The 72,089-nt window shown below is 37.7% G+C and overlaps 3 protein-coding genes across 3 annotated transcripts; all 3 read left to right on the top strand.

The window, feature by feature from the left end:
* The first annotated feature begins 36,866 nt into the window (after positions 1–36,866).
* On the top strand, positions 36,867–38,024 carry LOC110906942 (muscle M-line assembly protein unc-89-like). The gene has a single exon (XM_022151996.1). It carries the CDS (start codon positions 36,867–36,869, stop codon positions 38,022–38,024), a length of 1,158 nt encoding a protein of 385 aa, XP_022007688.1.
* Positions 38,025–38,124: 100 nt separating this feature from the next.
* On the top strand, positions 38,125–39,119 carry LOC110906943 (clusterin-associated protein 1 homolog). Its single transcript, XM_022151997.1, has 2 exons — positions 38,125–38,885; positions 38,930–39,119. The coding sequence occupies exons 1-2, from the start codon at positions 38,125–38,127 to the stop codon at positions 39,117–39,119; spliced, it is 951 nt and encodes a 316-aa protein (XP_022007689.1).
* A 15,437-nt stretch (positions 39,120–54,556) lies between these two features.
* On the top strand, positions 54,557–63,965 carry LOC110908670 (beta-amyrin 28-monooxygenase). Its single transcript, XM_022153627.2, has 4 exons — positions 54,557–55,099; positions 62,515–62,970; positions 63,101–63,288; positions 63,413–63,965. The coding sequence occupies exons 1-4, from the start codon at positions 54,583–54,585 to the stop codon at positions 63,719–63,721; spliced, it is 1,470 nt and encodes a 489-aa protein (XP_022009319.1). The 5' UTR covers positions 54,557–54,582; the 3' UTR covers positions 63,722–63,965.
* Positions 63,966–72,089: the final 8,124 nt, after the last annotated feature.

Raw genomic sequence — 72,089 nt, 5'->3', positions numbered from 1 at the left:
ATGCAACTCTCTCAATCCACGAGACGGGACGATCATCTGGCAATGTACCAGTTATCGATGATGTGATCAGGGGTGTCCGTACTGTCGGAGGATCTTCTAGTATCGCACCAGTGGTGGACACCACTACCATCACGGCTCGACCCTTAGAGCCATCAGACGTCCCACCTGCTTCTGTGATCGAGCCTGCTACTGAGATCCCTTTGCTTGTTTTGTCTGAGTCTTCTTTGCCTATTTTAGAGTCACGCATTTCTTCGACACCGCTGTTAGTTTATTATCGTCGTAGGAAGAGGATTAGACCTGCTGGGGACATCGCATCTATGTCATGTGCTGAGACGGTACCTGCTTCCAAGAAGCAGAAAGGAGATAGGGTAGATCGATTTTGCCATTGTGATCGTCAGCTCGCCACATTGCGCAGAGACATAGACATAGCCAAAGGAAAGGCGAAGTACCTCCAGGAATAGATGGACGACCATGAGGAGTTGAAGGCTATAGACGACATCGCGAGAGACAATATGCATTGGAGGGTAGTGGATTTGGAGAAGCTTGTTTAGGAGATGTTAGAGTCTCTAGGTTTGGGGCGTTGATGATAGTTGTTTGTATGTTTGTTTGTTTCGTTGTTTGGTGGATTGTATTGTTAGACATTTTTGATGTTCTTTTTGTTTGCGGCCTGCATGCCAGTTTCATTTTTGGATATTATTTGGGAATTTTGTGTGAACTTGTTTATGGGTGTCGATGTAGACATGCCAAGAGTAGTCTTTTGTACTAAAAACGAGTTTAAATAATTTCTATAATAAATACCAATGATGTACTTTTGGTTTAAAATTTTTCTCATTAATATGTGGATATTTTACATGCGCAATGTTTGGTCCACTAACATTTAATGACTGAATTATTTTTTGTTATCGTCTTATGTGGATATTATTGTTATGATAATAGAAACGACGAAATGCCGCCAAAAGCAAGACAGGGTACTGGATTACCTACCACATCGGAAGAGTTGGCTCAACTCATAGCCCAACACGTTAATACTGCCATGGAATAGCTCAATGCTAACCAAAATGATGATCAGGGTCGTGGACGTGGTGCTCATGGGCAAGGTTTTGGTGGGGCACATAATGGAAATCCTCCAGGTAAAATGTGATCGGAAAGTTTTAATAGTTCATGTGTTATGTTATCATTGGAATGAATTCCTGATTTCTATTAACATTTTTGAGCAGTGCACGGATGTACATTTAAAACCTTCCAGGGCTGTAACCCACGATCATTTACCGGTGCTGAAGGACCCTTAGATATCACCCGATGGATTGAGAAGATAGAATCTGTCATGGCAATCAGTGGTTGTGTTGCTGATCAACGGGTGAGATATGCTTCTTGCTCTTTTCTTGATGAAGCGCTGTCCTGGTGGAACTCGCAAGTTCAATTTTGGGTGAAGACGTTGCCTACGGTCTGACCTGGAATGAACTTAAAGAGATGCTCCTGAAAGAGTACTGCCCACGCAGTGAAATTCAGAAAATCGAGACCGACTTCTGGAACCTAACCATGGAAGGCCTGAATGTCAGAGCTGACACCTCTCATTTTAACGAATTGGCAAGGTTAGTTCCACGAATGGTTACTCCTGAATATCTAAAGGTAGAGAGGTATATCTGGGGATTTTCACCACGAATTCGCAGTATGGTTACATCTGCGAAACCTACCACCTATCTGGAGGCTACTACATTGGCAAAATCATTAGCCGATGACGCTGCTCGCAAAGGTAGTCTTGATAAAAGGGAGGAAACTAGGTAGTCGTCAGGCAAGGCCAAAGCAGATGCGAAATCTGAACGGTCGGAGCGTTCTAGGACTAAGACAAAAGTTACGAAGAAGCGCAAGTCTGAGAGTTCGAAGAAGGAGACTGAAGAGAAGCGCGACAGGAAATGCAGTTCGAAGAAGGCATATGCAGCAAGTACTAGTGGTACTAGAAAGGATGCCACCAGAGATGGTCGAGGTGGATCGGAGAAAAAGACTCGCAAAAATGCGGATGAAATGGGCATGCTACCCGCGAATGCTTTGCCAAATATACTACGGAGGGAAAGAAGCTTGAAGGATGCTTACGGTGCGGGGAACAAGGACATATCAAGAAGGATTGTCCTAAGGCGGGAGGTCAGAATGCCAGAGGTAGAGCGTTCGAGCTAAATGCTGGGAAGGCATGTGACGATCCGTCTATTGATACTGGAGCTGACTTGAGTTTGTCTCGAAAAACTTTGAACCAAGTAAGCTGAATAAGAAGTACTCGATAGAACTAGAAAATGGTAAACTGATAGAGACTAGCGAAGTCGTACGCTGCTGTAGTATTCAGTTAGGCGATCATAAATATAGTATTGATTTACTACCAGTGGAGTTGGGAAGCTTCGACGTAGTTGTGGGAATGCATTGGCTGTCCAAGAACAAAGCAGAGATTGTTTGCTCGAAGAAGCAAGTGCGGATACCTCGTCCCGACGGTGGTGAAGTGATAGTTATCCATGGAGATCGTTCAAGTCGTGTGTCGAGTGTTGTCAGTGTTATGAAGATGCACAAGATGTTGCGGAAAGGCTATCCTGCGTTCTTAGTTAACGTAATGGATACAAAGGCCGAATGTAGGAAGATCGAGGAGATTCCTATTGTTCGTGATTATCCAGAAGTTTTTCCTGAAGACTTACCTGGATTACCCCCTGCGAGACAGATCGAGTTCCGAATCGATCCGGTACCTGGTGCTGCACCAGTTGCAAAATCTCCCTATAGATTAGCACCGTCTGAAATGAAAGAAATGTCGAACCAGCTTCAAGAGCTACTAGACAAAGGTTTCATTCGACCGAGTTTTTCGCCTTGGGGTGTGCCTGTCCTGTTCGTGAAGAAGAAGGATGGATCCTTCAGGATGTGTATAGATTACAGGGAGCTGAACAAGTTAACTATCAAGAATCGGTATCCTTTGTCGAGGATTGATGATTTGTTTGACAAGCTTCAGGGATCCAGCTACTACTCGAAGATAGATCTGTGTTCAGGCTATCATCAGTTGAAGGTTGCTGATGAAGACATTCCAAAGACAGCCTTTCGAACACGATATGGCCATTATGAGTTCCTAGTCATGCCATTTGGTCTAACTAATGCGCCAGCTGTGTTCATGGATCTCATGAACAGGGTATGCAAACCCTACTTGGACAAATTCGTGATAGTATTCATCGACGATATACTTATTTATTTGCGAACCAAAGATGATCATGAGCATCATTTGAGGTTGATTTTAGAGTTGTTGAAGGAAGAGAAGCTGTATGCCAAATTCTCTAAATGTGAGTTTTGGATTCGAGAAGTTCATTTTCTCGGACATGTCATAAATGAGAAAGGTATACATGTAGATCCGTCCAAGATTGAAGCAATCAAGAATTAGGAAGCGCCGAAGACTCCATCGGAAGTGCGACAATTCTTAGGGCTTGCTGGGTATTATCGGAGGTTCATTGAGAACTTCTCCAGAATAACGCAGCCATTGACGCTATTAACCTAGAAGGAGAGGAAGTTTGACTGGACGGAAAAGCAGGAGAAAGCTTTTTAGTCGTTGAAGGAAAAGCTCTGTAGTGCACCTATTCTTTCCCTTCCTGAGGAAAGCGAAGATTTCATTGTTTACTGTGATGCTTCACGTTTGGGTCTTGGATGCGTTTTAATGCAAAGAGACAGAGTGATAGCCTATGCGTCCAGACAATTGAAAGTGCACGAGAAGAATTACACAACGCATGATTTGGAGCTTGGAGCTGTTGTGTTTGCTTTGAAGATCTGGAGACACTACTTGTATGGCACGAAGTGTACGATTTACACGGACCATAAGAGCCTCCAGCACATCCTCGATCAGGAGCTTAATATGCGATAACGACGTTGGGTAGAGTTACTCAACGATTATGAATGTGATATCCGTTATCACTCGGGGAAGGCAAACATTGTTGCAGTTGCGCTCAGTAAGAAGGAACGGGAAAAGCCTTTACGTGTGCGTGCTTTGGGTTTAACCATACAAACGAGTTTGACCGATCGAATTCGTGACGCACAGCGAGAAGCTTTGAAGAATGACGGTTTGAGAGGAGAAGGTTTGAAGGGCTTAGAATGTAAACTGATATTAAAAGCGGATGAAGTAATGTACTTCATGAACCGAGTCTGGGTTCCGCTAAAAGGTAACCTCCGTGAATTGATTATGAACGAAGCTCATAAATCCAAGTATTCCATTCACCCAGGTTCTACCAAGATGTATCAGGACATTAAGGAGTTTTACTGGTGGCCGAAGATGAAGAGAGATATTGCGGCCAACATGAGTAAATGTCTGACATGCTCTAAGGTTAAAGCAGAGCACCAGAAGCCGTCTGGGCTTCTGCAGCAACCAGAGATCCCTAAGTGGAAATGGGAACATCTTACGATGGACTTTATCACCAAGTTACCCCGTACGTCACTTGGACACAATATGATCTGGGTAATTGTGGATCGATTGACAAAGTCTGCTCATTTCCTGGCACTTAAGGAAACAGACAATACGGAGAAGATATTGCAACTGTACCTTAACGAGATTGTATCCCATCATGGAGTACCCATGTGAATCATTTCGGATAGAGACGGATGATTTGACTCCAGATTTTGGCGATCTCTCCAGAAATCATTGGGTTCTCGTTTGGATATGAGCACTGCATATCATCCTCAAACGGATGGTCAGAGCGAAAGGACCATTCAAACATTAGAGGATATGCTGAGAGCGTGTGCTATCGATTTTGGTGGAAGTTGGGATACTCATTTGCCCTTGGCAGAGTTTTCTTACAATAATAGTTACCACACCAGCATAAAAGCCGCTCCGTTTGAAGCCCTGTGTGGAAGGAAGTGTCGATCACCGCCCTGTTGGGCTGAAGTCGGTGAGAAGCATTTGACTGGACCCGAGATTATGCAGGAGACCACGGAAAAAGTTGTCCAGATCAAGAATAGGTTGAAGGCTGCCGCAGAACGACAGAAGAGTTATGCAGATAACTGAAGGAAACCGCTGGAGTTTCAAGTTGGTGATAGAATTATGCTAAAGGTATCGCCATGGAAGGGCGTTGTAAGGTTTGGAATAGGGGGAAAGTTGAGCCCATGTTATATAGGTCCCTTCGAAGTCGTTTCTCGAATTGGACCAGTCGCGTATAGGCTCAAGTTATCTCAGGAATTGAGTGGAGTCCATGATGTATTTCATGTCTCCAACCTGAAAAAGTGTATGTCTGATGAGACACTAATTATACCCCCTGGGGAGGTTCAAGTAGACGATAAACTGAGGTTTATCGAAGAACCAGTGGAGGTTCTGGATCGGAAAACCTAGAAACTCAGGAGGAGTAAGATTGAATTGGTCAAGGTCCGTTGGAATTCTAAGCATGGACCCGAGTTCACCTGGGAGCGACAAGACCAAATGCAACAAAAATATCCTCACCTCTTCCCACCGAGTGCGAAAACGAAATATGTAAAGTAGAATTTCGGGGACGAAATTCCCTAAACAGGGGGAGACTGTGACACCCGGCCTCTCAGGCCGTACCGGACAATAGTAATCTGTGTAGTAAACATGTAACATGACTATTTGTGACTGACTGTGATGTTAATATATGATATTTGATGTGTTGGTAATTTTAGATGTGCATAAAAATTATGTTGGCAACAATAAAACTAACGCTTATCGCGTAACGTTTAAAATGCGAAACGAATGCCGGTGACCACCCGATCAGTGTTAAACTCCTAAAAATAGTCTGGTATGATTAGAATAATAATTTTAATCATATCTGTATGGAAAAATAATTTAAAACACTAAGAAACTCTATTTTTCGAGATTGAGCGCGTACCGCGCGATACTGCGCGAATTAGACAAAATACCGTCAACGTAGCCAGTCAAATCAACTGGTAATTATTTCAGCAATAATTTTGAGTGATCATTTTTATAGAACAATAAAAATAATTTAAAATTCAGTAAAACGGGGTTAAAACGCTAGATAAAATACCCGGTAATCAATAAAATACCTGTTTTTGAGCTTATTTACATATAATATCTATATGTATGTATATATATATATATATATACATATATATATATATATGTTGTGAGAGAATGAGGGGTGGCGGCAATGTGGACTGCCCACATCCTCTTGATTGTGGTGTTATGGACACATGTCCTTACATAGTGAGTGGTGGTGATGATTAATCTTGGTTCATGCACCATAAACTTCACAATTCCAAGAATACATTTCAAAAACCACTCTCTCTCTTCTTCTTGCCAACTCACGGCCGAACGCCCCTTACCACACAACCATTTCATTTTCAAAATCAAATCTTGAAGAATCATGTCCATTTCAAAGTGATTTCAAGCTTTTAAGAAGGTTTAGAAGTGATTTCAAGGAGATTGGAGCAAGAACAAGGCTTCATATCCTCATAAATCTTAAAACCCACTAAGAATCTTGAAGGTATAACATATTTTCTTTTCTATCTTGCTCTTGATTCATGGTGATGAAGATGATAGTGAAAGTTTCTCTTGTTCTTGAATCTAAACATAAACTTGAAAATTTCAAACAAATGAGTTTTGAATAAAATAAAAATGGGTGTATGCATGTATGTATATATGGCCGTGAGTATGTGTGTGTATATGTATATGTTGTATTTTGAATTTTGATGAAAGAGTTTTTGATTTGTTTGATTTCTTGAAAAATATAATGATTAAAGGAATTGTTAGTTGTCAAATAAGAAAGTTCTAAAAGTGATTAGAGATTTGAAAGTGAAATATTGAAAAGTGAAATTTTGAAAGTATATGTGTGTATAAATTTCGTATATATATGTACGTATATGTGTATGCATGTATGTTAAAGTTGTTGTGTAATCATAAAAGTGAAGGATCTAAGTATGAATGAACATGGATGATTGAAAGATTAAAGTGTTATGTACAATATTTGAAAGAGTAAGATGTTAGTAAGATTTTGATGTATTGAAATCATATTAGATGATAAAGTTGTGACATGAACATATTAGATGCATATACTTAGACATGCATGATGATATATGATCTTAAAAAGGGTATTTGAATATGATTGAGTAAAAATCAGTTATGAGCAGATTATAAACACTAAAATGAAGTTATTTTAAAGTGTTTAGTGACTTATAACGTTGTCATAATATTTGTTAGCTTTGCATGTTGTACATGGTGCATTAAAAGTTGTAAAATACGTGAAATCGCACGATTTATGTGACTTATACAAAAACTGCACTAATCTGATTATAAATATTATTTTAATCAGTAAATAACATGTATTGTGTTAAAATATCAAGTCGATTTGAGTTGGGATGATTATAGTAACGTTTAACGCAAAACTATGCGTTAAAACGGTCAAAAATCGGCTTTTCGAGTGATTTTTGTAAAACTGAATTAGATCAGTAAATAAACTGATGTTTTTAGTTTAAAAATAAGTATTTTAACTAATTTTAAGTTTACTTGGTGTTTGGTTAGTCATACGTGACTTCCGACGCCCGAAAACGTTACCGAATCGCTAAAATATGCATTTTTCAACGCACACTAATGTGGGTAAAATTTTGGGTAAACTTTATGTGGCAAATTGTGTCATGTGATTTAAACATAAGAATATGTAAATATGTTAAGTTTTTAACATGATGTTAGAAATCTAGATTACGCATGTATGCATGTAGGTTTTGTGCGGTAGAAACAGTGAAAATTGTGTTAGACATGAAACTTGTTTGTCGAGCATGAAATTTGATACATATATGATATTTTATGTATATTTGCTTTAAAAATGACAAAATAGATAAGTTAGCAATATTTCGCGTGTTTGGGTGTTAAATTATATGAACGTTTATGTATATATATTACGACGCGCAAATCGTAGATATATTGCATATAAACGGGAAAGTTAACGGATTTACACAATAAGGGTCACCAATAAAATCGTTCAAATCGCAAAATCATAAATATATATATATATATGGACTCATATATATTAACATGCCAACATAATAAAAAATAATGACTTTTCGAGATAATCTCAAAGTTATGTGATAATTCTAAGAAACGGAGAAACTTTGGATTTTTGTGTTATGTATATTGATTTAGAATCATTCCTATATTAGGACGTGTAGAAAATCAATCTCTGGGATTGCGATATTAAAATATGCACCCAAAGTTGAGTGTCACTAAACCCCTCTTTTTACTATTTTGTATATATTTTGAGGGTAGAACACGCCAAAAAGAGATTAATAATGTTTTTGAAATAAAACATACCTTTGAATATAAAATATATATTTTCGTTGAAAATATATGAAATTTGATAAGTCATACGTTTCAAAGTAAAACGTTTTTGATGAATGAATATTGAAAGTACGGTATTTCCTAAGTGAAACATGATCGTACAGTTGGGGACGAATTCCGGACTGGGTCTCAAATAATAGAGTGTCAGGGGAATTCGTACAAAATCGTGTACTAAATTGTCATATATTAGTAGGATATATATATTGTACGTGAGGCAGACATCATATGGTTCATTGAGATAGGACCTTGCGCCCATGATATCGTTTAATCATTTAAGTAATGTACGCGAGGAATTGTTGGTAGATCTATCGGGTTGACAACCTCGTCGTGACCGGTCGCCCCGTGTCAAGTCAAACAACGAATTGATATTCTGGTTATTGTTTAGCTTTGATTATCCCTGCATGGTTAATATATAGTTCGTATCGTCTAGCTAACATACGAGTCTGAAAATTGACGCAATAATTTAATATACAAAACATGGGCGGTAACAATATTGTCGGGTTCATGAAACTACGACGGAAGGCCCATGGATTTTATTAAGGAAGTGAAACGGACTTTCAAAATTATATTGATGTTTTCAAATAAACACCTAAACAGGAAGTTTTCCTTGGAATAAAATTGTCACACCCCGATATTTCCACGTATTACCGGTGGGCCCGGTGGGGAGAATCGTGACGTAGTTGATATCATCATAGTCAAACAACACAATTTAAATGCACAACGGAAGCAAAAGATGAATATATTACAAAGCGATATAAAGTAATATCAAAGTATTACAAACGGAAAGTAAAGGATCTACAGGCGGATCGAATATAAAATGAAACATTGTTCAATAGACTTTAAGCATCTAAGCTTGCGAGACTTCTATTTGATGCTAGGAGAGGCCAGCCTATTACGCGTAGTACCTGCACTTAACCTTTTTGGGAAAATACGTCAGTTTTCACTGGTAAATACAATTTAACTAACTCATTTTGAAAATGTTTTAAAAATTGATTTGAATGCACATGGCACAAAACTTTTTATAACTTGGGATAATTAATCAAGTTTAAACTTGTAAAAGAATTACATGTTTGTTATGCGTTTAGTCGCCCGGTTCGTGCCGGGTTTAAGATTAATATACACACCACATAGTATAGGCCCGCGATGGGAAACCAGCGGGTATACCTTAATAAATATGGACACACTGTCAGGTGTACGCCTACACCCGCGTGTCAAGGTCCTGGCCATTTCATGAATGATGCCAAGGATATCTGGGACATGGTTATTAAACTCCCAAAGGCGTAAAACAAACAAAACAAATTTTCAAACTTGCGCATCTCATCCTTTAATAGTATTGAAGCCTCATCTAATCCATATTAGGCATTCTTGAAAGTACTATTAAACATCACGATGCTTCGGGTTTGCTAAAAGGTCATTCAGAGGTATAATTAAACATATTGACACTTTTAGACCCTCTAACTTGCAAAGTTGCGCGTAACTTTACTTATAGGCATAAAAACCTTAGCCGGTCATTATTTGGCATTCCCGAGAGTATAATCAAATATCATGAAGCTCCCGGTGTGTTAAAAGGTCACTTAGAGGTAAGAAACATGTTGACGCTTTTAACCCTTTATTGCGCAAACTTTCAATTTATTACACAAACAGCTATACTCGATTGACAAGTGGCTAATTTGTGAACATAATCATCGTGAGAGGTTATTTAAAAACTTATTTTAGGTATGCTAACACTTCCAGTCCTTTCACAATCAAAGTTTTCGATATTTCGAAAAATTAGCCCCTTAAATTCACTGTTTGACTTTATTAGGGTTTATTACACGTGTCAATACATCATTGGACGTGATTTTTACAAGGTGTTACATCCTCACCCCCTTAAAAGAAATCTCATCCTCGAGATTTGCTAAAACGCTGGAAGTACTTTATGTTGCATAATGGATTAACTTGCATAGCATATCTGGAGTCTTTCCAAGCTCCCAAGTTGACCTCTATAATAGGTACATGTATCCATTTCGAGCATTCTTAACCTACCGATCCTCAATCGATACAGGTTCCTCATCATATCATAAATCTGCACATTACCATGTGATTATGCTTCTCTACATATTGGGGAAACATATCCTTAAATCATTAGTGTATAATGCATTGCGAGCTCCGTCAAACTCCTTTAAATAGGTTTTAGCTTATAAGCTATTTGATCTTGATACATTCGATTCCTTCGAATGATTTTATATATTCAGAGCTTAATTAGCCTGATAATTAACAACTGGCACACCCTTTCATGGTGATATCTTTGTTGAACTTTATTTCTTAACAAGAACTTAGGAGGTTTGCTATTTCCATCAATCCTTGATTTTCTGCCGAATACTGGCAACCTACAGATGATTATGGATTTATTTGATCTTATTCGTTGTTTCCAATGCAACTTTCAGATCCTGATAATTGGACTTACCAATCTCTTGTCTAACAATAGATGCTTAACATTCCATCCATATAAGGTCTCCCAAGGAGCAGCCTTAATACTTATATCAACTATTATAGAAAAGCTTATCTTAAGGTGAGATGGTTATTCCAACCATTGCTTAAAGCTAATTTTAAGGAATAGCAAATCCTTGCCGTTGGTCGAACAATTCGACGATCCTGGGCAGCTGATGGAAATTCTTAGTTGTTGCCTAATTAGGGTTGCGGTAATCAATGCATAAGCAAAATGAACCGTCTTTCTTAATTAACTATATTGAATTCTCAGAATATCGAGTTAGGCTATATGAATCCTTTATTTTAAAACTTACTTAATCAGTGTTTCGATTCTTCCAATGATGGTACTAGCCACCTTGGAGATTTCATAATAGAACAGCCCTAAATAGGATATAAATCTTAACTCTACTTGCCTCTCAGGAGGTGAATAGGGTAATCTTAGGAGAAGATAATCAAGATACAAGGAGGTTGCAGAGATTTTTCCAAATCTCAGGCTCTAGTTCATCCATCATTGCTTGTGTCAAATAAGTGACATGTTTATGATACTAGTCCACGAATTTCTTAATCGGGAACATTTACTTGGACAATTCCATTCTGGATATCTTCTTTGAATACCATTAGTTGACTTTAGTACCATATGACCATCGGGATATCTTTGTGGTTCCATGCATTAAACCTACATACTGATCAGGCATGGAAGTAATCTATGGAACTTATTAAGATACATTAATCCTCATAAGGCGCTTTTATCACACTGTCTGGTATTCGTAATCGATAGAGATCAAAGAGATATCAACTATGCATGTTGACGCGCTTCCTCTTAGAGAGAGGATACTTCTAAAATTTTACGACTGAAGGTTTCTGACAGGAACAGAAGAAATGGTTCTTATGATTTCGCCTGTAAGTTTTACCTTACACTTAATATCTAGGGTTCTTATGGGAGAATTTCTAAAAGTTTGCTAAACTTATGGTCTTACGAGAGACTTAGCAGCACCTGAAACCAAACGTAACTCCTAGCCATATAATCACCATAAGGATTTATCTGGTGTCATTAATAACGTGAACTACCTCTAATCATTCATCAGGAGGGTTAAACGCCTCCATTCTTAATCCTTTTAAACTTAGCTATAGAATATTTGACAAACTTTAGGGCAGTCTTAGCTTTGACTGGTTATTTCTTAATCTATAAAACGCGAGTAGCTTAGGTAGATCCATAATGGATTTATAATGAGCAGGCTTTGAAACCTTAATGTTCCCTCTTATTGCCGATGCTAAACATCATTATATATAGTGCATTATGCTTAAATTCTAGGTTAACCGAATAAGGGCACTCATTCAATCAATGAGCCAAGGTTTGCAACATACTGCCGATGGTTTATAATTCTTGTGGGGGAGTCGGAAAAATTCTTATTCCATCTTTTTCCATTTCGTGATGCGGATAATAGGTTTTCTAATAAGGTCCTAAAAACTTGGTCCATCCCATATTATATAAAAGGATATTTCTTGTGGACTTCATTAATGTCCTCCTTAATTAAGGGTATTGCCATCGAACGACTGTGGTGCATACCACACCATGTCCTTTCCAGCATAACTGCTGATACACCTAATGGATTCTACTTCATCCAACAATTCCTTGCAATTGATGGCCCCTTTTTATCATTGAAGTCTCTTGACTTCCAAGAGACGAAGTACTTTTTAAGTACATCCTAAAAAGAATGGGGCTCCTTGCCATATATGCTTTTGTTGGGTTTATTCTTCACGGTTGAAGTATGAATAAAGCTCTCCTCATGAGCAGCGACATGTGTTTTAGAGCGAGCAGCTTCTAGCTTTTTGAACCTTTTCATGACTTTTCTCATAGCCTTTCTAATAGCTGTGCTAATTACGGTTCTGGAGATTAATTCCATTAATATTGAGGTTCACATTTGATGTACCATTAACATTTGTCGCATTTCTAGCATCGCGACTTTTGTTTGTCTCTTCGGAGTTTTCCATACTCGAAGCTTTGGTATTAAATACCGAATTCAGCAGATACATAGGCAATCCATACCATATGTCTCCTTGAATTGTCAAAGGCTCACCATAAGGAGTCTTGTTAACTACTTGCTTCTTATCACCCACAATATGGGCTTAGCTATAAGATGATCAATCCATTCCTATCACTATATCGAGTCCTTCTATTTCAACGGAAACAAGGGTAGTGGAAAAGAATGGTTCCTAATGGATATAAAACATCCATCTAACATTGCTGAAGCAGTCTCTGAGGTACTATCAGTCAATTCTACTTTATTCTTAACGCTTAGAGTTTTAACAGGCAGATTTAATGATTTACTAAATCCATTGTCTATGAAAGACTTATCTGAACCTGAATTAAATAATACTCTAGCATGAGCATTATTGACAAAGAAAATACCTATTGTGACATTGTTATCCTGACTAGCCTCTTGAGCATCCATTTGAGAGCTTCCAGCTTGGGTCTTCTTAGCCTCCCCAGGCTTCTTGGTTTTATTTGGGCAATCAGTCCTAATATGCCCCTTCTCGTTGCAACCATAACAGGTCGCATCTTTCAACTTCTTGCAATCCAAGGTCTTATGCTCCTTGGACTTGCAGATTCCACATGGTAGAGGCTGAAATTCAAATTTGCATTTCCCGAGGTGGTATTTCCTACAGGTTTTGCATCTGGTCTTTTCACCTGACTGCTGGTTGTCCTTCAAGTTCTTTCATTCATGGGTCTTGTGATCCATCTCTTTATAGATGACACACCCCCTGGTCTGATCATAGAAACATTTCCGAAGTGCTTCTTCCCGCAGGTTTTACATTCGGGTTTTGCCTCCCTTCGCTTGGACTGGTTATAGCTTGAACCGGTCTTACCCTTTTATAATCCTTATTTGGGGTATCATCGCACTTTTGCTTATGATCCTTCAACGCACGATCCACAGCGTTGTTTACGGCTATATCTATCATAGCCTGTAGCTCGGTGCCCGTTAAGTTCAGTCTTGCATCATCATTCTGATCAACTGGATGATTGCGAGCTTCAGAGGGGTCAGCCATGATGAAGCTTTGAAGGCTACAAACTGAGTAGTAATAATTTGCTTAATTATAGGGAATCGTCGAGTTTGATGATTAAATAGCCATGGTGCTAATAAACCATATAGGCCAATAGACAGTATTAAGTTTATTTGACTATGTTTTGCCTAGGTTTTTAAATAAACGATCTTTGGCATTTAAACAGAATATAATCCTTCATATTTATTAGACAGGGGACATAAATCACGATTGTCAATGTCGCACCGACATTTTATAGCACAAGGGCTTGTTCCAAAGGACTTTTGATGGCACAGAGACCTTGTCACTAAGGAATTTTAAAACATAATCAATGATTCCTTTGGATCGGAAAATTTCATAGTTCATTGTCTTGACAAGAAGTTATGAAATGAAACTATCTTTTTCATGTATACACCTTTGCCCGTAGGTATACATCCCAGGTGGATGTTTAGATGTGTACATCATGTTCGACGTTTATTAGCCATGACTCCTATTGATCATTTAGGCTAACTAAGGGGTTTGGAAGATTTCTAATATAAGGATGACAAGTGTGATTTTATCGCATCACTTTTGTCAGGAGAGTTAACATGCTTTCAGATGTGAACAAGGATCTGAATCTCTTTTAAACAGGTTTTTCCATCATAGCTAGGTCTTTACTGACATTCAAGCTAGGTTATACCCTTTAAGATTCTTTTTAATATGAATATTGGTAGGAAAGGAATGATATTTATTTTATTCAGGATTTTCATTATAATTATCCTAGATTTCATTAAAATATAACTATGGCACAAAAGGCCAAGTCACGTGGACAGATTTAATTTATAAACCAGGATTTTACATAATCGAGGTATTAAGGCTTTAATCAAAGTTCACGGCCTTTTCTAGACAGGGAGTTATAGACTACCACTATCTTTAGTCCCAAGGACATAATTCTTTAGCCCGTAGGCACTTCATCCTTAAGGGATGGTTATATAATTAAGGAAATTTAAATAACCCAATTAATGATGACCTATGTGATTTTATCGCTTCACAGTTTGTCATAAAGGTTAACATTCTATCAAATGTTAACAAGAATTGGAATCCTTTGTGTAGGTTTTACCATCTTGATCATGTCTGCAACAACATATAGACTAGGTTTTACCCTTAAGATTCTTTTAATATTTAACGCAAAATGATCTTAAATTGAGAGGTTAATAAGGATCTAAATCTAATTGAGGATTTACCATCTTGGCCCTGTCTTAAAATGACACCTGAGCTAGGTCTCGTCCTTTTTAGATTTTTGCCATTTTATAATAATGGTAGATCATAAAAAATTAATTTATTTCATATACTATATTCATATATAATGATATAAATGAAATTTAAATAAAACATCCCAATGATTTTTTTAAAAGAGGTACAGAATTGCCCTAAGCGGGACTTGAAAGAAATGATGTTGTCCACAAAGGGACTGAAAGATAAGAATGCTCTTATAAGGACATACTAAGGAAACGAACTTCAGCAAAAGGAATTTCTTCTTCATTTATTTCTGAATGCTTTCTCCTCAGTTGCACATTAATCGTAGTCGTAGTACAAAGCTCAGCATTCCTAGGCTTCGGATGGGGAGAATTTCCATCACGTGCTCTCTGCTTGGCGACATATAAAAATATATAGAATCGAAGGCAATAATTCTCTGAATAGAGATGGGAGTATTCCTATGTTAAGTCTAGACTCAGAAGGTCAAGAAATGTGCTACTGTGTCATGAGATTAAACACAAAAAGGCTAGTGTTTAATTCACTCAATGTTGGCTCTGATACCAACCTGTCACACCCCGATATTTCCACGTATTACCGGTGGGCCCGGTGGGGAGTATCGTGACGTAGTTGATATCATCATAGTCAAACAACACAGTTTAAATGCACAGCGGAAGCAAAAGATGAATATATTACAAACCGATATAAAGTAATATCAAAGTATTACAAACGGAAAGTAAAGGATCCACAGGCGGATCAAAAATAAAATGAAACATTGTTCAATAGACTTTAAGCATCTAAGCTTGCGAGACTTCTATTTGATGCTAGGAGAGGCCAGCCTATTACGCGTAGTACCTGCACTTAACATTTTTGGGAAAATACGTCAGTTTTCACTGGTAAATACAATTTAACTGACTCATTTTGAAAATGTTTTAAAAATTGATTTGAATGCACATGGCATAAAACTTTTTATAACTTGGGATAATTAATCAAGTTTAAACTTGTAAAAGAATTACATGTTTGTTATGCGTTTAGTCGCCCGGTTCGTGCCGGGTTTAAGATTAATAGACACACCACATAGTATAGCCCCGCGGTGGGAAACCAACGGGTATACCTTAATAAATATGGACACACTGTCGGGTGTACGCCTACACCCGCGTGTCAAGGTCGTGGCCATTTCATGAATGATGGCAAGGATATCCGGGACATGGTCATTAAACTCCCAAAGGCGTAAAACAAACAAAACAAATTTTCAAACTTGCGCATCTCATCCTTTGATTATCCCTGCATGGTTAATATATAGTTCGTATCGTCTAGCTAACATACGAGTCTGAAAATTGACGCAATAATTTAATATACAAAACATGGGCGGTAACAATATTGTCGGGTTCATGAAACTGCGACGGAAGACCCATGGATTTTATTAAGGAAGTAAAACGGACTTTCAAAATTATATTGATGTTGTCAAATAAACACCTAAACAGGAAGTTTTCCTTGGAATAAAATTATCACACCCCGATATTTCCACTATTACCGGTGGGCCCGGTGGGGAGTATCGTGACGTAGTTGATATCATCATAGTCAAACAACACAATTTAAATGCACAGCGGAAGCAAAAGATGAATATATTACAAACCGATATAAAGTAATATCAAAGTATTACAAACGGAAAGTAAAGGATCCACAGGCAGATCGAATATAAAATGAAACATTGTTCAATAGACTTTAAGCATCTAAGCTTGCGAGACTTCTATTTGATGCTAGGAGAGGCCAGCCTATTACGCGTAGAACCTGCACTTAACCTTTTTGGGAAAATACGTCAGTTTTCACTGGTAAATACAATTTAACTGACTCATTTTGAAAATGTTTTAAAAATTGATTTGAATGCACATGGCACAAAACTTTTTATAACTTAGGATAATTAATCAAGTATAAACTTGTAAATGAATTACATGTTTGTTATACATTTAGTCACCCGGTTCGTGCCGGATTTAAGATTAATAGACACACCACATAGTATAGCCCCGCGGTGGGAAACCAGCGGGTATACCTTAATAAATATGGACACACTGTCGGGTGTACGCCTACACCCGCGTGTCAAGGTCGTGGCCATTTCATGAATGATGCCAAGGATGTCTGGGACATGGTCATTATAAACTCCCAAAGGCGTAAAACAAACAAAACAAATTTTCAAACGGGTCATCTTGATAATACTTAACCACTAATCTATTAAGGTCAAATGCCCGACCAAGCGGTATTTTATATACCGTACCCCAAGCACGTATAAGGGAAAATAAGTTAAAAGTATTTACCTGAGCAAATTTATACAATTTATCCTAGCCGTATACCACCAAGCAAGTACAGATAGCTTTTACTGGGCTCCTAAATCTGGAACGAAGGTTTTTAATAACCTATTAGATTCCTAACGGGTCTTTAATTAAGCCTAAGCTTAGACCGGTTAGTTTTTAAAGGAGGATACGGTTCAATACGCATGATGATGCGAAGACCGGATTAGAATGTGGTTTAGACCCGACAAGCTTGTATACTTGTGTAATAAGGGTAAACTAAACACATTCTGGATATTGAGATAAAAATGATATGGTTTGACCCGTTGCGGCTAATATATGCGAACTAGTTACAAAAGCCGGTCCGAACGCGAAAAGTGTGTAACGGGTAACCAAATGAGTCATATACAAGTTTCTTAAGTTAATATGCCTTAAATATGTTGTGACATCAGTAAGATATCTTCTATTATGCCCCAAATGAATTTAAACTCAAATTATGCCCTGTAAGGGCATTTTGGTCATTTAAAAGGTTATTAAAGATTTTAAATAAATTCTGAGTTTCGGGTCTGATGTAATTAGTAAAATACTTAATTTACTAAGTTATATCAGTAGGGTATAACCTAAATGTGAAATTTATAATTTCTAACCATACTATGCACCGAAAGGGCATTTTGGTAATTTCACCCTAGGTTTAAAGGTCAAATCCGGAAATCTGACTTCAAAACTTTTACATACTGTTGGAACATAAACGTTAACTTAAAATATCAGTAGGTATCAAGTCTTATATATCTAATATGATTTTAATACATACTATGCGTTAAAAACGCTTAAAAGGGCGATTTTGGGTTAATTCCGGGTTCTACAAGAAAAACTGATATTTTAATTATTCTAGAAGGCTTAAAATATTCTATTTATCATATTGGATCCGTAGAAAAAGGTTTGGTATCAAAATGTTTGGTAAAACTCATTTTATAGCTTAAAAGGGTAAAACCGACAACTACCGAATTAAGCTTAGAACTCTAGGTTATGATCAGCCTAAAAATAAATAAAAAACTCCAAAAATCCCAAAATATTATATTACATCAGTGGGTAATAAGTTTGATATCAAAAATTGGGTTTAGATAGGCTATATGCTAATTACGCCATTTAATCACTTAAAAGTTTTCTAATTACGCTATTGAGCGTAACTCTTAATCTAGACCTCAAACTGATGTCAAATTCTAGGTACAAGTTTATAAATCAGTACCTAAGGTTTCCACTCTTTTACATTTTCAAAATTCATGTTTTAAGGTCATAAGGGCATAATAGTCAACATTTAAGCATTTAACGGAAACATGCATATGAATCGGATAACTAAGGATCCAAGTTGTATAACCTCAGAGGGTTATACAAACCTATAATATGGTCCTAAAGGAATCCTAAGGCATATCTAAACTAAGCCAAATCGGGTCAGAACTGAAAGTCAAAGAAAAAGTCTACTTTTGCGACTTTCGGTTCCGAACCGAGCCTATACTCAAAATCGTCGGGTTGAACATGGTTAAACATGTTCTTATATTAATTACCAAGTTATTTAAGTGTTAAAACATGTTCCATAACTTCAGTATTATTAGTTATGATTTTATTTGAAAAGACTGACTCGTTTGACTTTTTATTAAGAAGTTTGACCCGACAATTGACTGAGTAAACGTGGTAATTAGGAGGTATAGTCACAAGAGACTAAAACCATCGTGATTACACTCACGTTATGAAGTTCAAACGAACTTCATGTTGACCATAAACTGGTCAAAGCAGAAAGTCAAACACAGTTTGACTTTCACGCGAAAAAGAAAGAAAGAGGACTTACAACGGGTCCAAGAATGGAAATCTAGATCCAACTTGCTCAGGTGTGAGGTGCTAAGCCCCAACTTAGAGCAAATAGATCAGATTGTGTGAGTTGCAACAATGAGGAGCATGGGTATTTATAGGATTTCTAGGACCGTTAGGATCGTTCCTCGAAAAACGAGCTTCGATCTCATTCGTACACATGTGCCCATGGTTTTGTGAAACCATGGGAGCCCCTAGTTTCATTAAAACCATGTGCAAATGAGGGGAACAGCTGGAACAAGCTGGAATTTAGATTTTTCATTTTGGTCCCTTCCTAAGATAACTATGGCAGATTATCAATTTTGGTCCCTAAATGTGCCAAACATGGTTTTTGATGCATTTTTGACACGTTTAAGCCCTGTTAATCCCATTTCAAGGATCTAAAATGAAGTTGAAGTGTAGGGAACATGAAACATGCTCAAAAATATCTCGGATGTCGGTTCGTTTGGTCGTACGGTTGCGTTGTTCGGTTAATTACGACGAAACACGAACGGATGCGAAAAACGATCCAAATTACGCGACGAATGGAATTTTATCATGCCAATCACTAAAATAAAATATTTTAATGATTACATAAAGTTTTGGATGTCCGGATATATTCAGAATGTAAGATATGCACGAAAATGCAAACTTGTGCACTTTTTGACACTTTTAGTCCCTGCATGACTTAAAAGTTTATTTTTGCGCACCAAACACCTCTAAGCCTATATCTAAGCTATATAAAGAATAAATAGGGTATGATTAACTCATGGGCATATTCCGGAAGGTCCGTTACCATACGAATCGACCTACTTTTGCAGTTTGACGCAATTAGTCCTTTAATTGCGCAAAGTAGCGTGGAATGCCGTTTAATGACATCCAAGCCTTCCATGGCCCATAATAGGCATTTCCATGCATATGTTTAACTATTACTACACTCCCGTTCACTTAAATGGTCACCGAACGGCGTAGATTCAAAAGTTGACGCTTTAGGCCCCTCTATTGCGCAAACTTGCGCATCTCATCCTTTAATAGTATTGAAGCCTCATCTAATCCATATTAGGCATTCTTGAAAGTACTATTAAACATCACGATGCTTCGGGTTTGCTAAAAGGTCATTCAGAGGTATAATTAAATATATTGACACTTTTAGTCCCTCTAACTTGCAAAGTTGCGCGTAACTTTACTTATAGGCATAAAAACCTTAGCCGGTCATTATTTGGCATTCCCGAGAGTATAATCAAATATCATGAAGCTCCCGGTTTGTTAAAAGGTCACTCAGAGGTAAGAATTAACATGTTGACGCTTTTAACCCTTTATAGCGCAAACTTTCAATTTATTACACAAACAGCTATACTCGATTGACAAGTGGCTCATTTGTGAACATAATCATCGTGAGAGGTTATTTAGAAACTTATTTTAGGTATGCTAACACTTTCAGTCCTTTCACAATCAAAGTTTTCGATTTTTCGAAAAATTAGCCCCTTAAATTCACTGTTTGACTTTATTAGGGTTTATTACATGTGTCAATACATCATTGGACGTGATTTTTACAAGGTGTTACAAAAATTGTTTGTAAGTGAATATGTGAACTCACCTTCCTTTTTGTTGACACTTGAATTTTAACATGTTCTACAGGTACTTGAGTTCGGCTTCGGGAAATCATAGCGTATCTTGTGTTTGATGATGCATGTTGTTTTGTTTAAATATGTTGGACAACTTTTAAAACTATCTGGGACGTTGGTAATAAGATCCGCGAGGATCAAAACAACTTAACTTATGTGGTTGTGTCGTGTCTTTAAAATGTAATGTTTAATACTTATGTTTTAAAATATGTCAAAATGTCCAACAAATGAGTGCATCGTCCGACAAGGTATAAATGGGCACCAACTTCCGTCACCACTACGTTTTATATTCCGCTGCGACGTTTTTGGGGTGTGACACAATGCATTATTTTCAATAAATAGAAGCAGGCCCCGCCACTAAAGAACAACTTTGCCGAAAGTTACAACGCACATTTGAAAACCATCAGTGTGAATATTGTAAAGCATCTTCTTCTGAAGAAAACAAAACCACTACTGAAAAAGGCAGCTATTCTTCAGAAGAAGACACTCGAGAGCTGGACCCTACACATGGGTTTGTCGATTAAATAACGTCATCAATGACGATTAATTAAAGGCTATAATGGTCTTTTGTAAAAATTCACTTCTGATATATAAAGAAGTAGAATTCTTTAGTTTTAGGATCCCTCACCTCTCATATCCTCTCTTTTCCAACTTTTTCTTATTTGTAACTTAATGTGTGTAAGCGAGTAGACTCCTTGCTAAAGGAGAGTATTATGTAAATATCAAGAAGTTCTTCCTTAGGGAAGAATAGTTATGAATAAAAATATCAATTTCCTTTTATCCATTATGTTCATCTTTAAAATTTTGCAAAACCTGGAGCCCTGGAGCCATAAGAGTACCGTTAGGCAGGAGCCCATTGGGAAAAATTGGTTGGGTTGGTAACTTGGAAAAATCAACTTAAAGATTTACTTAGCCGGATAAGGAGGAAATGTATATTCTATTCTAACTGTTAAATTACTTCAAAAAATTTATGTTAATCTCTCCTTAAGCATTTTTATAAACATCTGTATTTATAAATATACACAAACAAAAAAATCGATTAGCCATTATCGAAATCAAATGATTTTTTCAATTAAAATTTTTAGTCAATAAATGACTATAAATAATGAATTTCATAAATTCAAAATAGTGAATTTTATATTCAAAAAGACGACATTCTTTGTCGATCAATTGACTACACAAAAGTCAACAAATGACGATAGTGTTAGTCAACAAAAGACAACGTTCTTTCTCATTCAATTTACTAGAATTATTCCACCTATTGATTGAATGACAAAGAATGTCGTCTTTTGTTGACTAACACTATCGTCATTTGTTGACTCACCTCTTCAACCTCCACCACCACACCCACCACTTCTGCTACCTCAAACCATTCCTACTATCTATCAACAAGATTCAGGTATGGATTTACTTCTTGGAAATAATTTCTATCAACTTTATGGACCTTTCACTCAATGGTTAGACAGAGTATCTTTTAATCAAAATCATTTCTTGATTAAGATGGTATAGTTCTAGTAAAAATACCTATAGGCGGAATAATTCTAGTAAATTGGTAGGGGGTGTGACATCGAACGGCAGGTCCGGTTCGAATTTTAAAAACGTTCAGGTTTATTCTTTCCTTCTACTACCTCAGCTCAAAGTTCCAGAAGTTACAATTCAACCCTAATTAACATAACAACAAAATCATTTAATCGATAGATTTATATGCGCAGCTTCAAATTTATACTACTGAAGTTAGGCTATGCGTGTGGAGGACGGTTGAGGGCCGTTGAGCCCCGTGAAGGCACGTCCACACTGGCCCCTTAGTTCGTCATGTCCCCTTCGTCCCCTCCAAGATGCATACGACGGGCCTATTTAAAAATTAAGCCGTTGATGAACAACTATATTCAATAAAAAATTTATTTTATTCTTTATAAATAAACTAAATATCATATCCATTTTCAACATAATCTTCATCAAACTCTCTACTTCTCTTACAAAATCTCTACCATTTTTTTAAACCTCTTCAACTTTTGTCATGGATCCATACAACCTAAAAAACCCGAATCGAAACCCAATTCCAAACCTTTTCGCGGTACCCAGCTACAATCCAACGCTCGATTCGGAATGTTTTCACCCAAATGAACCAAATGCGGTAAATGCTAATGTTATTGTGAAACCCGTTTAACATGCAATTTCAATCGCAGCCTCAATTATCACCACCACCGATTGGATCATCTCATCCGGTAGAAGACAAGGTTGAAGATGAGGTGCGTGGAAGTGGTAACCAAATTTTGAAATCAAAACCAAAAGCTTGGTCAAAAATCGAAGAGGAGGTATTATTCAAGGCATGAGTTGCTACGTTAAAATGCCCAATTTTTGGTAAGTATTATTACATTTTTTAAAATGCTAAAAAAATATATATGTATATATAAAGGATAAGGATCGGTTAGGAACCACCCTTTATTGCGAGAACCGCGACAACCAATGTGAACACAACCAACAATACCTAGAAAACATGCAATTTTTTTATAATTTTTAAAAACTCCTACCGCGAGAACCAATGTGAACACAACCAACAATAATTAAAAAACATACAATTTTTTTTATTATTTGTAAAAACTCCTAAAAGAATTCAAGTAACAATTTATCTATGCACATGTGCATACGTATCATTTCTTTAACAAATTCTGTAATACATTAACAGTATTAGACAATTGAACTTTCATGTACACTACCATTCGTAATACAATACTTTTTACATTACCAATATTAAGAATGCACATATGCATCTATATGTATGAACATGATATAGTGGAGCATCCAGGCACATGACGGGGCGGAAAACCCTGTTGTATGATGTTAGAGGCTTTAATGGTGGATACGTTGGTTTTGCTGGAAACCAAGGTGGTAGAATTATCGGGGATGGCATTTTATCCAATGGTGTCGTATCTTTTGAAAGAGTTAACTACATTCCGGAGCTGGAGAACAACTTGCTAGGATCTCTCAAATCTGTGACAGAATGTATACAACTCACTTTACCGACAAAGAATGTATGATTCTGAAGCCGGGGTTTGTTGTCCCCGAAGAGTGGATTATCATGCGAGCACCGAGGGAGAATGATCTGTACGTTCTAGACATGAGCATAGCGACAACAACTTCTGGTCATCCTCAGTGTTTCGTGTCCAAAGATACCGAGAAAGAATCAATCTTGTGGCATCGAAAGATGGGCCATATACACCTGCGAAAGATGAATCACTTGGTGCATAACGATCTAGTCAAAGGTGTGAATTCGAAAAGCTTTCACTTGGAGGAAGAATGCATAAGTTGCCAAAAAGGTAAACAAACAAAGAAGTCTCACCCCAGGAAAATGGAAAACTCGATCTCGAGACCACTAGAAAGACTTCACATGGATCTCTTTGGTCCTTTGAACGTGAAGAGGATAACCAGTGATCTATATTGCTTAGTGGTTACAAATGACTACTCGAGGTATTCGTGGGTCATGTTCTTGAAGTCAAAGGATCAAACATATGAGAGTTTGCTGAATCTGTTCAGGAAAGTAGAGAATTTGTACGAAAGGCGCATATGTCGATTACGAAGCGATAATTGTACTGAGTTTAAAAACAGTCATATGGAAGAATTCTGTGACAGAAAGGGTATACTGCAAGAATTCAGTGCTCCGTACACTCCGCAACAGAATGGAGTAGCAGAGAGGAAAAATCGGACACTGATAGAGACAACACGGACAATGTTGGCCGACTCAAAGCTTCCTGTGAACTTTTGGGGAGAAGCCGTATCTGCCGCTTGCTATACTCTGAATCGGGTTTTAACTGTAAAGAAGCATAACAAAACTTGTTTTGAGCTGATCAACAACAGAAAGCCAAATCTCGATTATCTAGAACCGTTTGGGTCACCCTGCACGGTTTTGGATCCTGATGGAAAGTTTGGTTCTAAGAGTTTGGAGGGAATATTTGTGGGTTATTCTAGTCCACTTAGACGAGTATTTTTCCGAGTCTTGGTAAGATCATTGAAGCTCAGCACCTGGAATGTCAAGGTTACACTATGCCTCCACAGAAACCTAGTGTCTCATGGCGATTTAACTACGAGAAGTTATGGGAGTCATTTGATTTACCTGAAGAGCCGTAGTTTATTGATCAGATAAATCTATATCGGGAGTACGAAGCCTCCCAGATGAACAAATGGCCAACCAAGTCTTTAAAGCGTCAACAGAATACAAATGATCATGAAGCTGGTCCCAGTCAAAGTGGTCACAGTGATGCAAATTTGCAGCAAACTCAGACAACTTCAGGACAGGAGCCTGCTCAAGAACGTCAAACAACAGTTTTTGATGAATCAGAGTCTAACTCGGATAGCCCGACCTTTGATCAAGGTGATTCAGAACCTGAAGGGGAGCAGATCCAGTCATCAGATCAGACAGTCCAAGTTGATGAGCAAGTTGCAGATCAAAATGTCACTAATTTGGAAAGCGAGGAGAGTGTTCTTGGTGAAGTTATGCCGAGTACTCTATCATATCACCCCGAATAGTTGATTATTGGAGAGTTGCAGTCAGGAGTTAGAACGAGAAGTCAAATCGACCAAGGCTTTGCTTGTTTTTATACTAAAATTGCATCGTTATAAAATGATTTTTCACTCAATTGCTTTATATCACAGGTTGAACCAAGAACGTATAAAGAGGTGCTGACTGAGGAGTCATGGGTTAACGCTATGCAAGAGGAGCTATGTCAGTTTGAAAAGTTTGGTGTATGGTGTTGGTGCACGAATGTCTAAAGCCTGCGTCTTAGTCTTAGTTGTTCATGTATAGGGTCTAGATATGTTAATTATATAATGTATAGGGGGTTGAAATGTAAAATTGGGTTTGTAATGTCCTGATTTCGCTCATAGTGACAATGTGTCACATGAGCGAAATCACAACAAGCTGATTTCGCTCCAATGACACATGGTCATATGAGCGAAATCCCCTCCCCTATATATAGTGGTTCTGTTTTCTCATTTTGTACGCGCATGTTTATTGTGTAGCCGAACTGCTGCTCGTCTATTTCTTGAAGAATTAATGAGAAAACTGTTTTAAAGTGATCTGCTTCTGTTTCTACTCCATTTCTGCTTTGATTCATGCTGATTTTGTATTTCTGCTGCATTATCAGTAGTATCTAGCTCTGATTGACTCACACGACTGTCAATAACGGTCCTACAATTGGTATCAGAGCCAGTTGTGAGCTAGTTTACCCGAATCAAAGCCTTTTTCTTGCACATTTTGAGTTTCTGGACTTTCCAACGGACAAAATGGACTGAAATTTGGACACATAGTGTAAAATTGTCTAATAACAAACCCTTGAGATTTTCAGACCTAAAAACAGCTTAAAACTGATCGAAAATGGCTCGTGAACTGATTTCGCTCGAAGGTACTTGAGTGATTTCGCTCGTAGGTTCAAGCGAAATCAAAGATTTCACTCATATTATGAGGTTTCGCTCATAGTGTCATATTTGATTTCGCTCTTGTGGTTTCGCTCAAGTTGACACTGTGATTTCGCTCGTAGTGTCATATTTGATTTCGCTCTTGTGGTTTCGCTCAAGTTGACACTGTGATTTCGCTCATAAGGTCATTTCCTGATTTCGCTCCTGAGAATAAAAGTTGATTTCGCTCATAACAACACTTAAAATCTGATTTCGCTTATAAAGCCTGTTTTAGTGTAAAAGTCATGGTTTGAGCGTTTAGTCCGTTTCGTACATGATCGAGTGTTGGAAACTCAGTCTGTGTTAAAAGTTTTTCGATAAAAACAACTTGTTTGTGAAAAAGTTAAACATTTTTCGAAATTTGTCACTAAAAATGGAACATCAAGATTTATACAACTTGTTTGCGGGGAGCGGCATGTCGGTTACGCAAAGTCCGGCGAGTATAGTTCAGAACGTTAACATGGAGAATGAATTAGGGATGATGCAAAAGCCACCAAAGCTTATGAGTTTGGACGAATACGCCGGATGGTCAGGCCGTTTCAAAAACTGGGTCCAAGCAAACCACTTCGAATGTTGGATGAAAATAGAGGCGAAGGATGTGCCACCGGTTGATGGACTAGGTTTGGAAAAGGGCATCGGGAGTTTAACGGAAACTGAACAGATTGAGTTCAAAGCTGAGAAGAAGATGGTGAGCATTCTGCAACAGGCCATCAAAGAAGATATTCTCATTTTACTGCAACATGAAGATAATTCTCAGTCGATGTGGCAAGCGTTGAAGCTGAAATTTCAAGGCAGTGTATCGATGATTAAAAGCGAAACGACAAATCAGTTAATCGAACGATACTGTCATCTTGTGGTTGAAATGAAATGGTTGGAGATTACCAAGACGAATGAAGAATGGATTGATAAACTGTGTGATGCACTTCCGTATGATGAATGGGGCACTTATCTAATGATGCTGAAGAATAATTCTGATTTTGTGAATCTCAACCTCAGCTCATTCATCGAGAAGATCGAAGCCCATGAGCTGGAATTGCTGAAAATCAAGAAGATGAACTCAGCGAGTGTACAACAAGATGTATCGTTGTATTACAAAGGCAATCCTCCAGTTTCAAACAATCAAAGCCCAAAAATACAGACGGGTTTCATTGCTAATAACACCTCAAGTGTTTCTTCAAATACTCCTCAATCCGGCAATTCTTCACCATTCGTGAACTTTGAACCGAATGTTAAAGCTCAGGAACTGCCTTCACCTCAAAGTTCTACAGGATCAAATCATCAGGTGTACGTTTCTGGGGTGCAGTGTAATATTGCGGTAAATATCAAGAATGGAAACGAGATAACTGAAACAGCCGCAAAACAACATATCGCACTACTTGCTTCCATTCTCGAGGCTTATGAAGGCTTAGTCGCAGGAAGGATCGGTAATCCTGACATGACGAAGGAGGATTATGACCAAATCGATCCCGAAGAGCTCGAATTGATTGATATCAAGTGGTGTATGGCCAGTTTGGTTCGAAGGGCTCAACGTTTCATGGAAATTACAGGCCGGAACAGTTTATCTGGTCCAGATCAAAAGTTAGGGTTTGACATGTCGAAAGTTACATGTTTTAAATGTAAAGAACGCAATCACTTCAAAAGAGAATGTCCTAACTGTGAAGTGAACAATCATCAAAACCCGTTCACAAACGACTACTACAGGCAAGCAATTTATCACCGACCAAACCAACAGCCAGCTGTTCAGAGGCCGCAGATTGAGAATAAACCGGAAAAAGCGTTGATCGTGAATCAAGACGATGAAAAGGTAGCTGCAGGATTCAGTTGGGATAAATATATCCCCGGTAGCGATGGTCAGGCTATGATGGTAGAAGTTGTTGAAATTTCTGAGATGGTGTCTGAGCCGGAAATAGTTACTGAAGATGTTTCTGAGGTTGTTGAAGAGATTTCTACTGAAAATGTGGTCGATCTTGAAGAAATAGCCGCTGAAGTGTATTACTACCAGTCAGAGCAGGAGGTATTGGGAAGTTTAATGAAATCTGTATTGCCTCCTAAAATTTCTGAATCTTTTGCAGGTTATTTTGAAGAACCAAAGACCGGATCATGCCCAAGATTTGAAGAGAAGAAAGAAGTCGTTGAAGAATTGATCGATGTGTCGAAAGAGCTGACTGGAGAGGCATTGAAGGACATAGCTGATAAAGCTCTAATGGGAAAGCTCAAAGAGGTAGACTCAAAACTCGAGGAGTCAAAGTCTGTCAGTAGTGTGTCGGTCAAACGAGAGGATTCTGGAGTTCAGGAGATCAAATCTGTCAACGTGTCTGAGTCTGAGTCAAACAATGTCGGTAAAACTGATTGTGTAGAGCCGGTTGTTGGAAAAGTTGTTTCAATCCCTGAAACACCATGCAAACAGTGTTTAGAACCATGCATGGAGTGTCTTGAAAAAGACACTAAGTATCAGGAATTGAAACACCATGCTGATATGATTAAATTCGACCTTGGCCAAGTTAAAGAGGCGTACGATACTCTTGCCAGGTCAATCAAGATGATCCAAAAAGAAAGTGTTGAAAACGATAAAGCAACTAAATTGGCTAAAGCAACACTATTTGATAAACAAATTGAAGTCAATTTTCATTTAGACACGATCGCATCGCTTAAGAAAGAACTTGAATTGGCTAAAATTGAAAACGATTGGATTGATAAAAAGCTGATGAGTTATGTGGCTTCATCGTACGTTCTTGAACAGATTGTCCCCCAGCAGCCACATGCTGCACCAGTCTTTAAGAGCGTTCCACCCCCAATGTGGAATCATTATACACAGAAATATCCAGATGGGGTGGAAGCTGCTTTGAATCTCAAATTGAGATCGATTGAGGAGAATCTGCCTGAAAGCATAGATGTCACATTCTCTGCATCCGACACCGACAATGATTCACAGGTTATAAAAACAGTTGTCGATCAGGTGTTGGATGAGGAGAGTGATAAATCTGAAAAATCTCAATCTGAAAAGGTAGTTAGTGATTCTGAAGATGAAGGGAATTTCTTAGATCGGTTCATACCGAAATCGGAAAAGAGTGCGAATGATGATCCGATTATGGTGGTATACACCATGATTGGAACAGACAAACTCTATTCCGATTTCGAGTATCCACTTCAGAATGTGAAGATTGAGAATGTCGAAAAGGTGTTTAAATTGGTTGAAATAAACATTAACGAGGTTAATAACAAAGAATTTTTTTCAAAACCTAAAAGGTCGTTTGTTACATCATGTCCCACAAGTTCGGGAAAGAAAGAAGGGGATGGTAAAGGAAATAACAAGAAAAACAATTTTAAAAACAAAGGAATTAGTTTTGAGAAGAAAACGGCTAAGCAGGTGTTTAAGCCGAAAGAGAAAATGACTGATATTTTTGTCGCTGGTCCAAATGTCGATGATGAGAAAGACTATATCTTTAGTCAAAAAGCTGTTGACGATTTCAATGCAGCGAAGAAGTTGAAAGAAGAGACAGTCAATTCCACTTTTGTTGAATATGACAAAAGGGTGTGTTATCGCTGCAGTGAAATCGAGCACATGGAGAAACAGTGTCAGAAAGTGATTGAGAAACCGGTTCAAAAACCAATTGTTCAAAAACCAAGTGTTTAAAAACCAAGTGTTCAAAAACAAACTGTTCAAAAACCAACTGTTCAAAAACCAACTGTTCAAAAATCAAACTTTCAAAAACCTCGACCTAAATCACCGATTGACACAAAAGGTAAAAAGCCGATGGTTTCTCCGAACCGAATTTTAAAGAGAGGGGAATCTTTGAAGTCGGAGGATAAGCCGAAATCGACTTTCAAGGTTGGCGAATCCTCTAAGTCTCGCAAGACTTCAAAAATTTACCCTAAAACAAAAATTTTCGAAAACCAATCTTGGGTCGCGAGGTCAAAACCATCTGTTGAAGTCAAAAAGATGGAGAATGCTTTGAAAGTAGAATCAAATGTTTGTTGAGTTTGAAAATGAAGTTGATAAATTTCTTGCTGAATTTCCCCTGATAACCGACAAAGTAAAATCAATTGTGAAAGAAGAGGTTCCTAATGTCACATTTAATTTTCCAAAAACAGTTGAGAAATGTGATGTTGTGTTCGGAAGTGTGTCTGAAGTTAAGAAATCATGGGCTTCATTGTTTGAATAAGCTGATTTGATGTTTTGCAGGGGCTGCCCAAGTCTATACTGTCAAAGTGGATTATGGATAGTGGTGCTTCAAGGCATATGACTGGGACGCTAGCTCTTCTCTATGATGTCAAATCCATAAATGGAAGCTATGTGGGTTTTGCCGGGAATCAAGGTGGGAGAATCGTTGGTCAAGGAACATTGACAAATGGCGTGATTTCGTTCGACAAAGTGAACTACATAGTAGAATTACAAAACAATTTACTCAGTATTTCACAAATCTGTGACAAAGCGTTTAGTGTACATTTTACAAACAAAGAATGTGTGGTTTTGAAACCAGGGTTTAAAATCCCTGATGAGATGGTGTTGTTGTGCGCTCCGCGGGAAAATGATCTTTATATTCTTGATATGAGCATCGCAACGCCAACAACTCATCAGAAACAATGTTTTGTGTCAAAGACTAAAGCGACAGAAAAACATTTGATAATGTGGCATCGTAAGATGGGCCATATTCATGTTCGAAAAATGAACTTTTTAGTACACAATGATTTGGTTGATGGTGTAAATCTGAAGAATTTTCACTTGAATGATGATTGTGTAGCGTGTAAGAAAGGAAAGCAGACTCGGAAGTCACACCCATTGAAGATCATCAACACAATCAGGTTACCTCTTGAGAGATTACACATGGATCTCTTCGGGCCTGTCAACATAAAGAGCATCAGCGGAGACTTATATTGCCTGGTGGTGACTGATGACTTTACGCGATTCTCGTGGGTTGTGTGCTTAGAAAGAAAAGATCAAACCTTTGAGTCGTTAATGGTGCTATTCAAGAAGATGGAAACGGTGTATAAGCTACCGATCCGGAGGATTCGTAGTGACAACGGAATGGAATTCAAAAACAACAAGATGTACGAGTTTTGCAACGAGAAGGGAATCCTTCATGAATTCAGTGTGCCATACACACCACAGCAAAACGGCGTAGCTGAACGAAAGAATCGGACCCTGATAGAGACAGCCCGTACAATGTTAGCCGATTCCAAGCTACCAATCTTTTTCTGGAGCGAGGCAGTATCTGCAACTTGCTATACGTTGAATCGTGTTCTTACTCTCAAGAAGTACAAAAAGACATGCTTTGAGCTGCTGCACCGATATAAGCCAAATCTTGAGTTTCTGGAGCCATTTGGGTCTCCTTGTACATTTATTGATGAAAACGGTAAATTTGGCGCTAAATCTAATGAGGGTTTCTTTGTAGGTTACGCAAGCCCGCTGAAGAGGGTGTTCGTACCGTGCCTGGGGAAAATGATTCAAGTCCAGCATGTGGATTGTCAGAAGCATACTCCATCACCACAACTTCCCGGACAAAAATTCCTGTTCGACTACGACAAGCTCTGGGAGTCGTTTCATTTACCGGTTCAGCCGAGTGATGAGGAACTTGCTCTTTTGTACCAGTACCAGCAATATATGTCACAAGAGCCAGTGTCTAGACCGCTAGAAGTTTCTCAACCCACCGGGGGTACTCACGATGATGAAGCAGGACCAAGTGGAACAGCTCACGAACCACCAAAGGAACCAGCTCCATCTTTTGATGAATCTGATGACTCAGAAGTGGAACCCGCTCTGACTTTTGACGAGGATCCAACGGAAGCTGAGGATCAAATCGTTGATCTTGACATATCGAGCTTGGAATCGGAAGTGAATGTGCCTGACAATGCTATGCCTCGGACGTTGTCTTACCATCCGTCAGAGCAGATAATATACCTTGGCCTATAAATAGAACCATTAGGGTTCTCATTTGGTGACTTGGCCTATAAATAGAGCAGATAATTGGTGACCTGCAAAGTGGTGTCAAAACCCGAGATCAACTAAATCGAGCTCTTACATGTTTCTATTCTTCTATTGCTGATGTGCAGAAAGAAGTCTCATTAAAATGTTTTATTTCGCAGATCGAGCCCAGAACTTACAAAGAGGCATTGACTGAGGATAGCTGGGTAAATGCAATGTAGGAGGAGCTGCAACAATTTGAAAAGCTGGGTGTCTGGAGACTCGTTGATCTGCCAAAGAATCAGAAGTTAATCAAAACAAAGTGGGTTTTTAAGTGCAAATGAGATGATAGAGGTGTCGTGGTGAGAAACAAAGCGCGACTAGTGGTACAAGGCTTTACTCAACAAGAAGGCATCGACTACGATGAAGTCTACGCCCTGGTTGCCAGACTCGAGGCAATTCGGATATTTCTAGCCTTCGCGTCATGGAAAGATTTTAAAGTGTACCAGCTGGACGTCAAATCTACCTTCCTTTATGGAAAAATCAAAGAAGAAGTGTATGTGGGGCAACCGCCAGGGTTCACAGATCCACTGCACAAAAACAAGGTGTATCTATTGGACAAAGCGCCTTATGGACTACACCAGGCCCCGAGAGCCTGGTACGAGACGCTTTCCCAATATTTGTTGGCCAATGGGTTCACAAGAGGGACAGTAGATTGCACGTTGTTCACAAAGGAAGTGGCAGGACATTTGTTGATCGTGCAGATTTACGTTGATGATATCATTTTTGGTTCCACCAACGACGACCTGTGTAAAGAATTTGAAAAAGTGATGAAGAAAAAGTTTGAAATGAGTTCGATGGGGGAGATGAAGTTCTTCCTCGGGCTGCAGGTGGAGCAGATGCCCGATGGAATCTTCATTCATCAAACGAAGTATGTGAAGGACATGCTTGACAAGTTTGATATGACAGATTGCAGTCCTGCATCCACCCCCCTTGCATAGAATCACGAGATTTGTCCAGATGAAAATGGAGTGAAAGTGGACGAGACATTGTATCGATCAATCATTGGATCTCTGATGTATCTCACGGCTTCCCGTCCAGACATCATGTATCCGACGTGCCTCTGTGCCAGATATCAGTCGAATCCAAAGCAGTCACATCTGACCATCGTGAAACGTATCTTACGGTATTTGAAAGGCTGCCCAAGCATCGGCTTGTGGTATCCTCGATCGGGTGACTTTACTTTATCTGGTTTCGCTGATTCTAACTTTGGAAGCTGCAAGCAAAACGCAAAGTCCACCACTGCTGGGTGTCAGTTCTTCGGAACTCGACTCGTCACCTGGCAGTGCAAGAAACAAACCGCAGTAGCGCTCTCTACATGCGAGGCTGAATACGTTTCAGCCTCCAGCTGTTGCTCGCAGATCCTTTGGATCCAACAGCAGATGCATGACTTCGGTTTGCAATTCTTAGACACTCCGATCTATGTGGACAATGAAGCAGCTATTAACATCACTAAAAATCCGGTTCACCATTCAAAAACAAAACATATTGAGATCCGTCGCCACTTTATCCGTGACTGTCACGAGAAAAAGTTAATTCGGATTGAACACTTGCATACCGATGATCAGAAAGCGGATTTTTACACAAAACCATTTGACAAAAAGAGATTTTACTATCTTTTGAAATTAAACGGGATGAAAAATCTGCAATCTGGGAGGGTAATTGAATGTGAAGCCGAGTTGGGCGGCGATCTGACGTGAACCATGTTGTGTTGTCAATTTTGTTTGTACAGTTTATTTTCTGCTTTTCGATAAAAACAAAAACTAAAAAAATATGTTTAAGTTTTAGGGGGAGAAATTCGCAGAAAAATACAAAAACATGATAAAATTCAAAAATCCAAAAACATTAGAAAACTTCAAAAAGAGTTTGTGTAGAATAGGGGAAATGATAGTACATCAGGTAGACGGACACAGTACACTAAATAATCGTAATGTATAAAATGCAATTAAGCAGTCTCGCTAAAGATGTGCCGGTAGGTTTTTACAAAATCAGTAGATCAGTTTGGGATATAAACATAAAAATTTACTTGCGTCTACGTGGGGAACACCTCCAGGATATATGGGTAACCCCCGAAATCCTGTTTGAAAGGTCCCGTATTCTGAGATACTAGGTCTTTATGCTTAGTGATATCTGGGGTATTATCCCGGGACTTCTGCTGTATGGAAATACTGACCTAGTCTCCGGATAATGCTTTACGCATTGCTTTACTCGTAAAGCCTCCCTCAGCATAAAAAATGATGACACATTGAAAAATGTTAATCATGTGCTGTTGTAAAAAAGATTCCCTAAAGGGAACCCACCGTAAAGTTGAAGCCGTCATCTCTCTGCGTATACGGAAGTATCGACCTGAGCTCTCACGGCCCTCGCAATTCACCCCATTGCAGATATCCTTTAGGTATACTCACCTGTAAGACTGAATGCTGGGATCTGGATACGGGAGTATATACTGAGGTGGGACACATGTAGAGGTTTAAGTCCTAAAACACTAATTCTGTATCCCAGACAGATTGAAAGTTCTGTGAGAATTTAAGAGGATCAGTATATCGGCAATCTACGCGAATTGTTTGATGCTTAGTATGAAATAATAGCTTAACAGTGCTTATGTCTAGTCGGCAGCTGATATGATCCCCTAACACGCTCACAAAAAGATTGTGTGTACAGTTTTCAGTATCGTCTGTTATAAAATCCAAAAAGATTTTAGTTTCTCATCTTATTTTCGACATCCGACGTTGGGAATCAGACGATCAAAGCTTAGTGCAGATCATGTCTGTGTTTGATGAGGGCTGGGTAAGCAGGGGATGCTAAACAAGTGATTGGTACAGTGTTTGACAGTTTGAAAAGTGTTTGAAAGTTCAAAACGTTCAGAAGTTCATTAATTTGAGCTGTTTTTAACACGAAAAGACTGCGTACTTCATAATCCGGTCAGCCAAGGTCATTAACTTGGACTTGGTAGGCCAAACAATTGACCAAGGTCATTGACTTGGACTTGGTTAACTGGGTGTGTCGGTGTTTAATCAGAAAATTGTTAAAATGTTAAATTTTTGAAAATCATGTTCTGATTTCGCTCATGTGTCAATTAAAGGTAATTTCGGTCATAAGCTGCTTCACATGTGATTTCACTTATAGCTCCAAAACTGATTTCGCTCGAGAGGTTGTTGGTCATTAGGAGCGAAATCAGGTCGACTATATAAGTCATCTGATTTCGCCCATAGTGTCACTTTACACATTTCGCTCATTAGACTTCTCTCTCCAGCGACCATAAGCGAAACCCTGAAATCATCTGTTTACAAACGAAGTGCTGCCCATTTTTCTTCAGATCTTGTGTCTATATCATATTGTAAACATGGGCAAGGTATTCCATGGACCAATTTGACTGAAATCATGCTTTATTGAACTGTCGGCAAGTGTTAGTGAATAAAACATAGTTTTTAGGGTTTACAATGTTAAATCTGATCATTAAATGATGTATGTATTGTCGTCTTAGTGTGTAGATCATGTTATTGTGTACTGATTGTTCTAAATCTGAGAGAATTTCATGTTTGTCGATGTATGGGTGTTACAGAATAAGATCTAGGGTTCATTTAAGGTCAAAATTAAAATTAAAACATACCCTAAGTGTCAGAATTAACATGTTAACAGTTTAGTGGGTTCAATTTTGGGATTTGATGAGTTTTTGAGTGTTTGATAGTGATTTTGCCTCTAACTGTCATGTTCAGTGATTTCGCTCTTAATGTTCTTGGTGATTTCGCTTTTATGTACATATTTTGCTTTCGCTTCAAAGGTCAAAGTGTGTCTTCGCTCTAAGTGTCACTGTAATTTCGCTCTTATGTCATCCTTCTGATTTCGCTTTTGAACATAAACTGTGTTTTCGCTTATTGTACACATTTGTGATTCCGTTCATAAGTGTATCATGTGATTTCGTTCTTGTGTCATTTTTGTGATTTCGCTTATTGTGCACACTTGTGATTCCGCTTATAGTGTATCATTCTGATTTCGCTTTTGGTGTATCAAGTGTGATCAATTGAATCTGTTTTGATGAAAATTATTCTAAGTATTGATTCAGTGTATGTTGTTTGATATGCAGGGTTCAAGTGTGATCTTTCATCCTCTTCACAACAGTTGTTGTGATTTGGATATGCAGAAAAACCCTGAATTAGCCAAGTTTAGCGGTATTTTGGAGTTTATGGAACGAGTTCCAATCCAGAAAGCGCTTACAGATCAACGTCCATTGTACAGATCTCATATAGACCATTTCTGGAAGAATGCAAGCTACGATGATCAGAACAAAGTAATTTCGTCGATTGTTGAGGTGCATGGTAAAAATGAGAAGATACTAGTCACTGAAGCGCTTATTCGTGAGGTTATTAACTTTCCGGATGAAGCAGAGTCGCCAATAAGATTTCCAGAATGAATGGTGAAAGGCTGCATGCTTAGAATGGGTTATCAGGGAGCATTAAACGTTGGGAACTATTTAAAGTCGAAATTTCAAAAACCCTACAAGTTCCTTATTCAATGTACTTTGATGTCGCTGAGCCATACAAAAGGGAGCTATGATACAATGCGTGACTATCAAATGAACATGGTAACTGCGTTAGTGCTGAACAAGAAATACAATTTCTCACATATTTGTATTCCACTACATGACAGAGAACATTATGACGAAGAACATGTCTTGGATGTATCCTCGATTCGTGCAGATGTTGATCGACCATGCTTATCCAGAAATTGATCGAAATATAAAGGATGACTTGTTGGTGCAATCACATATGAGCAACGATTCGCTCAAACAGCTTGCAAGATATCATCCTAATCACCCCGAACCAAAAGTTGGTGTTGAATTCTTTGGGTTTATAAAGGATGCCAATTACGTTGATCCTGATCCAGTTGATCACAAAAACTGGAGAAACGAAGAAGAGATGAAAGAGGTTGTCTATGCTGAAGAGCTGAAAACTCTTGAGGAGTTTAAAAACATTAAAAATGAATGGTTTGTTAAAGAAACAGGGAGGAGACGTAGAAAGGCTACTCCTAAAGTTCAAGAGGGTGAAGGGTCATCATCAAAACCAAAGAAAAAGCAAAAGAAAGCAGCAGAAACGTTGTTGATTGATGAACCTGAAGAAGATGAGATAGTTGTAGCTACGGAAGATGATCCGTATAATGCTGGTGAAGACATTATGTTTAATGTTGATGTCTTGGAAACTGGGCCAACAGTGACTGCTGAAGTTGATCAAGCGGTTAATGTCGAAGCTGGAAAAGAGAAGGTTATTGATGACATTGAGGGTGATGATGTGGATAAGAGCACTACAAGTTCTTCAAGCTCTTCAGATGATGAGATTGACGGGACTGAACATTTAAGAAGAGTTCAGGAAGCAACAGAACAAGAGAAATTGTTGAGGAAGAGAAAGAGACAGGAAAAGGATGATGATGAAGCTTATGTTCCTTCTCCAGAACATGTCTCTGAGTCACAATCTCCTTCAGTAGGTCGAAAGAAAGCTGGAGCACGAAAGAAAGTTGTATCTCCAAAAATTCGAAAAGTTACACCGAAGATTAAAATGCCAAAGATTGTCTTAAAGAAGAAACCAACCAAAGAAACCAAGAAACCACCAACACCACCACATGAACCAACACCACCTCAATCACCAATCCAATCACCTCCACGACAACCTACACCACCACAACAATCTTCACCACCGAAACAATCAACACCACCTAGACAACCATCACTTACATATTTCACCACCACCACAACAAACCTTTCTTACATCGCAAGAAATCTTTCAAACACCACCTCGCACCCAAATGCAACTAACACCTAGTTCTTCTGGCAAAGGTCTTCATATTCCTCATGATAATCTTGAAGACATTGGAGATTTTGGATTTGCTAACGATGAACAAGTGAAGAAGTTGGAGAAAAAGATGGATGAAGTGATGGATGAGAACAAGAAGCTAGCTGCTGAGAACAAGAAAGTTTCTGATCGTGAAAGAATTCTTGAAATGCGTGTAAAGAGGTTGGAGACAGATAACAAAGAATTGTTGAAAAAGATTGACTCTGATCAATCAGAGATTGATATTTTGAAGGTGAAAGTTGCTGAACTTGAAGAAGAGAAAGCTCGAAGAGATGAACAAAACGAATACTTCAAGTTGAAAAACAAAGAGCTAGAAGCGGCGAAAGCATTCAGAGATCATGAATTCTATATGTTGAATAAAGTCGTTGAAAGTATGCTCGGAACGACAGTTGAACAAAAGTTTGAAGAATTACAAGTTGAAGAACTCAGGGCAGAACGCCAAGCTAAAATTGATGAACAAACGAAAGATAAGGGCAAAGGCGTTGAAGGTAGTTCAGTAGTGACAGAGAGATTGATTGTTCCTTCCATGGTTGTTGAAAATCCTGAACCGATTACTGCTATATCTGGTTTATTTGAGGAAGAAACACATCTTGAAGAGTTAATTGGTGATAGTGATGACGAAGATGATGATGAAGAAGATGATGAAGATGAGAAAGTATTTTCTGCGAGCAGTCATGGTTCTGGTAATGAAGATGACGATGCTCAGGGCGGTATGGGTGTGAAAGTATCTGAAGCTTCCACTGAGAAAACTGTTGATGATTTGATGAACGATTCCGTGAATGAAGAATCAGGGGGGCTGATGGAAAGGGGGAATCGGGTGATGTTCAGAATGTTCAACAAGCCGAGAAGTTAATCCTGTGATTGGATACTTACAGAGAAGAAGGCGAACATTTTCATACGTACATGTTGGAAGCAATTAAAGAAATGACTTGCATGGTGAATCCTGATTTTAAGTTCGATTTTGAAGAAGAATTGAACGCCTTCGACATCAATCAGCAGCCTGAATATGAGTATAAATATGTTGAAGATGCTGACATGTATGACAGAGTTGAAGTCGAAGATTAGATAGATGATGAAAGCGTTAGTGAAGATACTTCACAGCTGCCTACGCTGATGGAGTTCTTTACAGAAGAAAATCATGATGAGTTGAGAAGAAAAGTTTATGAGATTCTGAAAGATAAGAACTTTGATGGCACTCCCAAAGATATGGCAAAGGAAGAAAGGAAGAAATGGTTCAAAGACAGTCACGAGAGGAAGTTCAAACGGCCATTGAAGTACTATCAACGTGATCGAAGTGTGTCTCTCGGTGACATCATTAGCTGGGGTTTCTTACCTCAGATTAATGCATATGCGATCAGGAGAGAATGTGGGGTACAGTACTTTGAATATCTATATGACGTGATGTCATTACCCTGGTGGGATGTGGAAGAGCTATCTAAAGTCAGAACTTTAGATTATCTGGTACGAAAGAATGATATTCCAATGTGGGGGTATATCGAGTTTGAATCGTTGAGAGAGTTTCGTCATTGGAAGCCTCATTATCCTAAAAGAGTGCAGAGGGTAGATCCTGAAACAGGGGTTGTAGAAACTATCCTTAACGTCAAAAAGCCAAAGACAATGAAGACTATCCCAGTGCCACCAATGGAGCAGGATTTCTACAAAGACTTTTTGGGCTGGGTGTATAGTTACATTTCGACTGAGGCTGTCAATACTTACAGAGCAGGAGGAGAATTACGAGAGATACATGTGTATGATCCTATGTGGCTTGTGAACTGCTCGGCAAAGGATATCGAATGTTTATTCATCAACAAGATTCATTATCAGGCAGAAGATAAAGAGCAGGCCATGCAGTTTCAGCGTGTTGCTACTCTTTGCTTTCAGAAAGGTATCAATTCTAAGAGTAAATGGAAGTCATCATGGTGGTCACTCGATGACAAGATGAAAAGAAAAGCTGAACGTGAATGTCGAAAGCTTGAAGAAAAGAGAGGAACGTGGATGAATATGCAAGATGAAGAAGAGAAGGCGAGAAAGAAAGAGAATGACAGGATAAGGAACGCGCTTAGGAAGAAGCCTAAGCAGCATGAAGAAAAGTTCAAGTCCTTGTGAAGACCCGAAGACAAGACTGAAGACTGCGGCTGTATCCAAGGGGGAGTTTGTTGGTGCACGAATGTCTAAAGCCTGCGTCTTAGTCTTAGTTGTTCATGTATAGGGTCTAGATATGTTAATTATATAATGTACAGGGGGTTGAAATGTAAAATTCGGTTTGTAATGTCCTGATTTCGCTCATAGTGACAATGTGTCACATGAGCGAAATCACAACAAGCTGCTTTCGCTCCAATGACACATGGTCATATGAGCGAAATCCCCTCCCCTATATATAGTGGTTCTGTTTTCTCATTTTGTACGTGCATGTTTACTGTGTAGCCGAACTGCTGCTCGTCTATTTCTTGAAGAATTAATGAGAAAACTGTTTTAAAGTGATCTGCTTCTGTTTCTACTCCATTTCTGCTTTGATTCATGCTGATTTTGTATTTCCGCTGCATTATCAGTAGTATCTAGCTCTGATTGACTCACACGACTGTCAATAATGGTCCTACATATGGAAGCTTGTCGATCTTCCTGATAGTCACAGAAGAATAATACAAAATGGGTGTTCAAATGCAAGCGAGGATAGGGGAGTGATAGTGCGCAACAAAGCTCGCCTAGTTGTTCAGGGCTTCAGTCAACAGGAGGGAATAGACTTCACGGAAGTTTATGCTCCAGTTTCCAGACTCGAAGCTATCAAAATCTTTCTTGCATTCGCTTCGTGGAAAGGGTTTAAAGTCTATCAGCTGGATGTAAAGTCGGCATTCCTGTACGGCAAAGTGAAAGAGGAGGTCTATGTCGGTCAGCCACCGGGCTTCACTAATCCGATTCACAAAGATAAAGTCTACCTCTTGGACAAAGTGTTGTATGGATTGCACCAGGCCCCGAGAGCCTGGTATGAGACGCTCTCTCAACACTTGCTATCCAATGGCTTTATTCGAGGAAAGGTAGATGCCACTCTTTTCACAAAGGAGGTCGTTGGACATCTTCTGATCGTGCAAATATATGTTGATGATATTATGTTCGGGTCCACGAACGAGGAACTCTGCAAAGAATTCGAGAATGTGGTGAACCAGAAGTTCGTGATGTCGTCAATGGGTGAGATGAAGTTTTTCCTTGGGCTGTAAGTCGATCAAATGCCAGAGGGGATCTTCATGTATCAAACAAAGTATGTCCACAATGTTCTGGAGAAAGTCGGTATGTCAGAGACTGCACGGTATCAACTAATCACGTTAGCAACTAATCACGGTATCAACCCTGATCTCACCGGAGAGAAGGTCGATGAAACGCTTTACTGCTCAATGATTGGTTTGTTAATGTATCTCACTGCATCTCGGCCCGATATAATGTACCCGACCTGCCTCACGACCCGTTATCAGTCAAGTCCAAGATCTTCACACATGGTCATTGTCAAGCGGATTCTACGCTACCTGAGAGGAACTCCAAGTTTGGGGTTGTGGTATCCAAAAGACGGTGATTTCAGACTGGAAGGTTACTCTGACTTTGATTTCAGATGCTGCAAATTGAATTCAAAGTCTACAATAGCAGGATGCCAATTTTTCAGACCACGTCTGGTGACGTGGCAATGTAAGAAGCAGACTACCGTCGCACTCTCAACGTATGAAGCAGAGTATGTTTCAGCAAGCAGTTGCTGTTCTCAGATTCTGTGGATCCAACAGCAAATGTGGGATTACGGTTTGCAATTTCTTACTACTCCTGTTTTTGTAGACAATGAAGCAGCAATCAACATAACTAAAAACCCAGTACATCACGCTAAATCGAAACATATTGAAATTCGACATCACTTCATCCGTGATTGCTACGAGAAGAAGTTGATTAGAATTGAAAAAATCCACACCGACGAACAAAAAGCTGATTTACACACAAAACCGTTTGATAAGTCACGTTTTCACTACTTGTTAAAACTAAACGGTATGAATCTTTTGTTGTCAGGGGGAGCAATTGTTGGAGTTGATGAGCAATCCAAAGCAGAGGACGTTGGGAAGCAATTTGCTCTGGTTTGCAACTTTTTAGATGTTTTGGTATTTAGGGGGAGATAGTTTTATATAGAAAATACAAAAACATTAAAAAATGTAAAAATACAAAAACAATAGAAATTTCAAAATGTAAAAAAAGACATTAGGAAATCTAAAAAGAGTTTGTGTAAAAAGAGGAAATGATAATACATCAGTTAGACTGTCACGGTACGCTAAAGATTTGTAAAGTTAAAAGCGTTAAACGGTCTCACTGATGATGCGTCGATAGGTTTTTACACATTTAGTAAGCTGTTTTCGGGATATAAACCTAAATCTATATCTTTCTTATTTCGTGGGGAACATCTCTCGGATACATAGGTAACCCCTGAATTCTTGGTTGAAAGATTGCCTCTTTCTGAGATACGAGGTCTATATACTTAGTGATATCTGGGGTATTATACCAGGACTTCTGATATTGCGGAAGCAATGGCCTAGTCCTCGTATAATACTTTATGCGCTTTAAATATAAAGCTTTCCCTCAGCATAAAAATTGATAAGTATTGAAAAATACAAATCAAGTGCTGTTGTAAAGAAGATCCCTAAGTGGGACACACCTCAAAGTCGAGCCATCATCTCTCTATCAGAACGGAAGTTCTAACCTGAGCTCTCATGGTCTTGCACTACCCTGAAAACATATATCAGTATAGTATATTCACCTGTAAGACTGAATATGGGGATCTGGATACGAGAGTATATTCTGAGGTGGGACACGCGAATAAGTTAAGTTCTTTAAACACTAATCCGTATCCTGAATCAGTTGAACATTGTGTGAAAATTTAAGTGGATCAGTATATCGACAATCTAGGTGAATCGTTTAAAAGTTAATGTGAAATATAAGCTCAACGATGCTAGTGACATGTTGGTAGCTGATATGATCCTCTAACACAGCTCACAAAAAGATGTTTGTAAATAGTTTCCTGTTATTTCATTTCAGCTTTAAACTCAAAAAGATTTTCAGTGTATTTTAACATAAACTTTCTAAAACTCAAAAAGATTTTATTTCTGCTTTAGTTTTGACAAACCATTGTGGAAAACTGATCTTTAGAATCTCAAATGCGATGCAGAGAAAGTTTTTGCTGTTGGACTGGGTTGGGAGCTAATCTGAATGTTTGGGAATCTTAAAAAGTTAAACAACTTCATTAAATTGAAACTTGTATCTTTAAGAAAAGGTTGAAAAATTGTTTAAAAATGTCAGTTGGTTCGAATCGGGTCAACCCAGGTCATTAACTTGGACTTGGTCGACAAATCGAGTAACCAGGGTCATTAACTTGGACCTGGATACTTGAGTGGATGTTTAAAATTGGTAAAAAATTGAAAAAGTTAGAAAAATTTGTAAGTTTAGGATCGAATGATCATCTGATCGGATGACCATCCGGTCGGATGGCCATCCGAATGGATGACAACCTATATATAGCTATCCGAGCAGAAATCATTCATTCGATCGGCTAACCATTCGACACACTTCACTTTTTCTCTCGATTTCATATTGTGATTCTAAGCCATTTTCTTGCCGGATCTTTTACATAGGCTTGTTGGTTTGCACATCATTCACTATGGTGAAGGTAAGTTCCCCAGATTTCATTGTGTAAGACCTGTTTTGATGTTTGAACGTGCCGACTGTGTCAACTTGATATTTTCTTAGATCTAGGCTTGATTTGATGATTTTTAATGAAATTGTTCATAGATCCTTGTACATCAGCCTTAGATTTAGGAGTTTACCGTTCCAATTTCATCAAAACAGGGTTAGATTTAAACATAAGCTCATGCGACACGTTGACAACCGAACATGCTTTCTGTTAGATCTAGAGCTTATTATGCAATTTTGAAGAAATTGAACATAGGGTTTTCTTAATCGGCGATAGTTTTAAGAGAAATTGAGTTCAGTTTTGCAAAAAACATGAAAAAATTAAATTGATGTGTTTGAATGTTCACAACTGTTCTTCATTGTCACTCGGATGACCATCCGAGCGGATGACCATCCGAACGGATGATCATCCGGACCATTTCACTATCGTGTTCTTGAGTGCTTAACTGTTTTCACTCGGATGACCATCCGATCGGATGACCATCCGATCGGATGACCATCCGATCGGATGACCATCCGAACGGATGTCCATTCGGACCATCATGCAATCAAGCTCATTTTTCCATTCGGTCGAATGACCATCCGGACCATGTTGCTTTCATGTTTATTTTTCCATCTGGTCGAATGGTTATTCGGATCACTGCTCATTCGAACCCTTTGCAATTCAGACCATATCCATCCGAGCGGATGACCATCCGGTCGGATGGCCATTCGACAACATGTCATTCGAATGGAGTGCACAGTGTAAAGTGTTAGAAAATTTTCACTGTGTACAATGTGTCTCGATATACGTGCATATCCTGTTAATGAAATTTTTGCAGGCAAGGGCTTCTGATTTCCATAAAAAACACAATATATGTTGTATGTTGGATGAGAATTATCCAAATATTGATCCATTTAAAGACGTAGTGCCGTTCTTAAAGGAGAGTAGGATTTTTAAGGCGTTGACAGATAGGCATAGGTGCTACAGGTCACATGTTAGATTCTTTTGGAATGCTGTACATTATGTGGAGGAATAGAAGGCGATACACTCTGCAGTTAGAATCAAGGATGCGAACGATAAAGATATTGATCTACCAGTGAAGATTACAGTGGGAGATATTAGAAGAGTGTTGGACTTGCAGGATAAAGATGAAGATCCCATTATTGGTTCTGAAAGATTGTGCAAAGGATTTTGGCTAAGGATGGGATATACTGGATTCATAAATGATAAAGGTTACAAGAAGTCAAAGTTCTATTGACCTTACAAATTCTTGGTGCACTGTGTGATTCATGCCTTAGGGCATAGGAAGGGTGCATACGACGAAGCTTCGGATTACATTATGAATATTATTATGAGCTTAGTCCTCAACAGACCATACAACATTTCTCAAGTAATTTTCAATCACATGCTGGACAACATAAAAGGTGAAAGACATGTCCATTATCCTAGGTTTGTGCAGATGTTGATAGTTGACTAAATTCCAAATATGCCGAAGGAAGATAGTGATGAACTACCGTTAGATCACATGGACAGTGAAACATTGAAACGTCTGGATGTGTATAGAGGAGTGAAACCGGAAGATGTACCAAAGTATAGGCAGAAATTTGCAAAGATAAAGAAGCCGGGTTACGTAGCTCCAGAGGGTGAAAGATGGAGGCATGATGATAGTAATTCGGATAATGAAATAGATGGAATGAAGCTACTTGTGCTTAAGAAGACTCGATGGTGGTTTGTGAGAGATGAAAAGAGGAAAAGAACTCCAAAAGTGACAACGCCGAAAATTGTTATAAAGGGTAAAACAAAGAAGCAGGAATCACCAGAAAGGTTGGTAGATGTTTCATTTGAATATTTTACTAAAAATGTTAATATTTGTGTTGCAGAAACAAAGAAGAAGAAATCACCACCACGCCTGGTCGATGAGCCTGTGATATCTCCAACAGATGTGATTAATCAAGGCGTTGATCTACATAAGATGTCTTTTGCTGATTATGAGAAGTTATCTACGGCTCAAGGTGCTCAAGATGCAGTAAAGACTGATGAAAATGTTGAAGCTGGTGGAGAAGGTGTGAAAGAGACGTTCGTTAAAGGAGAGGTGCACACGGATTCAAGCGAGACAGAAGTGACATTGATCCTACAAAGATAGCACCTACTACTTATATCAGTGGAAAGTTCAAATTAAAGAAAAGTCCAAAGAAGAAGAAAGCGTCTGATGAAGAGGATGCTACTTATGAGCCAGCACCTATAGAGAAAAAAAGCTAAAAAAAGGTATTCGAAAGCGCAAGGCACGTCCAACTGGAGATTTGCCAAGAAGAATCAAAGCTAGAAAAGATACAACCTCTATTCCTCAACAAGATCCAGAATTTGAAAGAGTTGAAAGCGCTGAAGTGGAGATTACTGGAGTTAGAAAGTCAACACCTCAACCTTTACCTGTTAATAAAACAATTCATATTTCTGATAAAAGAGAAAAGACTCTAGATCAGCCGCCAAAAACAGTGGAAGAGCCAACATCAGCAACAAAGAAACCACAAACTTCGCAAAGCTCAAGCCACGGGTTTCCAAAGGTTCCTTCTGATCTTCCTTCTGGTTTTGATGATTGGTTCAATGATGGAAAGGTGAACGCATTGATGAGGAAAGTGAGTATTCTGGAGAAAGCGAAAGCCAAAGCTGAAGCAGAGCTTAAAGATGCGAAAGAAAAGCTGAAAGATGTTGAAGCAGAAAACGTTGCTCTTAGAAACGAAGTTGAAGAGTTATCAGATGTAGTTGAACAGCTTGCTGAGAAGATCATGGAGGTTAATGCTCAGTACAAAGTGATGGATGATTCTCACATGACTTTGTCGGAGATTGTTGGTGATCTGCACACATCTACTTCAAATGAAAATAAAGTTCTGAGGAAAGAAGTGGAAGCGTTGAGAGCTAATAAGGTAATCAAAGATGAACAACTCAACATGCTTTATACTGTGATAGAGAACAAGCTTGGAATCAATGTTCAAGCAGTCTACGACGAGATAGGGATCCAAAGAGTTGAGGCTCGGAGGATAGAAAGAGAGAAAAGCCATGTTGAAGAGGCTGCAGAGAAAAGAAAGGGTCTTGTGATCGATATGGAAGAGATTCTAGGATTGACTAGTCAACCTGAACCTTCTCAAGCTGATGAGGTAAATACTTCTAACGTTGAAGCTTCTAATGTTAATGATGTTGAAATGAAAGAAGCAGAAGTAGAGGTTGAGGCAAATGTTGAAGTGAATCTTGATATTATTCTGATTGAAGAAGTCAAGGATGTGATTCAAAGTATATTTCTAGCCTTGAACAAATTGAGGTTGAGCGTCGTAGATTGAAGGTTAGGATGAATAAGTACAAAGTTGTTGATGATGATAAAGAGTTGGATGAAATGTTTGGTGATGAAGATGAAGATGTAGATGATGATGACAAAGACGACAAAGACTACAAAGATAAAAAGGATGATAAGATGATAAGAATGATGATGATGATCAAGGTGCTACTGGTTTATTGATTACAAAGTCATCAGGTCCAAGTACTATGGAAGACTTTTTGAATGATGAGCTGAACGAGCAACGTGAAGAAGATCAACATCATGGAGAGTCGTCGTCTTGTACCAAGCATGCTATTGATGAGGTATTCCTTACACTTCCTAAAGTTATTTATTTGCATCATACAGAGGAAGAGGGGGAGTTAGTCGAGAACTGGACTAGGGATTCCATGTTAGAAGATTTGGATATGGACGATGAAGTCACTCCATTTCATTATTCTGGGTTAGATGATGATTTTCCTACTTTCAACGAATTGTTCTGATCTCACAACGAAGAGGAAGTTAGGAGGAAAGTGGTTGAGAAGATTGCTATTGAGGGTGTTCCTGAAACAGTATCGAAAGAAGATCTTTTGGAAGAACGAAAAAGATGGTTTAAAGTTATACATGGGGAGAGGAAGTTTAAGAGGCCGTTACATTCTTCACGAGAAATCCTGATAAGTCTCTTGGTGACATTCTGTCGTGGGGTTATCTAAAAGATTTGAAGGTTTACGCGATCAAGAGAGAGTTTCGAGTGCAGTACTTTGAATTCTTATCAGATATTAAAACGTTACCTTGGTGGGACGTAGAAGAACTGGTGCAGACAAAGAATATCAAGCAATACTACTACGGTCCTGAAGTTAAGTGTCACGAGCAGAATTTGTTGGATTATATAAAGCTGCAAGCAAAATCAAACTTTCCTGATTGGAAGCCACATCAACCAAAGCAAATACTGAAGATCGATCCTGCCACTGGTGAAAAAGATATCACGCTGAAAATCAGAAGACCAAGGTTTTTGAAGAATATGCCGCTACGAGCAATGGAGCAAGACTTTTATAAAGACTTTAAAGGTTGGATCTTCAACCCTAGTACTTCTGAAGCTGTGATTACATTGTTGGATGCCAAGATAGGTGATTGGAGACACATACACGTGTTAGATCCTATGTGGTTGGTGAATTGCTCTAAGAGAGACATCGAATGCTTATTCTTCAAGAAGATCGTCTACAACGAACCTGACAAAGTTCAAGCTCAGTAGTATCAAAAGTTAGTGAATGTATGTTTAGCGAAAGGATGAAAGAACTTAGAGCTAAAGCTGCTACACGGGCTAGTTGGAAGTTGAAATGGCCTGTAACTGACCAGACACCTATTGAATCTCAAGAAAAGAAGATACCAAGGTGGTCTAAAGCCAAAGATGGTGATCCAGAGTACAGGAAATGGTGGATTAACACTGGAAGACCTCTAAGGCAGAAAATGTTGGAAGAAAGGAAAGAAGAGAGGAGGAAGAAAGAAAGAGATAGAAGACGCAACAGGAAGGCACGTTAAAGAGTATACATGAAGAAAGACTACAGCTACATCCAAGGGGGAGTCTGTAGATGCATAATGTCTGTAGCTTTCATTTGTATTTAGTCTATATTAACCTGGTTGTTGTGTTTGCATAGTTTTGTATATGTTATATATCGAATCCGGGACGAAATGAAAGTTAACTCGTTTTGTAAAGTCCATCTGGACGGATGGAGTCCATCCGATCGAATGGACATAGTCATGCGAACAGATGATCATCCGAACGGCATGAGGTTTCTCCCGGATGGAGCGCGCCTATAAATAGAGGTTGTTGGTTCTCATTTGAGACAGACCTGTTTTGACATCTCTGGCAGAGCTCTTGCAAAATTTCTCTGGAACTTGTATTTTTCAACTATTCAGTGAGAATGAATGCTTTGAACGGTGTCTACGTTGTCGATCTTACTCCTACATCACAACTGGATTCCGCACAATCGTGATGATTGCAGATCTGACCTGAGTGAGTTCATTCAAACCGATTTCCCGGTATATATATATATATATATATATATATATATATATATATATATATATATATATATATATATATATGTGTGTGTGTGTGTGTGTGTGTTTTTGTGTGTGTGAGGGGTGTATATATACATATTATTATTAAAATGTAGGCAACAACAAAACCGGAGAAGGTTTTTGGAAGGAAATAGTAAAAAAATTCCATTCCATTATAGAGCAAGGTCCTTATCGAAAGGTCAATTCTGTCTCTTCCAAATGGCGGAAGATGAATACTACGCTCCAACATTTTTGTGGGATTTACAACAATTTGTATACAAATCCTCCAAGTTGTGGAACGACGAGGACATTTTAAAGAGGCGATGCATAGATACGAAGATCGTCACAAGCATCCTTTCCCACACGTGAGGGTGTGGGAAGTTATGAGGAAAGCTAACAAGTGGGTGCCGGTTCCAAACAAGGTTGCAACCACTAAATGGTCCAACACCACAGAGACTGGAAGTTACAGTGTGGGGGGCTCGGACGCCCGTTGTCAAATAAATATAAATGACGAGCCTGAGTTTGACGAGGATGTGAATAAAGTTCTGGAGGAGGAGCGTCCCAAAGGAAGGGACAAAGCCAAAAGGGCGGCGGCTGTAAAAAACAACTCTCATCAGGGGCAGTTCGAAAATGAAGGATTTGATGGCCCATTTCAATGCGTACACCGAGGTTACAACCGGAAAATAAAAGTGAAGAAACGTGAAGTCGACGAAAGGCTTAGGTTGAAGGAAGAGGCGGCAGAAAAAGAGGATTGGAAGATCATGATAACCGATATCAACACGTATCCGCTAGAAGACCGTGACATTTTGAGAAAAATGAAAGAAAATATAAAAAGATGGAGTTCATCGGTTTTTTATATTTAAGCAAATTAGTTTTTTTTAAGTTAAGATTTTTTAAGTAATTTAATGTTTTTTAAGTTATCTAATATTATAATTATTAAGTTATGTAATTTTGAACAAAAAAAAAAAAAAAAAAGACTCATCCTCCACACTCTAGACCCATTCTTAAGGTGTGAGGATGTCTCCTTGACGACATGACAACTTAGGTGGAAGCTATCCTTAACGGATGGGTCTCCTCCACACCCTCTACTCTTACAATTCAACCCTTTGACACTATTCAATGAAGAGTGATCTTGTTGTTTTTGTTTTTTTTTTAATTTTCTTATGTTATTATTTTAATTTAATTACTTTTGAGTAAGTTTTATTTCCTTATATAACTTGAAATATATGATATTTTATAAAATTTCAAATATGCCTTGTAATGTGGTTATTTTTAATTACGGATCGATATAAATTTACTTTCAACCGAGTTGTGATTAGTGATGTATAAGATATTAAAGTATAAACATACATGTCATTAAAGTCATCTTAAGGTTCAATTATATATATATATATATATATATATATATATATATATATATATATATATATATATATATAGTGGGGATCCTACGGAAAGTGTGTTTTTCCTAAAAAGTGTAAAAAGTCATAAAACACAATAATTTTAGGCATAAAACACACCTAAAACTCACAAATAATAGAATGAATATTACTAAAACACCATATTCAAACTCTAATAGTCCATAAAAACTTCAAACACACCATCGTATAACTATGAATATAAAACACACAATGCTAAACAACATAAAACACAATAATATTTGTCATTCCACAATCAGAGCCTTAACATCTAAAACACAACACAAAACCCACATACATGATGTTTTAGTAATCTTCATCATATTATTTGTGGGTTTTTGGTGTGTTTTATGGTTGACATTACGGTGTTTTATGACTTTTTACACTTTTTAGGAAATTTGGACTTTCTGGCCAACTCCTATCCTATATATATATATATATATATATATATATATATATATATATATATATATATATAGAAAGTATAATGTACTTCACGCCTTAACGTACATTAACGTACTTCACGAAATATATAACATGCGTAATTATTTTTTTTGACCAAAATAACGTGTGTGATTTTGGATCCCATGCGTGATTATGTGGTCACATGCGTGATTATATGTTCCATGCGTGATTATACCCCTGATCCAACGGTTACCATTGTCTCCTACGTGAAGTATGATAAGCCGTGAAGTATGTTAACCTTTATATATATATATATATATATATATATATATATATAAGGGGAGGTTCATTTGAGAAGAAAATTAAATTGAGAAGAAAAAAAACAAATGGTACAATTGTAAAACATTAAATAGTTTTTCTCTCATCTCATTTATTATTATTTTTGACTAATTAATTAGTCATAAAGACTATCATTCTCCACACTAAAATTTTGCCTACACATATCAAAATTTATCCTACACATATCAAAATTTATCTTACATATACTGAAATTTATCCTACACAACTCGTAATTCATCCTACGCACCTCATAATTTATCCTACACTTTAAACTAATTTTTTTCTTCTAATATATTTTTTTTGAAAATAAGTTACAAATTTAATTTAGTTATTAACTATTAAAAAGAAAGACTAACAATTAATGATCTATCTAATTTTACCAATATACCCTTATACCCATATTAAATATAAAAATTAAATGAAGTAAAATGAAGCATTTTTATTGGTTGAAGATTGTTCTTTTTTATTCTTAAAAAAAATTTCTTCTCATTTGAACCCTCCACTATATATATATATATATATATATATATATATATATATATATATGGGAATGTTCAAATGAAAACCACTAGTTAACGCGAAAACTCGAAAACTAACTAAAAAAACATTAAAAACATACCAAAATATTTTTTCATACCAATTTTTGCTATTTTAGGTATATAAAAATAACTTTTTTTTCAAAAAAAAAAATTGTAGTGCACATGTGTAATAGTACACGTGTGAATTATTACACATGTGCACTACATTTTTTTTTTGAAAAAAAGTTTTTTTATATATACAAAAACTAGCAATTTTTAATAAAAAAATTTGAAAAAAAAAATTGAAAAAAAAAATTTAGTGTGTTTTTTTACCCTTTTTTAGTTAGTTTTCGCGTTAAAAGTGGTTTTCATTTAAACCATCCCCTATATATATATACACACATATATAAAGTGATCCCCTTACTCTTTCCATTATTATAATAATATAATATAATGTCGTATAAAATTCCTGAATGCGATTGCGACGTGATTATTATTATCTACGTTACGTTTCGATGAAAGTTTATTCAAAATCGAATAGGTCAAATGTAATTTTTTTGTTCTTTACCTTTACAAAACGGACTATAATGGTTCGAACACCTTCGATATATGTATTTATATTATATCGGTACCTTAATGAACCGAACCGATATCGATTGAATGCCTGTGACGTTGAACATGGGAATCCAACTAGTATATACAATTAAGAAACCTATAAATGGTAAAATAATATTATTTTACTCAGTTTTTCATTTAAATATTATTATATTATTATTATTATTATTAAAACCTATATAAATTTGCAACTACTTTGAGCTTTAGTGACTTGTACTTTTGGCTTTGGATGTTTTTCAAAAAAAAACTTACCTTTTTTTCTTTTAACCCAAAAGTTTCTAACTTTTTCAATTTTAACCCTACATAATTTGTTTTTTTAACTTTATCCCAAAACTTTTCATTATTTGCAATTTAACTTCGTAACTTTTCTCACTTATACTTTTCATTTTTGGCAAATTTTCGTTTTACGTATAGTTCTAAATTTTCCAAGTTAATACGACGCAACATACGAGTGTGGTTCAACTTTTTTTATGTTTTTTTCTCAAATTTTGCAAGTTAACACGGCGCAACGTACACGTGTGGTTCAAAGTTTTTACCTCTATTTTTTCATGTTTGACAGGTTCGTCGCAACACGCAAATCCTAGGTCGAGTCAGTGTTGGTGGTCGATAACAATTGTGTGACATTAGTACTATTTGACATCGTTTTACGCCCCACCACAACGCGGGGTGTGCTTTGAGGGTTTTCCAAAGAAAAAATGGTTATGCATATGGTTGTCGTAAGCTTGGCTTTGGAGGTTTTAAAAAAAAAATGATTTTTTTTACTTTTCACCCAAAAGTATTTCACAAATTACTTTTACCCCAACACTATTTGTTTTTTTACTTTTAACCCAAAACTTTTTATCTTTGGCAATCTATCCTTACAACTTTTTTTACTTTCAACTTTGGTCCTTTATAGTTTTCATTTTTCGCAAATTTTTCGCTTTATGATTGGTTCTAAATTTTGTGACTTAACACATTGCAACGTGCATCTTTGATTTAACCTTCTAACGTTTCGTTCTAAATTTTACGAGTTAACACGACGCAACGTGCGTGTGTCGGTCAACATTGTCTATTTTTTCCCGTTTGACAGGTTTAACATAACGTACGAATCCTAGATCGACTTATTTATAACTAAAGAATCCCCGCCGCATTGCGGCGGGTCTCAATTCTAGTTATAATTAATTTTCAACAACTTTTGTTTTTCTTTTTTTTTTCATTGAACTACTGGGTTTTAAAATTATGCATGTCATTGTGATGTGTCTAATTTTATTTACATCTTTGTATAAATTTTTTCAGAAACCCTGTTGTCCGTAGTACTAACACAAACATACATTCTATCAAAGTTACGTCACATTTAGGTTATTTTTTAATATATTTATATCGTTTACCTTGCCATTGTGACGTGATAGTTATAATCTAGTTATAAATTTCGTGATGAGTATTCATAATATTGTATTCTTTTTTCATATCATAAGTTATAGCGAGTGTCAATATAGTACATGTGTTCTGACGAACCGAGGTGATAGTACAATGCCAACAATATCAATACCATGACGATTCCAACTGAACAAGTAATAACATCGGTACTCTCAAAACCGTTATTAGTATTCATTTATATGACTTTCGATCAATATAAAACACGTGTCGACATCCTTTTGAGCAAACTATGACTTTATTTTTTTTTTTGTTTCTTCGGTTGCTATACCATGTACTGTACTGGTACCGTATCGATATCGTAAGTAGTCAAACCGATACCAACCAAATTTCCATGTTCCCCTTGTATGACACCTATTTTAAGCGTATATTAGTTAACTTCATCTTTTTTTCTAATAAGAGAAGGCAATTCGGTCATTTTATATGTAATTTTGTTAACTAAAAGAGCAATTCGGCCATATATAAATGACTGAATTGTCTTTCTCGTTAACAGAAAAAATGGATGAAATTAACACAATGGACTAAAATGGCAACGCTGAAACCTTTTTTAACCCACAGGCAAAAAATGAAACCTCTGAATTAAACTGTCAAAATGGCCCAACCCATATGGACTTGACATTTAACTTCTTTTTTTTTTTTTTTTCGATTGATATGAGGAGTGCAGGTGATAGTTGACTACATAAATATTAACAAGTATTATTAAATTTTTCTCTTCACTTAATATGCGTTTACGACTTCACTTTGATTCGCACACGCGAATATAAGTATGGACGAACAGCCAGGGGCTCACACACAAACAATGATTCAAGTTCTCACTCCGCTTCTCCTCTTCGTCGCTTTATACGTCTTCTGGAATGTTTACAATAAAAGAAGCAAAATCAATCTTCCACCGGGAAGCTTCGGATGGCCGTTTCTGGGAGAAACTCTCGCGTTGGTACGTGCAAACTTGGATGGAGTTCCAGAGAGATTCGTTCAAGAACGGATCGAAAAATACGGCAGCTCTCTAGTGTTTAAGACGTCATTACTTGGCGAACGTGTGGCCGTACTGTGTGGTCCTGCCGGCCACAAATTTCGGTTTGCGAATGAGAACAAGCTGGTGGGTGCGTGGTGGCCGTTGCCGATTACGAGGCTTTTGGGGGAGAGCCTGATTACAACTGGTGGCGATGAAGCAAAGTGGATAAGGAGGAGGATGTTATCGTATCTTGGTCCCGATGCTTTCGCCACTCACTATATTGCGACTATGGATGTTGTCACTCGTCGCCATATCGATATTCATTGGCGAGGTATTCTTTTTCTTTCTATTGCAAATAAGTTACGACTGTGGATGGTACAATTGAATTAACTATCTGTAAGGACGTCCGGATTTCCATGCACATAACGCACAAACGCTTATGTAATACATACATAATATTTTATTATTTTTCTTTATAAAAAAATGGTGTTTAAAAGTGGACAAATATAAGTAGAAATTAGTGGGCGCGATGCGTAAGAATTTTGGTCTATATCGGTTGGATTCCTTTGCAATATCAACACTCTCTATAGAAACCTAAAAAATAACGTCTTCATATATTAAAAAGGGAATCGACACATTATTTTATTGAAAGTACTGATGCCAGTACCGACGTTAGGTAGAAATCGGTTCAGTTCGTCAGATTACGTGTACATTATAGACACTCGTATAGCATACAATACCAAGATATATTCTAGAAAAAATTACACCGTTGGTACTTGTGGTTTCTACCAAATTTCAATGTTGGGTACTAATAGTTTTTTTTGTTGCAAAATCAGGTATTAATGTTCTAATACCTTACAATGTTAAGTAATAAGGCCAAATCTTGTCACAATGTTGAGTACTATAGCCAAACATTGTTAACTTTTTTTGTTAAGTCTTACTAAAAGGACTAAAATTCCCTTTCATATCTAGAGAGTCTATTTTTTTTAATTAATTATATTTGACTAAAATAATGTATAGTTTTATTTATATTTATATTTTTTGTTTTATTTTTTTATAAAATTAAATGGATTTGAAGTTTATTATTTATAAACTTTGAGTTTATATATAATAATATGCTAGTAAAATAAACTTTTTAACTTAATCTAAATAATATTATATATAAATTCAAAGTTTATAAAAAGTAAACTTCAAATCCGTATAATTTGAAAAAAAAATATATAAATAAAACAGAAAAATATAAAAAATATAAATATAAATATAAATAAATCTTTAGCTTATTTTAGTCAAATATAATTAATTAAAAATAGACTCTCTATTAACTAAAGGACATTTTAGTCAGTTTATTAAGACTTAACAAGGTTTGGCCTTAGTACTCAACATTGTGATAAATTAGAAAGTTAATACGTGATTTTGCAACAAAAAACTAAAAAAAAATGGAATGCGGGGTACCATTAGCCCCGGGAGGCTTCTCCCTCCCCAGACAGCACTACCGCATAGCCGTCTGGCGGTGAGTCCCCAACACCGAGATCGAAGAGCCTGTGGAGTGGTGTGCTGGCCACAGGATTCGAACCCAGGACCTCAAGGATGAAGTTGGGTGCGGTGGCCACTGGGCTGACACCCAGTGGTTGCAACAAAAAACTATTAGTACCCTATATTGAAATTTGACAGAAACCAAAAGGACCAACGGTGTAATTTTTTTCTATATTCTATTTCGAATAGAACTCAATTTTCAACAAAATGTATAACGAACCGTCAAGAAAATAAATTACACAAATCTGCATACTTAGTTGTTTTTTAAACTAACGAACACAAGTACTGGAGAAAAATTAAATTAGTTAAAAAATAAACAGGTCAAATGTATATATTATTAATTGTATAAGCATAAAAATACATATTATATAACTAAATTCTAAAACTTATTAAAAGTTAGTGAATCAGTTAAAAGTTTTGAACTTTATAAAATATTACTTAACTAGGTTTTATCCCCGCCGCGTTGCGGCCTGGAGTCGGGGCTTACAATTTAAGGCACAACGTATACAATGTTAGATTGGAGGGCCACGCGTTACAGCGGTGAAGGTTAAATAACATCAAACATTAACCATGTAAAGCCTACCACAACACAAAACTTTAAAAACATCAATAAACTTGAATTGCACAAATGAAAAAAACGACCTGCTAAGCTTTCATAGCCCAACCTGCTAGTAATTTGATCTGGAAAAAAACATGCTCTTCGCCTGTGCATTAATAGCCAAAAATCAAAGCACCGTACAAAATTTCCAGAATCACCAACGCAAGAAGCAAAATTGGCAAACGCAAATCATCATAATAAAACTATGATGTAGATAGAAGTGAACAACAACCTTCAATTGGTTGTTGGAAAACGCAAGAACGTCGGAGAACACTAACTGGTGTTACTTTCTTGTTCTAGAGAGAGAGAGAGAGTGCACGCTTGTTGTGAGATGTGAAATGAGAGAACAAAACAACACCACGATAACAAACCAATGACATATACAAAACAAACATTATGCACATGGTATAACTTGAAATACAACATTATATTGCAAATTTACATTATAACACCACCATAACAAACCAATCACTATACAAAACCAATATTATGCATATGGTACAACTTGCAAATTTACATTATAACACCACCATAACAAACCAATCACTATACAAAACCAATATTATGTATATGGTACAACTTGTAATGCAACATTATGTTGCAAATTTATATTATATAAATATCTTAAGTTTTAGTAATATAAAAATACATCAAAAAGTTCTATAGACTAATATTTTCGGCATTTGCCAGAAAGATGTTTACGTTTTGATTAATAGAACATGTGTTGACCCATCATAGTTTACTCTATCATCATGTAACTGTAAAAGAGAGAGAAGAGGGTTTCACCAAGTTGAAAGTGTATAAGACTATCTGATGTGGAGGGGCTTAAGTTGGGGGTATTGGTTGACACGTAGTAGATGTGGGCTTCATCAGTCCATATCTAAAAATATGGGTTTGGGAGCGGCGTAGGCAGGCCAACGTGGGGTGTCATGTGGTTTTATTTTTTATTTATTATTTTATTTATTTTTTTTAATTTTGCAATTATATAAAAAACACAACTTATATTAATTAAAAAAAGTTAAATAAAAGACAATTTTAAAATGTAAAAAAACATAGTTAATAAATCGTAAAATATAAAAAAACCTTCTTATTAAATCCTAAAAAATAAAAAAGCCAACTTATTAAATCTTACAAAAAAATAAAAAAATTACAAAGTACGGTAAATATTAAAGTGGGGAACCCACTTAAACTCCGTATTCCCATCGTGCCTGTACTCGATCTTCACGATCTCCACTCGATCGTCGTGGGTCAAGTCGCCCGTAGGGACACGGTCGAAGCAAACTTTAAACCGATCCAACCTCGGTTTAAGCTCACGCCATTTGTGTTGATACGCGTTTAAGTTGTGACGCGTATTCCCGACGTGTTGTTGGTATTGTTGGAACGCACCATTTTCGACTTTTTGGTGTGGGTTTGGTTGAAGAAAAATGGGAAAATGTTAAAACTGTGTTGGGTAATGGTTGAAGAAGAATGGGAAAATATGTAATTTTAGGTGAGTATCTATAGGTTAAAAAATTAAAATTTTTTTTAAATTCGAAGATAGGGCTATAAACACTTGGTTTTGAATGTTTAGATGTTTATCTTATTAGGATAATTTTAGTTATTTTATGTTTTAGTTGGCATTTTTTATATGCTTTTGAAAACGAGATGTTTTATATAATTTTGGAATTTTATTAGCCTTTTTTTATATTATTTGTAGTTTTATTGATATGTAATTTTGATGAAAATAGCAGCGAGAAAAAAAATCTGAATTAAAAACCAATATTACAAACTAAACCAATATTCCAGTAATCAGTGTGTAAAAAATGGTGGCACAACTCGGTCGCAAATTGCGTAAAAAACGGTGGCTATTGTGTAAAAAATGGTGACAATATCGGTGGCTAAATGGTATCAAAACTCACAAATTGTGTAAAAGATGGTGGCTAAATGGTGGCAATATCGGTGGCTAACTGGTATTAAAACATGCAAAAACGATGGCTAAATGGTGGCAATATCAATGGCTAAATGGTATGAAACGCGTCACAACTTGGTGGCAAACAAGGCTGGCGTAGCAAACATGAAGCGGTGGAAAATAATTTTTACCAATTTTGTGGTGGTAAAAGTAAGGTAGCAAAATATAAAAATGATGGCTATTTGGTGGGATTAGGGTAATTGACACGGGTGTTTTTGTCACCACATTTTCGGTGGCAAACTGATGACAACAAGTAAATTGCTACCATTTTGTAAAAAAAAAAAAAATTACATGATAAAAACCATGTTTTCTAGTGGCCAATGGCTACCCCCAAACGGCTATATCGAACCGGCCAATCAAAGTCAGCCATGTCACACACCCCACAACTTAAAAGAGAAGAGGGTTGCACCAACTACTTGTACAATCTGCAAGAACAATGTAAAAGTTTAAGGGTGATTTTACTCACAAACCTTAGTTGCCAAATGATATACGTGAATGGGAATCAGATTATTTAGGCTATCGGGTATGGGGTCAGCGGAGGGACGTTGAGCCCCGTCCTGGCCCGTCCACACCACCCCCACTTGCCTCGTCCCCGTCTCTCACGTCCTTCCCTCGATGCCTTCGATGGCCCTCTCTCTTTTTATCACACACACACACACATACATACATACATACATACATACATACATACATACATACATACATACATACATACATACATACATACATACATACATACATACATACATACATACATACATACATACATACATACATACATACATACATACATACATACATACATACATACATACATACATACATACATACATACATACATACATACATACATACATACATACATACATACATACATACATACATACATACATACATACATACATACATACATACATACATACATACATACATACATACATACATACATACATACATACATACATACATACATACATACATACATACATACATATGTATGTATATATAAAGGGGTCCATCCCCACACCATAGCCCACCACTTTAGTCTCATCCTTCACACCTGCTGATGTGGACCTCTACGTGACGGATCATACTTAAGGGACTACCTTCTTCCACACCTCGTAGCCTTAGAATTTTTAATTCATCGATTACAAGAGATTACATGTTATCAGCAGTATAATACACAATTTTGGAGATCTATATTTAGAATCTTTTTGGATAGAGTAAAGTTCTTTTTGAGTCTCTGTGGTTTGTGCATTTTAACCATTTGAATCCAAAAACCAAACTTGTCTTGATTTGAGTCCCTGTGCTCTCTAATCTTAACCATTTGAGTCCCTGTGGTCTCTAATTTTAACCATTTGAATTCAAAAACCAAATGTTTCTAATTTGAATGTTGTTTACGTTTTGGATTCAAATTGTTAAAATTAGAAACCACAGGGACTCAAATCAAGACAAGTTTGATTTTTAGATTTAAATGGTTAAAATACACAAACCACATGGACTCAAAAAGGACTTTAGTCTTTTGGATATATCACCATCCACGTTCCAACCCACAAGTTGCTGATACATAGAGATCTACATTTGTGATGCCATACCTCTAGTAGGGATTTTGATTCTAGTAATAGAAATAAGGATACACAAAACTGGGTAATTCACTAATAACAGTATATCATAAAAAAGAAAATATAATTTGATTATTATTCTCTAATAATTTGTAATATTTAACTTAAAAAAGTTTAAATACACGCTTTTTGTTAGTTTTTATGGTCGATATTTCGATATAATAAATTTTATGAAACACTAAGTTCTTTCTATACATTTACGAGATTAAAAATACTCTATTTTTCAAAAACACAAGTTTTAGTAAAATTTGTGTCCGAATGTCGAAAAAAAATAAACTAAAGTGAGTTTGAATTCTTTCAAGAAGTTAAATATCGCTAAGTTTTAGAGAGAAAAATTGTATATTATATAAATAGTTTTTTACAATCGCCGCGTTGAGGCGAACGTATTTTGTTAGTTAGTCTGTGTTTACAAGTGTTTTGAAATCACTACGAGCGCGTTGCGCATGGAAACCGCTGACAAGGAAAAAAAGAAAATATAGAAAAAACACTAAAAGATAACCAAAAGAAAAACAACCAAAAAAGTTGTATGGTAATAATGTTGTTCGTATGAAACCTGTGGTTGGAGATGAGCAAATGATACTGGGTACTGGTACCGAATTTCCCAAACCAAAAAATCTTAAGTACCAATTCGGTACTTTTGGTGTTCCTGGTACCGGTTCGCTACCATTTTTTACCTTCATATACAAGTACCGTAATTGGTATTTTCTGTACCAGTACCGATTCAGTATTGGTTGGTACCGAGCCCATCCCTACCCCTGAAACTAAAAAAAGAAATCATTAAAAGTTGAAGAAAATAAAAAAAAATTGCACGATACCGTTGTTGTTCATACGACATCCATGATCAGGGATAAGCAAATGGTACCGGGTAGCAGTACCGAATTTCCCGAACTAAAAGATTTTCAAAATCAATTCGATACCGAATTTTTGTGTTTTATGTATCAGGCTGGTGTCGGTTTACCGTACTGGTATTTTCAATACTAGTACCGATTGACAAAAGCTTATCTAACTTAAAAAGTAAAGAAGATAATAAAACTATTAAAAAAAACCATATATATTATAACTTTCACTATTCAAAGCATTGTACTATTAATATACAGGAGAATTGTTTGAAAAGAAATAAACAAGAATTCAATTTTTCTTTGCCACTTTTTCAAATACACTATCCGTTTTTCCACAAAGTACCTCGAAACATCTACATCTACAAACCCTAAAACCACCTAGCTAAAAGGACCTTCCATTAGAGCATACACATCGTCGACTTCGGACAAGGCTAGGCCGACGAGGATGGTTCGGTGGGATGGTGATCCGGTAAAGTAGACGAGGGTAATTCACTACAAAGATTCAATAAAAGAATGGCAAGAAAACATATGAATGAAGATGAAGACATGGCTCTGGTCAACTCTTAGATGGACTTCTAGATAATAGACAGGGAGGCGTTTCAATTAGAGAACTCTTATTTGAAGTATTTCGTCAACGTGTAGGAGAAACTAATCGTTCTACGAGCGCCACTTTATCAAGGTTTCATACTCTGTTCGTGGAGGTTCGCCGATTTCATGCATTCTTCAACTTCATGATGGCTCAAAGTGACATTATACCAGAGGCACAAGCGATTGCCCGGGCCCCTCGGAATATGAAAACATATACAATAGAAGATTTGGTCACAATGTGTCCTAACAATTAATAAGAAACCATCCCCATATGCAACATGTTGTGCATCCGGATGTCAACTCCGATGGTTCAGAAGTTGATGATTATGTTTTATTATCTGGTTTTTTAGCTTTAGTTATCTAGTTTTGTTTATGTTTAATTATGTTGTTTGTTTAGATTTAATTATATATATAACGAGAGACTACTGGTTTCTTTTAAGGATAACCAAGGAGGAGATGGTAACCTAGAGAACATTATGTCAGAAAGTCTTGTGAATGTTCGAAGTTAATCACGATTTCCCAAAAATTTGCTTCATTTCAAAATTCCACATTGAAATCACACAAATATTTCTCATGAGTAAATAGTAATGTTTGGTTTCAATGCATACATGTATGAAGGCAAGGAACAGGTAAACGTATTCCAAACCGTTAAGTTATACGCCTTTGAGCTTGCTTGCCGTTTATTTCTTAGCCTCGAGGAGCCAAACCACATTGCAAAACTTGCTTCCTTGTTCAACATATTTTTGAAAGGAATGCTGGAGTGGCCTATAAGTTTCCCAGGGACACGGTTTTATAGCGCAATTAAGGCAACAGATACCATTAGGATGGATCTCATGATGATTATCAAAGCAAGAAGAGTGGAAATTGAAGAAGGAAAGGTGTCATCTTCACAAGACCTCTTATCGCATTTGCTTACATCTTCAGACGAAAATGGTAGGTATTTAACGGAGAAAGACATTGCAAACAACATCTTGGTACTACTCTTTGCTGGTCATGACACCTCCACTGCTGCTATCACTTTTCTCATCAAGAGTCTTGGTGAACACCCTGATATTTATGACAAAGTGTTGAAAGGTTAGTTATATACTTGTATATATTTTGTATCATTAACATACTTCAGTAGACATGCTTTCGGACAATTTATGTGTCACATGTCTTTAGATCAAATTTTAACAAATAATGGGTGAATGACAATTACTTTTAGAGCAATTAGAGATTTCTAAGGCAAAGGAAGTTGGGGGATTGCTAAATTGGGAGGACATACAAAAGATGAGATACTCTTGGAATGTAGTATCTGAAGTCATGAGACTAAATCCACCTGCCACTGGAGCCTTTAGAGAGGCCCTGGTGGATATAGAGTATGCAGGTTATACGATCCCCAAAGGATGGAAGGTAACAAACTTTGCATTTACTTCAGTAAACAAAATATACTTCCGATGAGGATATATAACAATATAAACATATATGAACTGTTGAATAAAACTGACATTGTAATCCTTTCATGTTGCATTTTCAGATATACTTAAGTTATGCGTCATTACATAAGGATATCGCTAACTTTGAAGATGTGACACGGTTCGATCCATCAAGGTTTGAAGGTGCAGGACCAACTCCATTCACATATGTGCCATTTGGAGGGGGTCCTAGGATGTGTGTAGGGAAAGAATTTGCTAGATTGGAAATACTTACCTTCCTTCATGACATCGTAACCAATTTCAAATGGGAACTGTTGATACCTGAAGAGAAAATTGAATATGATCCTATGCCTATTCCTGTAAAAGGGCTTCCGATTCGCCTCCGTCCTCATCAGGTTGAATTATTTTAGCATGAATCAGTGTTTCACATAATAATTCAAATTGTGGTATCATTTGAGCTAGAACCTTTTGATTTGCTAACTCAAATGATGATGAGTCAAATAAAGAATTCCGGTCACTACGAGTAGTTCCTAGTTTGTGGCTAAATAAATTCTAGTTTTGTTATGTCGAGTCATTGTTAACTGTTCATTATTTCCCTTTGTTGTATAACTTTATTCAGCATTGTGGTATCAAAACGTGGTTGATTCATGGGCATAGTGTGTGTGAAGGTTTCTTCATTCAGTATTTCTCTTGTACTTAATGATTGGGAATTGTAGCCTATAATTAGAGAAAATATTTCCGGGGATAGTAAACAAAAGAGTAGAAATATTTTGCAACAGAGGTTCTTCAAACTCTAACATAGGGATGAGATCGGTACCGATACTGAAATTAAGGAAAAATGGATACCGATACTGTACAGAATATACCGATTCGGTACCGGTGTTTTGGTATTTTACCGCATTGGTACCGCTTTGGTGTTTTCCATTGTTTTACTTGATCTCCATAACCAATGCATACGAACCATTGTATTACAAAAAAGTTTAAATTAGAGAAATTAGCCTGTAATAATCCCTAGTAGATGTCGTTAGCCATTGGCAGTTCCACTTTTGAATATTCCTCCAACCAGTCCAACCTTTCACCTATTGATTATTACAAGCCAATTTTCCTTTAAATTATCGTACTAGTTTAAAAACAATAACTAATCAAGATCTAAGAATTATCATACTAATTTAAAAACAATCGTCACAAGTTGTTTGTTATCATACTAAGTTGACAACATGTTAGTTGAAAATGTTGCCTGATAGAATGGTAAAAACAAAAATAAAATATTAACATGCACAAAACGATTATGCTTTTTCACTTGACTATTATTTTAACTAATAACATGCTTTTTTATTTTATTAATAATGTTAGATGATAAGATGGAAGTAACTCAGTAACATACAAAAACAAAGTCTTTGAATTTTGAAAGTGAACAATCTAAAATTTGTGATATGTGTGAAGAATGTTGATGAAAAGATAAGCGAACAATTTGGTTTTGATTATTTGACTTTTGAATCTCAAAACATAAACAATCTAAAATTGTAAATAATCTAAAATTCTGAAATTTTGCTAACCGACTCGCTTAACTCAAATTTCTCTTGTTATGAACAATCTACATCCATTATAAATAATCTACTATTACCGTAATTCGATACTAATACCGTTTTTACCGAAAAAATACCGCTACTGATAATGTTATTTACTGATACCGAAATTCGAAAATATCTAATACCGGCCAGGTACCGTTTATTATCAGACGGTACGGTAACGGTATGGTACCGGTAAGATACTGGTATTTCGGTAAAAAAATCTCATCCCTACTGAAGAAACAGTGATCTAAATTGACCGAAGTCAATCAGATCTGGGGTTTAGTTTTTGTATAAAAAGGTTAATCCTCTCGTCGATTGCTGGTTGGGAATTACTTACCGGAGAACACTTCAAAACAGAAAGCCGTTAGACTCGCCACATGGAGAATGCGGGTTCTCCCCGTGACCACCCTCCGGCGTGAGAATAATTACGGTGATCTCAAGAGGAAAAATGAAGCAGTAATGGTGAATATGTGAAAGTGGCTTGTGAGATCATACCTGAAGTCTCTTATTTATACCCGGATTTTGGCGCCAAAAATGTGTAACAAAGATAGTAATGGAGAACACTTTCCGTTGACAGTTATTTCTCTTTCCGTCAATAATTAACCCTACATCCATGCAGATGGATCTTGGATCTGATCGACGGCTGGGGAGATGCCACGTGGAAAGTAGTTTTGTATAGATCTTTCTTCAAGTTGATGCCATCATCGTGATTTAGATGAGTGTCTAGGGTTGTGCCACGTCACATTCGGTTGCAACCGAATGAAGCCATGCACGATGAGCATTTAAGGCCTTCTAGAAGATCTACAGCTGTAAAACCGTTGTGCCTTTGTCACGTGTCCATTATGTTGTAACAGAAAAGATTCCTTTTGTTTAAGTCTTGTTTTCATGCGCGCGAGAATGTTTAGGATTTCATATTCAAGCTTAACTGTTCTCTTGCGCGAGCCCGCGCAAGGGTGTAAGTTGAATATTTATCTTTCCTTTCTCCGGCGCATGGTCACCAATGACTGCTTTCTCTAAATCCTCTTTAAAAACCGTTGCGCGGCCGCGCAGGGTCTTATTCAAGATGATCTTGGAACAAGGTTATGGTATGGTCTTTATGCGCTTACGCTGGGTTTTTGGGACCATTCCCCTTCCAGTCCCCCCAGTCCAGTGTTGCTCCTATGTGCCAATGGCAAGTAGGTGGAGTACTGGACTATAAAATGAAGTGTGCGCTTTTGCTGTCGAGAAGTAGCAAGATTGTTCCGCGCAGGATATGAAATTACTTAACTTTTGAACCCTCGTAGGACGGGTTTACGTTTTGTTAAGTTGACTGTGCTATGGTGGTATAATATCGTCTGCCTCCAGATGTGGCAGAGATTTCGGATGATGACAACTTAGCGTATGAATATACGACTTTATAAAGGTTGCCATTTATTTTGAACTTTGTTGGGATGTTGAATTCTTTAATGTGCTGGCGCACATGTAACTTTTGCTGATATATGTTTTAGTTGCAATATTTGCATGAGCACGATTTCTTTGTTTAGGTAAGACAAATAAAGGTGGTATAAAGCTCATGTGTGAACATAGGACTGGACCTTGTGCAGTGCCTGTGACTGCGGACCGTTCATGAGACTTGTATTAAATTACCAGTGTTTTTGTTCTTACCAAAAGAAATCGCATGCATTTGTGATAAACATGGAAAGAAGCGTAATGTAAGTAACAGACTTTATATTACTATGTAAGGCGCACGGGCCAATAAGTACAAAGTTGCTAAGATTACATTTTAGGATAAATACGATAATTAATGACGATGCGTATGTAAGACCATAGGTAATGGTTAATGCCCACTAAGGGGCATTTTTCACCACATCATCATCATAATGCCCTTTTAAAAAAGGTGTAATGGTTAATGCCCATTTCATTTATTACTTTCCATTATTTTTCTTCTCTTTGGGCATTATTATAGAAATGCCCCTCACTTTTCATGCCCCTATAATGCCCATGAGTAATGGTGGAAGGGCATTATCAAAATCTTTCATGCCCTTATAAAGCCCCATTACATATGGTCTAAGTAGCGACCCTTGTGTTGTATGTTGGTCAGCGTAATATGCTATCCAAATACGAAGGGTGCTCAGATTACAAGTAGCACCTGCGCAATTGTTTCGCGTTCCATGTGCGCGGAACGTCTGTTCCGTCAAGTCGGCGCAGGGTGTACGCTCCTTTTCCCAGGACCTCGTTAATTACGTAAGGCACTTCCCGTTTAGGCGCGAGCTTCCCTGGTCGTTCTGCGTTTGATGCTTCGTTATCTCTTAGGACGAAGTCTCCTGGAAAGAAAGTTCATATGCGCACCCGTGCATTGTAATATTTCCCCATTTTAACTTGTACTTGGCCTCGTTAATGGCTGCATTCTCTCGTCGTTCTTCGAGGCGGTCCAAATCGAGTCTGCACTCGTGATCATTGTTTTTTTCTCTCCATGGCTAGCATGCGAGGGGACGAGAGACCGATCTCCACTAGGATTACGGCCTCTGTACCGTATACGAGGCTAAATGGTGTTTCTCCCGTGTTAGTCTTTGGCATGGTGCGGTGGGCCCACAAAATACTTGGGAGTTCATCAACCCAGCCTCTTCTTGTGGTTCCCAACCTTGCCTTAATGCCATCTACAATCTGTTTGTTGACGCTTTCAACTTGACCGTTTGCCTGTGGGTGCGCCACGGAGGCAAAACTATGTTCAATGCGCATTTCTTTCATCCATTTTTGTAGATCGTCAGAAGAAAAATAGGTACCGTTGTATATGATATTGCACAGCGGTAATCTGAACCATCATATAATATTTTCCCAGATGAACGTCCTGATAACCATTTCGGTGGTTGATGCTAGAGCTTTGGCTTCTACCCATTTGGTGAAGTAATCCACAACAACTATGATAAATTATACTGTGCCAGGCGCATCGGGAAAGGGACCTACTAGATCGATTCCCCATTGTTGGAAAGGCCATGTTGTGGTTACCAGAACCAAGGGGTTTTTTGGGCGAAGGGTCTTTGGATCGTGGCGTTGGCATGAAGCGCATTTGCGCAAAATCTCAACGGGGTCCAAGTGCATGCCAGGCCAGTAATAGCCTACGCTCATAATTTTTGCCACCACCATGCAAGGACCAGCATGGATTCCGCATAATCCTTCATGAATTTCTCAGACGAGATATTGTGCGTCATGTTTGTCGACACATCGTAGAAGAGGATCCATATAAGATTTTCGATACAGAATTCCATCCACCATCTCATAATTGAGCGCTTTGTTCTGAATTTTCCTTGCTTCCGTCTTTTCTTCTAGAAGAGTTCCATGTTGTAAGAACATGATAATCGGGGACATCCAGGATGGATTCCCGATTTTTATCATGTTTACATGTCTTAGAGGAACAGACGGGTTTGAGAGAACTTCAATGCGGACCTCCTTTGCCAGGTGTTTGAAACTTGTAGCTGCTAACTTGCTTAGCGCTTCCTCGTGTTTGTTCTCGCTTCTGTTATTATGGATAATCTTAAAGGTATGAAATTAGTTGATTAAGGTTCTCGCCTGTTCAAGATACAAGGCCATTGTTTCTCCTTTCGCGTCATAACGACCGTTAATCTGTTCGGCAACCAACAGTGAATTGACATGCGCTTCCACGTTTTTTGCCCCCATTTTAATTGCTAGGCGGAGGCCTGCGAGAAATGCCTCATACTCCGCTTCGTTGTTGGTGCTTTTAAAATCTAACCGAATGGCGTAAGTAAGTTCATGGTTGTCGGGGCTAACTAGGCGAAGACCAGCCCCTGCGCCGTCATCGTTGGAAGCGTCATCTGTATGTAAGATCCAAACCCTGTCGTCGAAGACTTGTAGGACTTTGTATGGCTTCGCATTCTTGGATTTTACCAATGTGAACTTCAATAATGAAATCTACAAGAACTTGGCCTTTGATAGTTGGGCGCGGCTTATATAGGATGTTATGTCCGCCTAGTTCAATGGCCCATTTTGCTAACTGACCAGCAACATCCGGTTTGGATAAGATTTAACCCAAATGATAATTGGTAAGAACAGTGATGACGTGGCCAGAAAAATACCTTCGTAGTCTGCGCGAGGCGTGTACCAGTGCTAGAACAAGTTTTCCATGATTGAATAACGGGTTTCCGGACCAGTCAACATGTCACACCCCATCCGATGGCGGAAACATCGGGACGTGGCACTAAGCGAAACAGATTGTCCAGAAGTTTCCATAACAACTATAATTACCAATTATTTAAAGCATCACGTCCCATACCATGACATAAAAATAATATAATTATTACAGACAAAATCTAGTCAAATTATTCTGTTGCGACAACTCAGATTTCAAATAGAGACAATTCATTTATTTGTTTCTAGACCTTTCGTAGCCTCGATTTCACAGCAAGCCAAGCATATAAACATCTTAAGCACCTGCCACATACGTTAAAGTAAAAGTCAATACACATAGTGTAAAGGTGAGCATACAAGTTTAATGGATATAATAGAGTTCGAAATCGTTTACGCATAACCAACACGTACACAGTGTGAAATGAAGCACGTAAGTTATCGACATGAACCTATCGATACCAATGACTGTGGGTTAACTGCACAAGGTAGTTCGTAATACATGATCACCACTGTAACCCATGTGATTAATTGTCCTTAACAACCCCTGAGTGAACAGGTGCTGAGTCCAAACTATAGTACTATCGTTGCTAAGGCAGGTAGACAGCATTCCATGTGTAAACATAACAAACAAGCATTCATTAAGTCACGTATAACATGCGGTAACGGTCAGAGTTAAAGTAATTGAGTAGTGTGTTTGATGTGATTTAGAATAAGTAACGTATGAAACACCCAAAAGTGCGTAAAGCAAAAAGGGATCGGGTATACTCACAGCGATGGTGGATTGAAGGGAGCGCTAGAGTAAGATTAGCCTGATCAGAATGATAGCATAAATGATAAGCGACGCGTAAAACAGTGCAGAGTTTCAGTGGATCGGGCGGTAATCCGATCGGGTGGTAATCCGATCGGGTGGGCGGTCGATCGGGTGACAATCCGTTCTGATGGTCATCCGATCGGGTGACCGTTCGATTGGATTGTTACCTCGGTTGGGATGAATGCGTTTGTGTATGATGGCTTGTCTTTTGAAGTTTTTTTTGTAGCATTTTGAAAACAGAGGAAGTATCTCTACCTTTCAGGTCGGTCGATCGAACGGCGATCCGATTGGCGAGGCTTCTCAGGTTGAGAACAAGTTCACCGCAGGACGGTCACTGGATCGGATTGCAATCCGATCGGGTGGCAATCCGTATGCATTGAACATGTTGAAAATTGTTTAAGTGCTGAAGTCAAAACATCACATGGTCGGGTGGTAATCCGATCGGGTGGCAATCCGATCGGACGGCAATCCGTTCAATGTTCAAAACCTCAATGTTGAAATAAAAGTTAAGTGTGGGACCCAAGGTGCAAGCTGATCGGGTGGCTGTCCAGTCGGGTGGCAATCCGATCGCATGGCAATCCGATCGGACGGTAAACCGTCACAGACGACCTGATCGTCTTCTTCACTTGATTGTTTTGGTATTTGCGTTTTCTCGAGACGATGTGACAGCGTGCTAAACAACAGAAACCTCGTCAAGACTTAGTGACCCGATCGGACAGGAATCACCCTAGTCCGACCAGTTAACTGTTCGAGACGGTGTTTCATGTTTAACCCGAAGTCAGTAATCTCGTGGATAGAATCCAGTTCTTGAACCAACACATCAACAAGAAGGAGTAGAAGATTAGAATAAGCTTCGATTCTATCGGTTTTGAGTGCATTGAGTGTAAAAGAATTAAAAGAAAGTTAGAAACCATCTTTCAATCCTTTCTCACCATGAATATGTTCAGATCTATGCAAGATCTTTGTTTGTTTGTGTGGAAATCGTTCAGATCTAAGTTGTTCTTGGTGGATTGAAGCCAAAACATGAAGTTCTCAAGAACACCATGATGACATCATCCTAGAATACCTCAAATCTAGTGATTTCACGGTTAAAAGTTAAGATTTAAAAGATAGAAAGGTGTAGGAGTGCGTGTAGATCAAGAAAGTACAAGATTTAGGTGGAAAACTTACAAGAATCGCGAGAAATCTGAAGAAATAGCGGCTGGAGCGAGTTGAGAGAAAGAGGGCTGTCAACATCAAATGATGTTGCCATATGAGGGTATTTATAGGGTTTCCATAAATGGAAAGGGGGAAAGAGGGCTGGTCCATCGAGTGGCAGCCCGGTCGGGTGGCAGCTCGATTAGGTGGCAACTCGATCGGGTGGCAGCCCGATCGGGTGGCAACTCGGTCGGCTGGCCACTCGATTCGAGTGCTCGGCGTGGCGAGTTTTGCAGTTTCGATTCGCTTGTTGAGCGTTGCGATGCGATAGAGTTTCCTATTCAAATTACTTTTAATCCCAACTACTATATCTAACATACAATCATCCTAGATTACTTGCGTTTAGCGATTGTGATTCGACTGCGATTGCGTTTCGATTAATCACCACTACATAAACATAAATAAACATGCACAAGTAGCACATAAAAGGCACACACACATAAGCAGAGTAACCAGAACGCGTAATTCGAGTTGCGCATGCGATTGCTATAAGCGATAAAGTGATAAAACATGCGATAAACATCGATTAAACCTCGATTAATAATAGATACTCCACAAAATACAACTAATGTAAAAGTTTAAAAAGACTATCTACAAGTCAAAGAAATCAAAACAGGAATTGAGCAAGGAGAGACAGATCGCAATTAGAAATCTTTTCTTCCTTTGACTTCAATGTTGACTTTGACTTTCGAAACACGGGGTGTTACAGCCTCCCCCTGTTTAGGGAATTTCGTCCCGAAATTAGGCTTCAGCCGTAACAAACAACTGCGGGTACTTCACCTTCATGTCGTTTTAGAGTTCCCAAGTGAACTCTGCGCCTCGTTTGCCTTCCCATCGAACCTTCACAATGGGAATGCGCAAGCGTCCGAGCTGCTTGGTTTGGCGATCCATGATCTCGACAGGCTTCTCCATGAAGTGTAGTGTTTCGTTTACTTGGAGATCATCAAGCGGTACATACAAATCATTCTCAGCCAGACACTTTCTGAGGTTAGACACGTGGAAGGTCGGGTGAACGTTGCTAAGTTCCTCCGGTAGTTCGAGTCTGTAGGCCACTTTTCTGATTCTTTCCAGAATCTT

The sequence above is a fragment of the Helianthus annuus genome, chromosome 14 (assembly GCF_002127325.2).
Source record: "Helianthus annuus cultivar XRQ/B chromosome 14, HanXRQr2.0-SUNRISE, whole genome shotgun sequence".
NCBI classification, from domain to species: Eukaryota; Viridiplantae; Streptophyta; class Magnoliopsida; order Asterales; family Asteraceae; genus Helianthus; species Helianthus annuus.
The sequence above is the reverse complement of the archived record's forward strand: the minus strand, read 5'-3'. Positions and strand labels throughout refer to the sequence as shown.

Coding starts and splice junctions, on each gene's coding strand:
- LOC110906942 (XM_022151996.1), top strand. CDS start 36,867: ATGACGAAGAACATGTCTTGGATGTATCCTCGATTCGTGCAGATGTTG.
- LOC110906943 (XM_022151997.1), top strand. CDS start 38,125: ATGGATGAAGTGATGGATGAGAACAAGAAGCTAGCTGCTGAGAACAAG. Junction 38,886..38,929: donor AATCGGGTGATGTTCAGAAT/GTTCAACAAGCC, acceptor GGATACTTACAG/AGAAGAAGGCGAACATTTTC.
- LOC110908670 (XM_022153627.2), top strand. CDS start 54,583: ATGGACGAACAGCCAGGGGCTCACACACAAACAATGATTCAAGTTCTC. Junction 62,971..63,100: donor TTATGACAAAGTGTTGAAAG/GTTAGTTATATA, acceptor AATTACTTTTAG/AGCAATTAGAGATTTCTAAG. Junction 63,289..63,412: donor CGATCCCCAAAGGATGGAAG/GTAACAAACTTT, acceptor TTGCATTTTCAG/ATATACTTAAGTTATGCGTC.